Here is a 72,089-nt window from a genome sequence, read left to right on the forward strand (position 1 = left end):
TTCCATGTTGGTGTGCTGCACCCATCAACTCATCATTTACATCAGGTATAATTCCCAATGCAATCCCTCCGCCCTCCGCCCTCCCCATGATAGGCCCCTGTGTCTGATGTTCCCCTTCCTGAGTCCAACTGATCTCATTGTTCAGTTCCCACCTGTGAGTGAGAACATGCGGTGTTTGGTTTTCTGTTCTTGTGATAGTTTGCTAAGAATGATGGTTTCCATCTGCATCCATGTCCCTACGAAGGACGCAAACTCATCCTTTTTGATGGCTGCATAGTATTCCATGGTGTATATGTGCCACATTTTCTTAATCCAACCTGTCACTGATGGACATTTGGGTTGATTCCAAGTCTTTGCTATTGTGAATAGTGCCGCAATAAACATATGTGTGCATGTGTCTTTATAGCAGCATAATTTATAATCCTTTGGGTATATACAAAGTAATGGGATGGCTGGGTCATATGGTACATCTAGATCTAGATCCTTGAGGAATCGCCATACTGTTTTCCATAATGGTTGAACTAGTTTACAATCCCACCAACAGTGTAAAAGTGTTCCTATTTCTCCACATCCTATCCAGCACCTGTTGTTTCCTGACTTTTTAATGATCGCCATTCTAACTGGTGTGAGAAGGTATCTCATTGTGGTTTTGATTTGCATATCTCTGATGGCTTTCAAATATCACTTTGCAAACTCCACAAGAACAGGCTTAGCGAGCGGCTTCTTGAGGGGAAAGCTGTAACTCTGTGAGATGAATTAACAGAACACTAAGCAGTTTCTCAGAAAGCTTCTTTTCAGATTTCAACTCAGGATATTTCCTTTTTCACCATAGCCCTCTATGGGCTTCCAAATATCACTTTGCAAATTCCACAAGAACTGTCTTAGCGAAAGGCTTCTTGAGGGGAAAGCTGTAACTCTGTGAGATGATTTCACAGAACACAAAGAAGTTTCTCAGAAAGCTTCTTTCTCTTTTTTATCGGAGGATATTTCCTTGGGTCCTATACTCTTCAAAGGGATCCGAAATATCTGTTCTCAGATTCCACTGAAAAAAGGCGAGCTAAGAGATCAACGAAATAGAGATAACTCTGTGAGTGGAAGTCACACATCACAAAGCAGTTTCTCAGAAATATTCTTTCCAGTTTTTCTCTGAGGATATTTTCTTTTTCACCGTAGCCCTCTATGGGCTTCCAAATATCACTTTGCGAATTCTACAAGAACAGGCGTAGCGAGCGACTTCTTGAGGGGAAAGCTGTAACTCTGTGAGATGAATTAACAGAACAATAAGCAGTTTCTCAGAAAGTTTCTTTCCAGGTTTCATCTGTGGATATTTCCCTTTTCACCATACCCCTCTACGAGCTTCCAAATATCACTTTGCAATTCCACAAGAACTGTCTTGGCGAAAGGCTAGTTGTGGGGAAAGGTGTAACTCTGGGAGATCATTTCACAGAACCCAAAGAAGTTTCTCAGAAAGCTTCTTTCTCTTTGTTATCAGAGGATGTTTCCCTTGGCCCTAGAGTCTTCAAAGGGATCCGAAATATCTGTTCTCTGATTCCACAGAAATAAGGCTAGCAAAGAGATCCACGAAATGCACATGTAACTCTATGAGTGGAAGTCACACATCACAAAGCAGTTTCTCAGAAAGCTTCTTTCCAGTTTTTCTCTGAGGATATTTTCTTTTTCACCATAGCCCTCTTAGGGCTTCCAAATATCACATTGCGATCTCCACAAGAACAGGCTTAGCGAGCGGCTTCTTGAGGGGAAAGCTGTAACTCTGTGAGATGAATTAACAGAACACTAAGCAGTTTCTCAGAAAGCTTCTTTCCAGATTTCATCTGAGGATATTTCCCTTTTCACCATAGCCCTCTAAGGGCTTCCAAATATCACTTTGCAAATTCCACAAGTACTGTCTTAGCGAAAGGCTTCTTGAGGGGAAAGCTGTAACTCTGTGAGATGATGTCAAAGAACACAAAGAAGTTTCTCAGAAAGCTTCTTTCTCTTTGTTATTGGAGGATATTTCCTTTGGCCCTATAGTCTTCAAAGGGATCCGAAATATCTGCTCTAAGATTCCACAGAAATAAGGCTAGCAAAGAGATCCACGAAATACAGATGTAACTCTGTGAGATGAATTAACAGAACACTAAGAAGTTTCTCAAAAAGCTTCTTTCCAGATTTCATCTGAGGATATTTCCTATTGCACCATAGCCCTCTATGGGCTTCTAAATATCACTTTGCCAATCCAACAAGAACTGTCTTAGTGAAAGGCTTATTGAGGGGAAAACTGTAACTCTGAGAGATGATTTCACAGAACACAAAGAAGTTTATCAGAAAGCTTCTTTCTCTTTCTTATCGGAGGATATTTCCTTTGGCGTATTGTCTTCAAAGGGATCCGAAATATCTGTCCTCAGATTCCACATAAATAAGGCTAGCAAAGAGATCCACGAAATACAGACGTAACTATCTGAGATGAATTAACAGAACACTAAGCAGTTTCTCAGAAAGCTTCTTTCCAGTTTTGATCTGAGGATATTTCCTTTTTCACCATAGCCCTCCAAGGACTTGCAAATATCACTTTCCCAATTCCACAAGAACTATTTTAGCGAAAGACTTCTTGAGGGGAAAGCTGTAACTCTGTGAGATGATGTCACAGAACACAAAGAAGTTTCTTCGAAAGCTTCTTTCTCTTTGTTATCGGAGGATATTTCCTTTGTCCCTATAGTCTTCAAAGGGATCCGAAATATCTGTTCTCAGATTCCACAGAAATAAGGCTAGCAAAGAGATCCACGAAATACAGATTTAACACTGTGAGATAAATTAACAGAACACTAAACAGTTTCTCAGAAAGCTTGTTTCCAGATTTCAACTGAGGATATTTCCTTTTTCACCATGGCCCACTATGGGCTTCCAAATATCACTTTGCCAATTCCACAAGAACTGTCTTAGCGAAAGGCTTCTTGAGGGGAAAGCTGTAACTCGGTGAGATGATGTCACATAACACAAAGAAGTTTCCTAGAAAGCTTCTTTCTCTTTGTTATCGGAGGATATTTCCTTTGGCCCTATAGTCTTCAAAGGGATCCGAAATATCTGTTCTCAGATTCCACAGAAATAAGGCTAGCAAGGAGATCCACGAAATACAGATGTAACTCTGTGAGATGAATTAACAGAACACTAAGCAGTTTCTCAGAAAGCTTCTTTCCAGATTTCATGTGCTGATATTTCCTTTTTCACCGTAGCACTCTATGGGGTTCCAAATATCACTTCACCAATTCCACAAGAACTGTCTTAGCAAAAGGCTTCTTGAGAGGAAAGCTGTAACTCCGTGAGATGATGTCACAGAACACAAAAAAGTTTCTCAGAAAGCTTCTTTCTCTTTGTTATCGGAGGATATTTCCTTTGACCCTACAGTCTTCAAAGGGATCCGAAATATCTGTTCTCAGATTCCGCAGAAAGAAGGCTAGCAAAGAGATCCACAAAATACAGATGTAACTCGGCGAGATGATTTAACAGAACACTAAGCAGTTTCTCAGAAAGATTCCTTACACATTTCATCTGAGGATATTTCCTTTTTCACCGTAGCCCTCTATGGGCTTCCAAATATCACTTTGCCAATTCCACAAGAACAGTCTTAGCCAAAGGCTTCTTGAGTGGAAAGCTGTAACTCTGTGAGATGATGTCACAGAACACAAAGAAGTTTCTCAGAAATCTTCTTTCTCTTTGTTTTCGGAGGATATTTCCTTTGGCCCTATAGTCTTCAAAGGGATCCGAAATATCTGTTCTCAGATTCCACAGAAATAAGGCTAGCAAAGAGATCCACGAAATACAGATGTAACACTGTGAGATGAATTAACACAACACTAAGCAGTTTCTCAGAAAGCTTCTTTCAGATTTCATGTGCGGATATTTCCTTTTTCACCATAGCCCTCTATGGGCTTCCAAATATCACTTTGCCAATTCCACAAGAACTGTCTTAGCGAAAGGATTCTTGAGGGGAAAGCTGTAACTCTGTGAGGTGATTTCACAGAACACAAAGAAGTTTCTCAAAAAGCTTCTTTCTCTTTGTTATCGGAGGATATTTCCTTTGGCCCTATAGTCTTCAAAGAGAACCGAAATATCTGTTCTCAGATTCCACACCAACAAGGCTAGCAAAGAGATCCACGAAATACAGATGTAACTCTGCGAGATGAATTAACAAAACACTAAGCAGTTTCTCAGAAAGTTTATTTCCAGATTTCATGTGAGGATATTTCCTTTTCACCATAGCCCTCTATGCGCTTCCAAATATCACTTTGCAAATTCCACAAGAACTATCTTAGCGAAAGGCTTCTTGAGGGGAAAGCTGAAACTCTGGGAGATGATTTCACAGAACACAGAGAAGTTTCTCAGAAAGCTTCTTTCTCTTTGTTATAGGAGGATATTCCCTTTGGCTCTATAGTCTTCAAAGGGATCCGAAATATCTGTTCTCAGATTCCACAGAAATAAGGCTAGCAAAGAGATCCACGAAATACAGATGTAACTGTGTGAGATGAATTAACAGAACACTTAGCAGTTTCTCAGAAAGCTTCTTTCCAGATTTCATCTTAGGATATTTCCTTTTTCACCTTAGCCCTCTATGGGCTTCCAAATATCACTTTGCCAATTCCACAAGAACTGTCTTAGCGAAAGGCTTCTTGAGGGGAAAGCTGTAACACTGTGAGGTGATTTCACAGAACACAAAGAAGTTTCTCAAAAAGCTTCTTTCTCTTTGTTATCGGAGGATATTTCCTTTGGCCCTATAGTCTTCAAAGGGAACCAAAATATCTGTTCTCAGATTCCACAGCAACAAGGCTAGCAAAGAGATCCACGAAATACAGATGTAACTCTGTGAGATGAATTAACAGAACACTAAGCAGTTTCTCAGAAAGCTTCTTTCCAGATTTCATCTTAGGATAATTCCTTTTTCACCGTAGACCTCTATAGGCTTCCAAATATCACTTTGCCAATTCCACAAGAACTGTCTTAGCGAAAGGCTTCTTGAGGGGAAAGCTATAACTCTGTGAGATGAATTCACAGAACACAAAGAAGTTTCTCAGAAAGCTTCTTTCTCTTTGTTATCGGAGGGTATTTCCTTTGGCCCTATACTCTTCAAAGGGATACGAAATATCTGTTCTCAGATTCCACAGACATAAGGCTAGAAAAAAGATCCACGTAATAGAGATGTAACACTGTGAGATGAATTAACAGAACACTTAGCAGTTTCTGAGAAAGCTTCTTTCCTGATTTCATCTGAGGATAGTTCCTTTTTCACCATAGCCCTCTATGGGCTTCCAAATATCAATTGCCAATTCCACAAAACTGTCTTAGCGAGCGGCTTCTTGAGGCGAAAGCTGTAACTCTGTGAGATGATGTCACTGAACAAAAGAAATTTATCAGAAAGCTTCTTTCTCTTTTTTATCGGAGGATATTTATTTTGGCAATATAGTCTTCAAACGGATCCGAAATATCTGTTCTCAGATTCCACAGAAATAAGGCCTACAAAGAGATCCACGAAATACCGATGTAACTCTGTGAGTGGAAGTCACACTTCACAAAGCAGTTTCTCAGAAAGCTTCTTTCCAGTTTTTCTCTGAGGATATTTTCTTTTTCACCCTAGCCCTCTGTGGGCTTTCTTTTTTTTTTTTTTTTTTAATTTATTTATTATTATTGTACTTTAAGTTGTAGGGTACATGTGCATAACGTGCAGGTTTGTTACATATGTATTCTTGTTCCATGTTGGTGTGCTGCACCCATCAACTCATCATTTACATCAGGTATAATTCCCAATGCAATCCCTCCGCCCTCCGCCCTCCCCATGATAGGCCCCTGTGTCTGATGTTCCCCTTCCTGAGTCCAACTGATCTCATTGTTCAGTTCCCACCTGTGAGTGAGAACATGCGGTGTTTGGTTTTCTGTTCTTGTGATAGTTTGCTAAGAATGATGGTTTCCATCTGCATCCATGTCCCTACGAAGGACGCAAACTCATCCTTTTTGATGGCTGCATAGTATTCCATGGTGTATATGTGCCACATTTTCTTAATCCAACCTGTCACTGATGGACATTTGGGTTGATTCCAAGTCTTTGCTATTGTGAATAGTGCCGCAATAAACATATGTGTGCATGTGTCTTTATAGCAGCATAATTTATAATCCTTTGGGTATATACAAAGTAATGGGATGGCTGGGTCATATGGTACATCTAGTTCTAGATCCTTGAGGAATCGCCATACTGTTTTCCATAATGGTTGAACTAGTTTACAATCCCACCAACAGTGTAAAAGTGTTCATATTTCTCCACATCCTATCCAGCACCTGGTGTTTCCTGACTTTTTAATGATCGCCATTCTAACTGGTGTGAGAAGGTATCTCATTGTGGTTTTGATTTGCATATCTCTGATGGCTTTCAAATATCACTTTGCAAACTCCACAAGAACAGGCTTAGCGAGCGGCTTCTTGAGGGGAAAGCTGTAACTCTGTGAGATGAATTAACAGAACACTAAGCAGTTTCTCAGAAAGCTTCTTTTCAGATTTCAACTCAGGATATTTCCTTTTTCACCATAGCCCTCTATAGGCTTCCAAATATCACTTTACAAATTCCACAAGAACTGTCTTAGCGAAAGGCTTCTTGAGGGGAAAGCTGTAACTCTGTGAGATGATTTCACAGAACACAAAGAAGTTTCTCAGAAAGCTTCTTTCTCTTTGTTATCGGAGGATATTTCCTTGGGTCCTATACTCTTCAAAGGGATCCGAAATATCTGTTCTCAGATTCCACTGAAAAAAGGCGAGCTAAGAGATCAACGAAATAGAGATAACTCTGTGAGTGGAAGTCACACATCACAAAGCAGTTTCTCAGAAATATTCTTTCCAGTTTTTCTCTGAGGATATTTTCTTTTTCACCGTAGCCCTCTATGGGCTTCCAAATATCACTTTGCGAATTCTACAAGAACAGGCGTAGCGAACGACTTCTTGAGGGGAAAGCTGTAACTCTGTGAGATGAATTAACAGAACAATAAGCAGTTTCTCAAAAAGTTTCTTTCCAGGTTTCATCTGTGGATATTTCCCTTTTCACCATACCCCTCTACGAGCTTCCAAATATCACTTTGCAATTCCACAAGAACTGTCTTGGCGAAAGGCTAGTTGTGGGGAAAGCTGTAACTCTGGGAGATCATTTCACAGAACCCAAAGAAGTTTCTCAGAAAGCTTCTTTCTCTTTGTTATCAGAGGATGTTTCCCTTGGCCCTAGAGTCTTCAAAGGGATCCGAAATCTCTGTTCTCTGATTCCACAGAAATAAGGCTAGCAAAGAGATCCACGAAATGCACATATAACTCTATGAGTGGAAGTCACACATCACAAAGCAGTTTCTCAGAAAGCTTCTTTCCAGTTTTTCTCTGAGGATATTTTCTTTTTCACCATAGCCCTCTTAGGGCTTCCAAATATCACATTGCGATCTCCACAAGAACAGGCTTAGCGAGCGGCTTCTTGAGGGGAAAGCTGTAACTCTGTGAGATGAATTAACAGAACACTAAGCAGTTTCTCAGAAAGCTTCTTTCCAGATTTCATCTGAGGATATTTCCCTTTTCACCATAGCCCTCTAAGGGCTTCCAAATATCACTTTGCAAATTCCACAAGTACTGTCTTAGCGAAAGGCTTCTTGAGGGGAAAGCTGTAACTCTGTGAGATGATGTCAAAGAACACAAAGAAGTTTCTCAGAAAGCTTCTTTCTCTTTGTTATTGGAGGATATTTCCTTTGGCCCTATAGTCTTCAAAGGGATCCGAAATATCTGCTCTAAGATTCCACAGAAATAAGGCTAGCAAAGAGATCCACGAAATACAGATGTAACTCTGTGAGATGAATTAACAGAACACTAAGAAGTTTCTCAAAAAGCTTCTTTCCAGATTTCATCTGAGGATATTTCCTATTGCACCATAGCCCTCTATGGGCTTCTAAATATCACTTTGCCAATCCAACAAGAACTGTCTTAGTGAAAGGCTTATTGAGGGGAAAACTGTAACTCTGAGAGATGATTTCACAGAACACAAAGAAGTTTATCAGAAAGCTTCTTTCTCTTTCTTATCGGAGGATATTTCCTTTGGCGTATTGTCTTCAAAGGGATCCGAAATATCTGTCCTCAGATTCCACATAAATAAGGCTGGCAAAGAGATCCACGAAATACAGACGTAACTATCTGAGATGAATTAACAGAACACTAAGCAGTTTCTCAGAAAGCTTCTTTCCAGTTTTGATCTGAGGATATTTCCTTTTTCACCATAGCCCTCCAAGGACTTGCAAATATCACTTTCCCAATTCCACAAGAACTATCTTAGCGAAAGACTTCTTGAGGGGAAAGCTGTAACTCTGTGAGATGATGTCACAGAACACAAAGAAGTTTCTTCGAAAGCTTCTTTCTCTTTGTTATCGGAGGATATTTCCTTTGTCCCTATAGTCTTCAAAGGGATCCGAAATATCTGTTCTCAGATTCCACAGAAATAAGGCTAGCAAAGAGATCCACGAAATACAGATTTAACACTGTGAGATAAATTAACAGAACACTAAACAGTTTCTCAGAAAGCTTGTTTCCAGATTTCAACTGAGGATATTTCCTTTTTCACCATGGCCCACTATGGGCTTCCAAATATCACTTTGCCAATTCCACAAGAACTGTCTTAGCGAAAGGCTTCTTGAGGGAAAAGCTGTAACTCGGTGAGATGATGTCACATAACACAAAGAAGTTTCCTAGAAAGCTTCTTTCTCTTTGTTATCGGAGGATATTTCCTTTGGCCCTATAGTCTTCAAAGGGATCCGAAATATCTGTTCTCAGATTCCACAGAAATAAGGCTAGCAAAGAGATCCACGAAATACAGATGTAACTCTGTGAGATGAATTAACAGAACACTAAGCAGTTTCTCAGAAAGCTTCTTTCCAGATTTCATGTGCTGATATTTCCTTTTTCACCGTAGCACTCTATGGGGTTCCAAATATCACTTCACCAATTCCACAAGAACTGTCTTAGCAAAAGGCTTCTTGAGAGGAAAGCTGTAACTCCGTGAGATGATGTCACAGAACACAAAAAAGTTTCTCAGAAAGCTTCTTTCTCTTTGTTATCGGAGGATATTTCCTTTGACCCTACAGTCTTCAAAGGGATCCGAAATATCTGTTCTCAGATTCCGCAGAAAGAAGGCTAGCAAAGAGATCCACAAAATACAGATGTAACTCGGCGAGATGATTTAACAGAACACTGAGCAGTTTCTCAGAAAGATTCTTTACACATTTCATCTGAGGATATTTCCTTTTTCACCGTAGCCCTCTATGGGCTTCCAAATATCACTTTGCCAATTCCACAAGAACAGTCTTAGCCAAAGGCTTCTTGAGTGGAAAGCTGTAACTCTGTGAGATGATGTCACAGAACACAAAGAAGTTTCTCAGAAAGCTTCTTTCTCTTTGTTTTCGGAGGATATTTCCTTTGGCCCTATAATCTTCAAAGGGATCCGAAATATCTGTTCTCAGATTCCACAGAAATAAGGCTAGCAAAGAGATCCACGAAATACAGATGTAACACTGTGAGATGAATTAACACAACACTAAGCAGTTTCTCAGAAAGCTTCTTTCAGATTTCATGTGCGGATATTTCCTTTTTCACCATCGCCCTCTATGGGCTTCCAAATATCACTTTGCCAATTCCACAAGAACTGTCTTAGCGAAAGGATTCTTGAAGGGAAAGCTGTAACTCTGTGAGGTGATTTCACAGAACACAAAGAAGTTTCTCAAAAAGCTTCTTTCTCTTTGTTATCGGAGGATATTTCCTTTGGCCCTATAGTCTTCAAAGAGAACCGAAATATCTGTTCTCAGATTCCACACCAACAAGGCTAGCAAAGAGATCCAAGAAATACAGATGTAACTCTGTGAGATGAATTAACAGAACACTAAGCAGTTTCTCAGAAAGCTTCTTTCCAGATTTCATCTTAGGATAATTCCTTTTTCACCATAGACCTCTATAGGTTTCCAAATATCACTTTGCCAATTCCACAAGAACTGTCTTAGCGAAAGGATTCTTGAGGGGAAAGCTGTAACTCTGTGAGGTGATTTCACAGAACACAAAGAAGTTTCTCAGAAAGCTTCTTTCTCTTTGTTATCGGAGGATATTTCCTTTGGCCCTATAGTCTTCAAAGGGAACCAAAATATCTGTTCTCAGATTCCACAGCAACAAGGCTAGCAAAGAGATCCACGAAATACAGATGTAACTCTGTGAGATGAATTAACAGAACACTAAGTAGTTTCTCAGAAAGCTTCTTTCCAGATTTCATCTTAGGATAATTCCTTTTTCACCGTAGACCTCTATAGGCTTCCAAATATCACTTTGCCAATTCCACAAGAACTGTCTTAGCGAAAGGCTTCTTGAGGGGAAAGCTGTAACTCTGTGAGAGGATTTCACAGGACACAAAGAAGTTTCTCAGAAACCTTCTTTCTTTTTGTTATCGGAGGATATTTCCTTCGGCCCTATAGTCTTCAAAAAGATCCGAAATATCTGTTTTCAGATTCCACAGAAATAAGGCTAGCAAAGAGATCCACGAAATACAGATGTAACTCTGTGAGATGAATTAACAGAACACTAAGCAGTTTCTCAGAAAGTTTATTTCCAGATTTCATCTGAGGATATTTCCTTTTTCACCTTAGCCCTCTAAGGGCTTCCAAATATCACTTTGCCAATTCCACAAGAACTGTCTTACCGAAAGGCTTCTTGAACGAAAAGCTGAAACTCTGTGAGATGATGTCAGAGATCACAAGGAAGTTTCTCGGAAAGCTTGTTTTATTTTGTTATCGGAGGATATTTCCTTTGGCCCTATAGTCTTCAAAGGGATCCGAAATATCTGTTCTCAGATTCCACAGAAATAAGTCTAGCAAAGAGATCCATGAAATACAGATGTAACACTGTGAGATGAATTAAAAGAACACTAAGCAGTTTCTCAGAAACCTTCTTTCCAGATTTCATCTGAGGATATTTCCTTTTTTAACCACAACCCTCTATGGGCTTCCAAATATCACTTTGCCAATTCCACAAGAACTGTCTTAGCGAAAATCTTCTAGAGGGGAAAGCTGTAACTCTGTGAGATGATATCACAGAACACAAAGAAGTTTCTCAGAAAGCTTCTTTATCTTTGTTATCGGAAGATATTTCCTTTGGCCCTATAGTCTTCACAGGGATCCGAAATATCTGTTCTCAGATTTCACAGAAATAAAGCTAGCAAAGAGATCCACGAAATACAGATGTAACTCTGTGAGATGAATTAACAGAACACCAAGCAGTTTCTGAGAAAGCTTCTTTCCAGATTTCATCAAAGGATATTTCCTTTTTCACCAGAAACCTCTATGGGCTTCCAAATATCACTTTGCCAATTCCACAGGAACTGTCTTAGGGAAAGGCTTCTTGAGGGGAAAGCTGTAACTGTGTGAAATGATGTCTTAGAACACAAAGAAGTTTCTCAGAAAGCTTCTTTCTCTTTGTTATCGGAGGATATTTCCTTTCGCCCTATAGTCTTCAAAGGGATCCGAAATATCTGTTCTCAGATTCCGCAGAAATAAGGCTAGCAAAGAGGTCCACGAAATACAGATGTAACTCGGCGAGATGATTTAACAGAAAACTAAGCAATTTCTCAGAAAGATTCTTTTCAGATTTCATCTGAGGATATTTCCTTTTTCACCGTAGCCCTCTAGGGGCTTCCAAATATCACTTTGCCAATTCCACAAGAACAGTCTTAGCCAAAGGCTTCTTGAGTGGAAAGCTGTAACTCTGTGAGATGATGTCACAGAACACAAAGAAGTTTCTCAGAAAGCTTCTTTCTCTTTGTTTTCGGAGGATATTTCCTTTGGCCCTATAGTCTTCAAAGGGATCCGAAATATCTGTTCTCAGATTCCACAGAAATAAGGCCAGCAAAGAGATCCACGAAATACAGATGTAACACTGTGAGATGAATTAACACAACACTAAGCAGTTTCTCAGAAAGCTTCTTTCAGATTTCATGTGCGGATATTTCCTTTTTCACCATAGCCCTCTATGGGCTTCCAAATATCACTTTGCCAATTCCACAAGAACTGTCTTAGCGAAAGGATTCTTGAGGGGAAAGCTGTAACTCTGTGAGGTGATTTCACAGAACACAAAGAAGTTTCTCAAAAAGCTTCTTTCTCTTTGTTATCGGAGGATATTTCCTTTGGCCCTATAGTCTTCAAAGAGAACCGAAATATCTGTTCTCAGATTCCACACCAACAAGGCTAGCAAAGAGATCCACGAAATACAGATGTAACTCTGCGAGATGAATTAACAAAACACTAAGCAGTTTCTCAGAAAGTTTATTTCCAGATTTCATGTGAGGATATTTCCTTTTCACCATAGCCCTCTATGCGCTTCCAAATATCTCTTTGCAAATTCCACAAGAACTATCTTAGCGAAAGGCTTCTTGAGGGGAAAGCTGAAACTCTGGGAGATGATTTCACAGAACACAGAGAAGTTTCTCAGAAAGCTTCTTTCTCTTTGTTATAGGAGGATATTCCCTTTGGCTCTATAGTCTTCAAAGGGATCCGAAATATCTGTTCTCAGATTCCACAGAAATAAGGCTAGCAAAGAGATCCACGAAATACAGATGTAACTGTGTGAGATGAATTAACAGAACACTTAGCAGTTTCTCAGAAAGCTTCTTTCCAGATTTCATCTGAGGATATTTCCTTTTTCACCTTAGCCCTCTATGGGCTTCCAAATATCACTTTGCCAATTCCACAAGAACTGTCTTAGCGAAAGGCTTCTTGAGGGGAAAGCTGTAACTCTGTGAGGTGATTTCACAGAACACAAAGAAGTTTCTCAAAAAGCTTTTTTATCTTTGTTATCGGAGGATATTTCCTTTGGCCCTATAGTCTTCAAAGAGAACCGAAATATCTGTTCTCAGATTCCACATCAACAAGGCTAGCAAAGAGATCCACGAAATACAGATGTAACTCTGTGAGATGAATTAACAGAACACTAAGCAGTTTCTCAGAAAGCTTCTTTCCAGATTTCATCTTAGGATAATTCCTTTTTCACCATAGACCTCTATAGGCTTCCAAATATCACTTTGCCAATTCCACAAGAACTGTCTTAGCGAAAGGCTTCTTGAGGGGAAAGCTGTAACTCTGTGAGGTGATTTCACAGAACACAAAGAAGTTTCTCAGAAAGCTTCTTTCTCTTTGTTATCGGAGGATATTTCCTTTGGCCCTATAGTCTTCAAAGGGAACCAAAATATCTGTTCTCAGATTCCACAGCAACAAGGCTAGCAAAGAGATCCACGAAATACAGATGTAACTCTGTGAGATGAATTAACAGAACACTAAGCAGTTTCTCAGAAAGCTTCTTTCCAGATTTCATCTTAGGATAATTCCTTTTTCACCGTAGACCTCTATAGGCTTCCAAATATCACTTTGCCAATTCCACAAGAACTGTCTTAGCGAAAGGCTTCTTGAGGGGAAAGCTGTAACTCTGTGAGATGAATTCACAGAACACAAAGAAGTTTCTCAGAAAGCTTCTTTCTCTTTGTTATCGGAGGGTATTTCCTTTGGCCCTATACTCTTCAAAGGGTTACGAAATATCTGTTCTCAGATTCCACAGAAATAAGGCTAGAAAAAAGATCCACGTAATAGAGATGTAACACTGTGAGATGTATTAACAGAACACTTAGCAGTTTCTGAGAAAGCTTCTTTCCTGATTTCATCTGAGGATAGTTCCTTTTTCACCATAGCCCTCTATGGGCTTCCAAATATCAATTGCCAATTCCACAAGAACTGTCTTAGCGAGCGGCTTCTTGAGGCGAAAGCTGTAACTCTGTGAGATGATGTCACTGAACAAAAGAAATTTATCAGAAAGCTTCTTTCTCTTTTTTATCGGAGGATATTTATTTTGGCAATATAGTCTTCAAACGGATCCGAAATATCTGTTCTCAGATTCCACAGAAATAAGGCCTACAAAGAGATCCACGAAATACCGATGTAACTCTGTGAGTGGAAGTCACACTTCACAAAGCAGTTTCTCAGAAAGCTTCTTTCCAGTTTTTCTCTGAGGATATTTTCTTTTTCACCCTAGCCCTCTGTGGGCTTTCTTTTTTTTTTTTTTTTAATTTATTTATTATTATTATACTTTAAGTTGTAGGGTACATGTGCATAATGTGCAGGTTTGTTACATATGTATTCTTGTTCCATGTTGGTGTGCTGCACCCATCAACTCATCATTTACATCAGGTATAATTCCCAATGCAATCCCTCCGCCCTCCGCCCTCCCCATGATAGGCCCCTGTGTCTGATGTTCCCCTTCCTGAGTCCAACAGATCTCATTGTTCAGTTCCCACCTGTGAGTGAGAACATGCGGTGTTTGGTTTTCTGTTCTTGTGATAGTTTGCTAAGAATGATGGTTTCCATCTGCATCCATGTCCCTACGAAGGACGCAAACTCATCCTTTTTGATGGCTGCATAGTATTCCATGGTGTATATGTGCCACATTTTCTTAATCCAACCTGTCACTGATGGACATTTGGGTTGATTCCAAGTCTTTGCTATTGTGAATAGTGCCGCAATAAACATATGTGTGCATGTGTCTTTATAGCAGCATAATTTATAATCCTTTGGGTATATACAAAGTAATGGGATGGCTGGGTCATATGGTACATCTAGTTCTAGATCCTTGAGGAATCGCCATACTGTTTTCCATAATGGTTGAACTAGTTTACAATCCCACCAACAGTGTAAAAGTGTTCCTATTTCTCCACATCCTATCCAGCACCTGTTGTTTCCTGACTTTTTAATGATCGCCATTCTAACTGGTGTGAGAAGGTATCTCATTGTGGTTTTGATTTGCATATCTCTGATGGCTTTCAAATATCACTTTGCAAACTCCACAAGAACAGGCTTAGCGAGCGGCTTCTTGAGGGGAAAGCTGTAACTCTGTGAGATGAATTAACAGAACACTAAGCAGTTTCTCAGAAAGCTTCTTTTCAGATTTCAACTCAGGATATTTCCTTTTTCACCATAGCCCTCTATGGGCTTCCAAATATCACTTTGCAAATTCCACAAGAACTGTCTTAGCGAAAGGCTTCTTGAGGGGAAAGCTGTAACTCTGTGAGATGATTTCACAGAACACAAAGAAGTTTCTCAGAAAGCTTCTTTCTCTTTTTTATCGGAGGATATTTCCTTGGGTCCTATACTCTTCAAAGGGATCCGAAATATCTGTTCTCAGATTCCACTGAAAAAAGGCGAGCTAAGAGATCAACGAAATAGAGATAACTCTGTGAGTGGAAGTCACACATCACAAAGCAGTTTCTCAGAAATATTCTTTCCAGTTTTTCTCTGAGGATATTTTCTTTTTCACCGTAGCCCTCTATGGGCTTCCAAATATCACTTTGCGAATTCTACAAGAACAGGCGTAGCGAGCGACTTCTTGAGGGGAAAGCTGTAACTCTGTGAGATGAATTAACAGAACAATAAGCAGTTTCTCAGAAAGTTTCTTTCCAGGTTTCATCTGTGGATATTTCCCTTTTCACCATACCCCTCTACGAGCTTCCAAATATCACTTTGCAATTCCACAAGAACTGTCTTGGCGAAAGGCTAGTTGTGGGGAAAGCTGTAACTCTGGGAGATCATTTCACAGAACCCAAAGAAGTTTCTCAGAAAGCTTCTTTCTCTTTGTTATCAGAGGATGTTTCCCTTGGCCCTAGAGTCTTCAAAGGGATCCGAAATATCTGTTCTCTGATTCCACAGAAATAAGGCTAGCAAAGAGATCCACGAAATGCACATGTAACTCTATGAGTGGAAGTCCCACATCACAAAGCAATTTCTCAGAAAGCTTCTTTCCAGTTTTTCTCTGAGGATATTTTCTTTTTCACCATAGCCCTCTTAGGGCTTCCAAATATCACATTGCGATCTCCACAAGAACAGGCTTAGCGAGCGGCTTCTTGAGGGGAAAGCTGTAACTCTGTGAGATGAATTAACAGAACACTAAGCAGTTTCTTAGAAAGCTTCTTTCCAGATTTCATCTGAGGATATTTCCCTTTTCACCATAGCCCTCTAAGGGCTTCCAAATATCACTTTGCAAATTCCACAAGTACTGTCTTAGCGAAAGGCTTCTTGAGGGGAAAGCTGTAACTCTGTGAGATGATTTCACAGAACACAAAGAAGTTTCTCAGAAAGCTTCTTTCTCTTTGTTATTGGAGGATATTTCCTTTGGCCCTATAGTCTTCAAAGGGATCCGAAATATCTGCTCTAAGATTCCACAGAAATAAGGCTAGCAAAGAGATCCACGAAATACAGATGTAACTCTGTGAGATGAATTAACAGAACACTAAGAAGTTTCTCAAAAAGCTTCTTTCCAGATTTCATCTGAGGATATTTCCTATTGCACCATAGCCCTCTATGGGCTTCTAAATATCACTTTGCCAATCCAACAAGAACTGTCTTAGCGAAAGGCTTCTTGAGGGGAAAACTGTAACTCTGAGAGATGATTTCACAGAACACAAAGAAGTTTATCAGAAAGCTTCTTTCTCTTTCTTATCGGAGGATATTTCCTTTGGCGTATTGTCTTCAAAGGGATCCGAAATATCTGTCCTCAGATTCCACATAAATAAGGCTAGCAAAGAGATCCACGAAGTACAGATGTAACTATCTGAGATGAATTAACAGAACACTAAGCAGTTTCTCAGAAAGCTTCTTTCCAGTTTTGATCTGAGGATATTTCCTTTTTCACCATAGCCCTCCAAGGACTTGCAAATATCACTTTCCCAATTCCACAAGAACTATCTTAGCGAAAGACTTCTTGAGGGGAAAGCTGTAACTCTGTGAGATGATGTCACAGAACACAAAGAAGTTTCTTCGAAAGCTTCTTTCTCTTTGTTATCGGAGGATATTTCCTTTGTCCCTATAGTCTTCAAAGGGATCCGAAATATCTGTTCTCAGATTCCACAGAAATAAGGCTAGCAAAGAGATCCACGAAATACAGATTTAACACTGTGAGATAAATTAACAGAACACTAAACAGTTTCTCAGAAAGCTTGTTTCCAGATTTCAACTGAGGATATTTCCTTTTTCACCATGGCCCACTATGGGCTTCCAAATATCACTTTGCCAATTCCACAAGAACTGTCTTAGCGAAAGGCTTCTTGAGGGGAAAGCTGTAACTCGGTGAGATGATGTCACAGAACACAAAGAAGTTTCCTAGAAAGCTTCTTTCTCTTTGTTATCGGAGGATATTTCCTTTGGCCCTATACTCTTCAAAGGGATCCGAAATATCTGTTGTCAGATTCTACAGAAATAAGGATAGCAAAGAGATCCACGAAATACACATGTAACCCTGTGAGTGGAAGTCACACTTCACAAAGCAGTTTCTCAGAAAGCTTCTTTCCAGTTTTTCTCTGAGGATATTTTCTTTTTCAACATAGCCCTCTATGGGCTTCCAAATATCACTTTGCGAATTCCACAAAAACTGGCTTAGCGAGCGGCTTCTTGACGGGAAAGCTGTAACTCTGTGAGATTAATTAACAGAACACTAAGCATTTCCTCAGTAAGCTTCTTTCCAGATTTCATCTGAGGATATTTCCTTTTTCAGCATAGCCCTCTATGGGCTTCCAAATATCACTTTGCAAATTCCACAAGAACTGTCTTAGCGAAAGGTTTCTTGAGGGGAACGCTGTAACTCTGGGAGATGATTTCACAGAACACAAAGAAGTTTCTCTGAAAGCATCCTTGTCTTTGTTATCGGAGGATATTTCCTTTCACCCTAGAGTCTTCAAAGGGATCCGAAATATCTGTTGTCAGATTCTACAGAAGTAAGGATAGCAAAGAGATCCAGGAAAAACAGATAAAACTCTGTGAGTGGAAGTCACACATCACATAGCAGTTTCTCTGATCGCTTCTTTCCAGTTTTTCTCTGAGGATATTTTCTTTTTCACCACAGCACTCTATGGGCTTCCAAATATCACTTTGCAATATCCAAAAGAACCGGCTTAGCGAGAGGCTTCTTCAGGGGAAAGCTGTAACTCTGTGAGATGAATTCACAGAACGCTAAGCAGTTTCTCAGAAAGCTTCTTTCCAGATTTCATCTGAGGATACTTCCTTTTTCACCATAGCCCTCAATGGACTTCCAAATATTACTTCGCGAATTCCACAAGAACAGGCTTAGCGAGCGGCCTCTTGAGGGGAAACCTGTTACTCTGAGACATGAATGAACAGAACACTAAGCAGTTCTTCAGAAAGCTTCTTTCCAGAATTCATCTGAGGTTATTTCCTTTTTCACCATAGTCCTCTAAGGTCTTCGAAATATCACTTTGCAAATTCCACAAGAACTGTCTTAGCGAAAGGCTTCTTGAGGAGAAAGCTGTAACTCTGGGAGATGATTTCACAGAACATAAAGAAGTTTCTCAGAAAGCTTCTTTCTCTTTGTTATCAGAGGATATTTCCTTGGCCCTATAGTCTTCAAAGGGATCCGAAATATCTGTTGTCAGATTCCACAGAAATAAGGCTAGCAAAGAGATCCACGAAATACGGATATAACTCTGTGAGTGGAAGTCACACATGACAAAGCAGTTTCTCAGAAAGCTTCTTTCCAGTTTTTCTCTGAGGATATTTTCTTTTTCACCATAGCCCTCTATGGGCTTCCAAATATCAGTTTGCGAATTCCACAAGAACAGGCTTAGCGAGCGGCTTCTTGAGGGGAAAGCTGTAACTCTGTCAGGTGAATGAACAGAACACTAAGCAGTTTCTCAGAAATCTTCTTTCCAGATTTCATCTGAGGATATTTCCTTTTTCACCATAGCCCTCTATGGACTTCCAAATATCACTTTGCAAATTCCACAGGAACTGTCTTAGCGAAAGGCTTCTTGAGGGGAAAGCTGCAATTCTGGGAGATGATTTCACCGAACACAAAGAAGTTTCTCAGAAAGCTTCTCTCTTTTTGTTATCGGAGGATATTTCCTTTCGCCCTAGAGTCTTCAAAGGGATCCGAAATATCTGTTGTCAGATTCTACAGAAATAAGGATAGCAAAGAGATCCAGGAAATACAGATGTAACTCTGTGAGTGGAAGTCACACATCACAAAGCAGTTTCTCAGAAAGCTCCTTTCCAGTTTTTCTCTGATTATATTTTCTTTTTCCCCATAGCCCAATATGGGATTCCAAATATCACTTTGCGATTTCCAAAAGAAAAGGCTTAGCGAGCGGCTTCTTGAGGGGAAAGCTGTAACTCTGTGTGACGAATTATCCGGACACTAAGCAGTTTCTCAGAAAGCTTCTTTCCACATTTCATCTGAGGATATTTCCTTTTTCAGCATAGCCCTCTATGGGCTTCCAAATATCACTTTGGAAATTCCACAAGAACTGTCTTAGCGAAAGGCTTCTTGAGGGGAAAGCTGTAACTCTGGGAGGTGATTTCACAGAACACACAGAAGTTTCTCTGAAAGCTTCTTTCTCTTTGTTGTTGGAGGATATTTCCTTTGGCCCTGTAGTCTTGAAAGGGATCCGAAATATCTGTTCTCAGATTCCACAGAAATAAGGCTAGCAAAGACATCCACGAAATACAGATGTAACTCTGTGAGTCGAAGTCACACATCACAAAGCAGTTTCTCAGAAAGCTTCTTTCCAGCTTTTCTCTGAGGATATTTGCTTTTTCACCATAGCTCTCTAAGGGCTTCCAAATATAACTAGGCGAATTCCAGAAGAACATGCTTAGCGAGCGGCTTCTTGAGGGGAAAGCTGTAACTGTGTGAGATGAATTAACAGAACACTAAGCAGTTTCTCAGAAAGTTTCTTTCCGGATTTCATCTGAGGATATTTCCTTTTTCACCATAGCCCTCTACGGGCTTCCAAATATCACTTTGCAAATTGCACAAGAACTATTTTAGCGAAAGCCTTCTTGAGGGGAAAGCTGTAACTCTGGGAGATGATTTCAGAGAACACAAAAAAGTTTCTCTGAAAGCTTCTTTCTCTTTGTTGTTGGAGGATATTTCCTTTGGCCCTATAGTCTTGAAAAGGATCCGAAATATCTGTTCTCAGATTCCACAGAAATAAGGCTAGCAAAGACATCCACGAAATACAGATGTAACTCTGTGAGTGAAAGTCACACTTCACAAAGCAATTTCTCAGAAACTTCTTTCCAGTTTTCCTCTGAGGATATTTTCTTTTTCACCATAGCCCTCCATGGGCTTCCAAATATCACTTTGCGAATTCCACAAGAACAGGCTTAGCGAGCGGCTTCTTGAGGGGAAAGCTGTAACTCTGTGAGGTGAATTAACAGGACACTAAGCAGTTTCTCAGAAAGCTTCTTTCCAGATTTTTCTGAGGATATTTCCTTTTTCAGCACAGCCCTCTATGGGGTTCCAAATATAACTTTGCAAATTACACAAGAACTGTCTTTGCGAAAGGCTTCTTGAGGGGAAAGCTGTAACTCTGGGAGATGATTTCTCAAAACTCAAAGAAGTTTCTCAGAAAGCTTCTCTCTCTTTTTTATCGGAGGATATTTATTTTGGCAATATAGTATTCAAACGGATCTGAAATATCTGTTCTCAGATTCCACAGAAATAAGGCTAGCAAAGAGATCCACGAAATACCGATGTAACTCTGTGAGTGGAAGTCACACTTCACAAAGCAGTTTCTCAGAAAGCTTCTTTCCAGTTTTTCTCTGAGGATATTTTCTTTTTCAACATAGCCCTCTATGGGCTTCCAAATATCACTTTGCGAATTCCACAAAAACTGGCTTAGCGAGCGGCTTCTTGACGGGAAAGCTGTAACTCTGTGAGATTAATTAACAGAACACTAAGCATTTCCTCAGTAAGCTTCTTTCCAGATTTCATCTGAGGATATTTCCTTTTTCAGCATAGCCCTCTATGGGCTTCCAAATATCACTTTGCAAATTCCACAAGAACTGTCTTAGCGAAAGGCTTCTTGAGGGGAACGCTGTAACTCTGGGAGATGATTTCACAGAACACAAAGAAGTTTCTCAGAAAGCATCCTTGTCTTTGTTATCGGAGGATATTTCCTTTCGCCCTAGAGTCTTCAAAGGGATCCGAAATATCTGTTGTCAGATTCTACAGAAGTAAGGATAGCAAAGAGATCCAGGAAAAACAGATAAAACTCTGTGAGTGGAAGTCACACATCACATAGCAGTTTCTCTAATCGCTTCTTTCCAGTTTTTCTCTGAGGATATTTTCTTTTTCACCACAGCACTCTATGGGCTTCCAAATATCACTTTGCAATATCCAAAAGAACCGGCTTAGCGAGAGGCTTCTTCAGGGGAAAGCTGTAACTCTGTGAGATGAATTCACAGAACGCTAAGCAGTTTCTCAGAAAGCTTCTTTCCAGATTTCATCTGAGGATACTTCCTTTTTCACCATAGCCCTCTATGGACTTCCAAATATTACTTCGCGAATTCCACAAGAACAGGCTTAGCGAGCGGCCTCTTGAGGGGAAACCTGTTACTCTGAGACATGAATGAACAGAACACTAAGCAGTTCTTCAGAAAGCTTCTTTCCAGAATTCATCTGAGGTTATTTCCTTTTTCACCATAGTCCTCTAAGGTCTTCGAAATATCACTTTGCAAATTCCACAAGAACTGTCTTAGCGAAAGGCTTCTTGAGGAGAAAGCTGTAACTCTGGGAGATGATTTCACAGAACATAAAGAAGTTTCTCAGAAAGCTTCTTTCTCTTTGTTATCAGAGGATATTTCCTTGGCCCTATAGTCTTCAAAGGGATCCGAAATATCTGTTGTCAGATTCCACAGAAATAAGGCTAGCAAAGAGATCCACGAAATACGGATATAACTCTGTGAGTGGAAGTCACACAAGACAAAGCAGTTTCTCAGAAAGCTTCTTTCCAGTTTTTCTCTGAGGATATTTTCTTTTTCACCATAGCCCTCTATGGGCTTCCAAATATCAGTTTGCGAATTCCACAAGAACAGGCTTAGCGAGCGGCTTCTTGAGGGGAAAGCTGTAACTCTGTCAGGTGAATGAACAGAACACTAAGCAGTTTCTCAGAAATCTTCTTTCCAGATTTCATCTGAGGATATTTCCTTTTTCACCATAGCCCTCTATGGACTTGCAAATATCACTTTGCAAATTCCACAGGAACTGTCTTAGCGAAAGGCTTCTTGAGGGGAAAGCTGCAATTCTGGGAGATGATTTCACCGAACACAAAGAAGTTTCTCAGAAAGCTTCTCTCTTTTTGTTATCGGAGGATATTTCCTTTCGCCCTAGAGTCTTCAAAGGGATCCGAAATATCTGTTGTCAGATTCTACAGAAATAAGGATAGCAAAGAGATCCAGGAAATACAGATGTAACTCTGTGAGTGGAAGTCACACATCACAAAGCAGTTTCTCAGAAAGCTCCTTTCCAGTTTTTCTCTGATTATATTTTCTTTTTCCCCATAGCCCAATATGGGATTCCAAATATCACTTTGCGATTTCCAAAAGAAAAGGCTTAGCGAGCGGCTTCTTGAGGGGAAAGCTGTAACTCTGTGTGACGAATTATCCGGACACTAAGCAGTTTCTCAGAAAGCTTCTTTCCACATTTCATCTGAGGATATTTCCTTTTTCAGCATAGCCCTCTATGGGCTTCCAAATATCACTTTGGAAATTCCACAAGAACTGTCTTAGCGAAAGGCTTCTTGAGGGGAAAGCTGTAACTCTGGGAGGTGATTTCACAGAACACAAAGAAGTTTCTCTGAAAGCTTCTTTCTCTTTGTTGTTGGAGGATATTTCCTTTGGCCCTGTAGTCTTGAAAGGGATCCGAAATATCTGTTCTCAGATTCCACAGAAATAAGGCTAGCAAAGACATCCACGAAATACAGATGTAACTCTGTGAGTCGAAGTCACACATCACAAAGCAGTTTCTCAGAAAGCTTCTTTCCAGCTTTTCTCTGAGGATATTTGCTTTTTCACCATAGCTCTCTAAGGGCTTCCAAATATAACTAGGCGAATTCCAGAAGAACATGCTTAGCGAGCGGCTTCTTGAGGGGAAAGCTGTAACTGTGTGAGATGAATTAACAGAACACTAAGCAGTTTCTCAGAAAGTTTCTTTCCGGATTTCATCTGAGGATATTTCCTTTTTCACCATAGCCCTCTACGGGCTTCCAAATATCACTTTGCAAATTGCACAAGAACTATTTTAGCGAAAGCCTTCTTGAGGGGAAAGCTGTAACTCTGGGAGATGATTTCAGAGAACACAAAAAAGTTTCTCTGAAAGCTTCTTTCTCTTTGTTGTTGGAGGATATTTCCTTTGGCCCTATAGTCTTGAAAGGGATCCGAAATATCTGTTCTCAGATTCCACAGAAATAAGGCTAGCAAAGACATCCACGAAATACAGATGTAACTCTGTGAGTGAAAGTCACACTTCACAAAGCAATTTCTCAGAAACTTCTTTCCAGTTTTCCTCTGAGGATATTTTCTTTTTCACCATAGCCCTCCATGGGCTTCCAAATATCACTTTGCGAATTCCACAAGAACAGGCTTAGCGAGCGGCTTCTTGAGGGGAAAGCTGTAACTCTGTGAGGTGAATTAACAGGACACTAAGCAGTTTCTCAGAAAGCTTCTTTCCAGATTTTTCTGAGGATATTTCCTTTTTCAGCACAGCCCTCTATGGGGTTCCAAATATAACTTTGCAAATTACACAAGAACTGTCTTTGCGAAAGGCTTCTTGAGGGGAAAGCTGTAACTCTGGGAGATGATTTCTCAAAACTCAAAGAAGTTTCTCAGAAAGCTTCTCTCTCTTTTTTATCGGAGGATATTTATTTTGGCAATATAGTATTCAAACGGATCTGAAATATCTGTTCTCAGATTCCGCAGAAATAAGGCTAGCAAAGAGATCCACGAAATACAGATGTAACTCTGTTAGTGGAAGTCACACTTCACAAAGCAGTTTCTCAGAAAGCTTCTTTCCAGTTTTTCTCTGAGGATATTTTCTTTTTCAACATAGCCCTCTATGGGCTTCCAAATATCACTTTGCCAATTCCACAAGAACTGTCTTAGCGAAAGACTTCTTGAGGGGAAAGCTGTAACTCTGTGAGATGATTTCACAGAACACAAAGAAGTTTCTTTGAAAGCTTCTTTCTCTTTTTTATCAGAGAATATTTCCTTTGGCGCTATAGTCTTCAAAGGGATCCGAAATATCTGTTCTCAGATTCCACAGAAATAAGGCTAGCAAAGAGATCCACGAAATACAAATGTAACTCTGTGAGTGGAAGGCAGACATTCCAAAGCAGTTTCTCAGAAAGCTTCTTTCCAGTTTTTCTCTAAGGATATTTTCTTTTTCAACGTAGCCCACTATGGACTTCCAAATATCACTTTGCGAATTCCATAAGAACAGGCTTAGTGAGCGGCTTCCTGAGGGGAGAGCTGTAACTCGGTGAGATGCACTAAGAGAAAACTAAGCAGTTTCTCAGAAGCTTCCTTCCAGATTGCATCTGAGGATATTTCCTTTTCCACCAAAGCCCCCTATGGGCTTCCAAATATCACTTTGTGAAATCCACAAGAACAGGCTTAGCGAGCGACTTCTTGTGGGGAAGGCTGTAACTCTGTGAGATGAATTAAAGAACACTAAGCAGTTACTCAGAAAGCTTCTTTAGAGATTTCATCTGAGGATATTTCCCTTTTCACCTTAGCCCTCTATGGCTTCCAAATATCACTTTGGAAATTCCACAAGAACTGCCTTAGAGAAAGGCTTCTTGAAGGGAAAGCTGTAACTCTGTGAGATGATTTCAGAGAACAGAGAAGTTTCTCAGAAAGCTTCTTTATCTTCGTTATCACAGGATATTTCCCTTGGCCAGAGTCTTCAAAGAGATCCGAAATATCTATTCTCAGATTCCACAGAAATAAGACTAGCAAAGAGATCCACGAAATACGGATGTAACTCTGTGAGTGGAAGTCACACATCACAAAGCAGTTTCTCAGAAAGCTTCCTTCCAGTTTTTCTCTGAGGATATTTTGTTTTTCACCGTAGACCTCTATGGGCGTCCAAATATCACTTTGCGAACTCCACAAGAACAGGCTTAGCGAGCGGCTTCTTGAGGGGAAAGCTGTAACTCTGTGAGATGAACTAACAGAACACTAAGCAGTTTCTCAGAAAGCTTCTTTCCGGATTTCATCTTAGGATATTTTCTTTTTCACCATGGCCCTCTATGGACTTCCAAATATGACTTTGCGAATTCCACAAGAACAGGCTTAGCGAACGGCTTCTTGAGGGGAAAGCTGTAACTCTGTGATATGATTTCACAGAACACAAAGAAGTTTCTCAGAACGCTTGTTTCCCTTTCTTATCGGAGGATATTTCCTTTGGCCCTATAGTCTTCAAAGGGATCCGAAATATCTGTTCTCAGATTCCACAGAAATAAGGCAAGCAAAGAGATCCAGGAAATACTGATGTAGCTCCTTGAGTGGAAGTCACACATCACAAAGCAGTTTCTCAGAAAGCTTTTTCCAGTTTTTCTCTGAGGATATTTTCTTTTTCACCATAGCCCTCTAGGTGCTTCCAAATATCACTTTGCGAATTCCACAAGAACAGGCTTAGCGAAAGGCTTCTTGAGGGGAAGGCTGTAACTCTGTGAGATGATTTCACAGAGCCCAAAGAAGTTTCTCAGAAAGCTTCTTTCTCTTTGTTATCGGAGGATATTTCCTTTGGCCCTATAGTCTTCAATGGGATTCGAAATATCTGTTCTCAGATTCAAACAGAAATAAGGCTAGCAAAGAGATCCACGAAATACAATTGTAACTCTGTGAGTTTCCGTAACACATCACGAAGCAGTTTCTCAGAAAGCTTCTTTCCATTTTTTCTCTGAGGAAATTCTCTTTTTCACCATAGCCCTCTATGGGCTTCCAAATATCACTTTGCGAATTCCACAACAACAGACTTAGCGAGCGACTTCTTGACGGGAAAGCTGTAACTCTCTGAGATGAATTCACAGAACACTAAGCAGTTTCTCAGAAAGCTTCTTTCCAGATTTCATCTGAGGATACTTCCCTTTTCACCATAGCCCTCTATGGGCTTCCAAATATCACTTTCCAAATTCCACAAGAACTGTCTGAGCGAAAGGCTTCTTGAGGGGAAAGCTGTAACTCTGTGAGAAAACTTCATAGAACACAAAGAAGTTTCTCAGAAAGCTTCTTTCTCTTTGTTATCGGAGGATATTTCCTTTGGCCCTATACCTTCAAAGGGATCCTAAATATCTGTTCTCAGATTCCACAGAATAAGGCCAGCAAAGAAATCCACGAAACACAGATGTAACTCTGTGAATGGAAGTCACGCATCACAAAGCAGTTTGTCAGAAAGCTTCTTTCCAGTTTTTCTCTGAGGATATTTTCTTTATCAACCATAGCCCTCTATTGGCTTCCAAATATCACCTTGCGAATATCACAGGAACAGGTTTAGCGAAAGGCTTCTTGAGGGGAAAGCTGTAACTCTGTGAGATGAATTAACAGAACACTAAGCAGTTTCTCAGAAAGCTTCTTTCCAGATTTCATCTGAGGATATTTCCTTTTTCACCACAGCCCTCTAGGGGCTTCCAAACATCACTTTGCGAATTCCACAAGAACTGTCTTAGCGAAAGGCTTCTTGATGGGAAAGCTGTAACTCTGTGAGATGATTTCACAGAACACAAACAAGGTTCTCAGAAAGCTTCTTTCTCTTTGTTATCGGAGGATATTTCCTTTGGCCCTAGATTCTTCAACGGGATCCGAAATATCTGTTCTTAGATTCCACAGTAATAAGGCTAGCAAAGAGATCCACGAAATACAGATGAAACTCTGTGTGTGGAAGTCACACATCACAAAGCGGTTTCTCAGAAAGCCTCTTTCCAGTTTTTCTCTGAGGATATTCTCTTTTTCACCATAGCCCCCTATGGGCTTCCAAATATCACTTTGCGAATTCCACAAGAACAGGCTTAGCGAGCGGCTTCTCGAGGGGAAAGCTGTAACTCTGTGAGATGAATTAACAGAACACTAAGCAGTTTGTCAGAAAGCTTCTTTCCAGATTTCATCTGAGGATATTTCCTTTTTCACCATAGACCTCTAGGGGCTTCGACATATCACTTTGCAAATTCCACAAGAACTGTCTTAGCGAAAGGCTTCTTGAGGGAAACGCTGTAACTCTTTGAGATGATTTCACAGAACAGAACGAAATTTCTCAGAAAGCTTCTTTCTCATTGTTATCCAAGGATATTTCCTTTGGCCTTATAGTCTTCAAAGGAATCCGAAATACCTGTTCTCAGATTCCACAGAAATAAGGCTACCAAAGAGATGCACGAAATACAGATATAACTCTGTGAGTGGCAGTCACAAATCACAAAGCAGTTTCTCAGAAAGCTTCTTTCCCGTTTCTCTCTGAGGATATTCTCTTTTTCACCATAGCCCTCTAAGGGCTTCCAAATATCACTTTGCGAATTCTACAACAACAGTCTTAGCGAGCGGCTTCTTGACGGGAAAGCTGTAACTCTGTGAGATGAATTTACAGAACACTAACCAGTTTCTCAGAAAGCTTCTTTCCAGATTTCATCTGAGGATATTTCCTTTTACACCTTAGCCCTCTATGGGCTTCCAAATATCACTTTGCAAATTCCACAAGAACTGTCTTAGCGAAAGGCTTCTTGAGGGGAAAGCTGTAACTCTGTGAGATGATTTCACAGAACACAAAGAAGTTTCTCAGAAAGTTTCTTTCTCTTTGTTATCGGAGGATATTTCCTTTGGCCCTATAGTCTTCAAAGGGATCCGAAATATCTGTTCTCCGATTCCAGAGAAATAAAACTAGGAAAGAGATCCACGAAATACAGATGTAACTCTGTGAGTTGAAGTCTACATCACAAAGCAGTTTCTGAGAAAGCTTCTTTCCAGTTTTTCAATGAGGATATTTTCATTTTCACCATGCCCCTACACGGACTTCCAAATATCACTTTGCGAATTCCACAAGAACAGGCTTAGCGAGCGACTTCTTGAGGGGAAAGACGTAACTCTGTGAGATGAATTAACACAACACTAAGCAGTTTCTCAGAAAGCTTCTTTCCAGATTTCATCTGAGTATATTTCCTTTTTCACCACAGCCCTCAATGGGCTTCCAAATATCACTTTGCAAATTCCACATGAACTGTCTTAGCGAAAGACTTCTTGAGGGGAACGCTGCAACTCAGTGAGATGATTTCACAAAACACAAAGAAGTTTCTCAGAAAGCTTCTTTCTCTTTGTTATCGGAGGATATTTCCTTTGGCCCTATAGTCTTCAAAGGGATCCGAAATATCTGTTCTCAGATTCCACAGAAATAAGGCTAGCAAAGAGATCCACGAAATACAGATGTAACTCTGTGAGTGGAAGTCACACATCACAAAGCAGTTTCTCAGAAAGCTTCTTTCCAGTTTTTCGCTGAGGATATTCTCTTGTTCACCCTAGCCCTCTATGTGCTTCCAAATATCACTTTGCGAATTCCACAAGAACAGGCTTAACGAGCGGATTCTTGAGGGGAAATTTGTAACTCTGTGAGATGAATTAACAGTACACTAAGCAGTTTCTCAGAAAGCTTCTTTACAGATTTCATCTGAGGATATTTCCTTTTTCACCATAGCCCTCCATGAGCATTAAACATCACTTTGCAAATTCCACAAGAACAGGCTTAGCGAAAGGCTTCTTGAGGGGAAAGCTGTAACTATGTGAGATGATTTCACAGAACACAAAGAAGTTTCTCACAACGCTCCTTTCTCTTTGTTATCAGAGGATATTTCCTTTGGCCCTATAGTCTTCATAGGGATCCGAAATATCCGTTCTCAGAATCCACAAAAATAAGGCTAGCAAACACATCCAGGAAATACAGATGTAACTCTGTGAGTGGAAGTCACACATCACAAAGCAGTTTCTCAGAAAGCTTCTTTCCAGTTTTTCCCTGAGGATATTTTCTTTTTCACCCTAGACCACTATGGTCTTCCAAATATCACTTTGCAAATTCCACGAAAAAGGGCTTGGTGAATGGCTCCTTGAGGGGAAAGCTGTAACTCTGTGATATGAATTAACAGAACACTAAGCAGTTTCTCAGAAAGCTTCTTTCCAGATTTCATCTGATCATATTTCCTTTTTCCACCATAGCTCTCCTTGATCTTCGAAATATCACTTTGCAAATTCCATAAGAAAAGGCTTAGGGAAAGGCTTCTTGAGGGGAAAGCTGTAACTCTGTGAGATGATTTCACGGAACACAAAGAAGTTTCTCAGAAATATTCTTTCTCTTTGTTATCGGAGGATATTTCCTTTGGTCCTATAGTCTTCAAATGGATTCGAAATATCAGTTCACAGATTCCACAGAAATAAGGCTAGCAAACAGATCCACGAAATACAGATGTAACTCTGTGAGTGGAATCACACATCACAACGCAGTTTCTCAGAAAACTTCTATACAATTTTTCCTTGAGGATATTTTCTTTTTTACCGTAGCCCCCTATGGGCTTCCAAATATCACTTTGCAAATTCCACAAGAACAGGCTTAGCGAACGGCTTCTTGAGCGGAAAGTTGTAACTCTGTGAGATGAATTGAAAGAACACTAGGCAGTTTCTCAGAAAGCTTCTTTCCAGATTTCATTTCAGTATATTTCCTTTTTCACCGTGGCCCTCTATGGGCATCGAAATATCACTTTGTATATTCCATAAGAACAGGCTTAGCGAAAGGCTTCTTGAAGGGAAACCTGCAACTCTGTGAGATGATTTCACAAAACACAAAGAATTTTTTCAGAAAGCTTCTTTGTATTTGTTATAGAAGGACATTTGCTTTGACCCTATAGCCTTCAAAGGGATCCGAAATATCAGTTCTCAGATTCCACAGAAATAAGGCTAGCAAACAGATCCGCGAAATACAGATGTATCTCTGTGAGTGGAAGTCACACATCACCAAGCAGTTTCTCAGAAAGCTTCTTTACATTTTTTCTCTAGGATATTTTCTTTTTCACCTTAGACCTCTATGGGCTTCGAAATGTCACTTTGCAAATTCCACAAAAATAGGGTTAGCGAACGGCTTTCTGAGGGGAAAGCTGTAACTTTGTGAGATGAATTAACAGAACACTAAGCAGTTTCTCAGAAAGCTTCTTTCCAGATTTCATCTGAGGGTATTTCCTTTTTCACCATAGCCATCTATGGGCATCGAAATATCACTTTGGAAATTCCACCAGAACAGGATTAACGAAAGGTTTCTTGAGGGGAAAGCTGTAACTCTGTTAGATGATTTCACAGAACACAAAGAAGTTTCTCACAATGCTTCTTTCTCTTTGTTATCAGAGGATATTTCCTTTGGCGCTATAGTCTTCAAAGGGATCCGAAATATCCGTTCTCAAAATCCAGAGATATAAGGCTAGCAAACACATCGAGGAAATACAGATGTAACTCTGTGAGTGGAAGTCACACATCACAAAGCAGTTTCTCAGAAAGCTTCTTTCCAGTTTTTCCCTGAGGATATTTTCTTTTTCACCCTAGCCCTCTATGGGCTTACAAATATCACTTTGCAAATTCCACAAGAACAGGCTTAGCGAACGGCTTCTTGAGGGTAAAGCTGTACCTCTGTGAGATGAATTAACAGAACACTAAACAGATTCTCAGAATGCTTCCTTCCAGATTTCATCTGAGGATATTTCCGTTTGCTTCGCAGCCCTCTATGGGCATCGAAATATAAGTTTGCAAATTCCACAAGAACAGGTTTAGCAAAGGCTTCTTGAGGAGAAAGCTGTAACTCTGTGAGATGATTTCACAGAACACAAACAAGTTTCTCAGAAAGCTTCTTTCTCTTTGTTATCGGAGGATATTTCCTTTGGCCCAATACACTTCAAAGGGATCCGAAATATCAGTTCTCAGATTCCACAGAAATAAGGCTAGCAAGGAGATCCACGAAATACAGATATATCTCTGTCAGTGGAAGTCACACATCACAAAGCAATTTCTCAGAAAGCTTCTTTCCAGTTTTTCTCCTAGGATATTTTCTTTCTCACCAGAGCCCTTCATGGGCATCAAATATGGCTTTGAAAATTCATCTAGAACAGGCTTAGCGAACGGCTTCTTGAGATGAAAGGTGTAACTCTGTGAGATGAATTAACAGAACACTAAGCAGTTTCTCAGAAAGCTTCTTTCCAGATTTCATCTGAGGATATTTCCTTTTTCACCCTAGTCCTCTATGGGCATCGAAATATCATTTTGCAAATTCCACAAGAACAGGCTTAGCAAAAGGCTTCGTGAGGGGAAAGCTGTAACTCTGTCAGATTATTTGACAGAACACAAATAAGTTTCTCACAAACCTTCTTTCTCTTTGTTTCAGAGGATATTTCCTTTCGCCCTATAGTCTTTAAAGGGATCCGAAATATTATTTCTCAGATTGCTCAGAAAGAAGGCTAGCAAACGGACCTACGAAGTACAGATGCAACTCTCTGAGTGGAAGTCACACATCACAAAGCAGTTTCTCAGAAATCGTCTTTCCAGGTTTTCTCTGAGAATATTTTCTTTCACACCATAGCCCTATGGGGGCTTCCAAATATCACTTTGCAAATTCCACAAAAACGGGCTTAGCTAACGGTTTCTTGAGGGGAAACCTGTAACTCTGTGAGATGAATTAACGGAACACTAAGCAGTTTCTTAGTAAGCTTCTTTCCAGTTTTTATCTGAGGATATTTCCTTTTTCACCATAGCCCAATAGGGGCTTCCAAATATCACTTTGCAAATTCCAGAAGAACTGTCTTAGCGAAAGGCTTCTTGAGGGGAAAGCTGTAACTCTGTGAGCTGATTTCACAAAACACAAAGAAGTTTCTCAGAAAGCTTCTTTCTCTTTGTTTTCGGAGGATATTTCCTTTGTTCCTATAGTATACAAAGAGATCCGAAATGTCAGTTTTCAGATTCCACAGAAATAAGGCTAGCAAACAGATCCCCGAAATATAGATGTAACTTTGAGAGTGGAAGTCACACATCACAGAGCAGTTTCTCAGAAAGCTTCTTTCCAGTTTTTCTCTGAGGATATATTCTTTTTCACCATAGCCCTCTATGGGCTTCCAAATATCACTTTTCAAATTCCACATGGACAGACTTAGCGAACGGCTTCTTGAGGGGAAAGCTGTAACTCTATGAGATGAATTAACAGAACACTAAGCAGTTTCTCAGAAAGCTTCTTTCCAGGTTTCATCAGAGGATATTTCCTTTTTGATCATAGACCTCAATGGGCATCGAAATATCACTTTGCAAATTCACAAGAACAGGCTTCGCGAAAGGCTTCTTGAGGAGAAAGGTGTAACTCTGTGAGATGATTTCACAAAACACAGAGAAGTTTTTCAGAAACCTTCTTTCTATTTGTTATCGAAGGATATTTCCTTTGGCCCTATAGTCTTCAAAGGGATCCGAAATATCCGTCCTCAGATTCCACAGAAATAAGGCAAGCAAACAGATCCACGAAATACAGATGTAACTCTGTGAGTGGAAGTCACACATCACAAAGCAGTTTCTCAGAAAGTTTCTTTCCAGTTTTTCCCTGAGGATATTTTCTTTTTCACCATAGCCCTCTATGGGCTTCCAAATATCACTTTGCCAATTCCACAAGAACAGGCTTAGTGAACGGCATCTTGAGGGGAAAGCTGAAACTCTGTGAGATGAATTAACAGAACACTAAGCAGTTTCTCAGAAAGCTTCTTTCCAGATTTCATCAGAGGATATTTCCATTTTCACCGTAGCCCTCTATGAGCATCGAAATATCACTTTGCAAATTCCACAAGAACGGGCTTAGCGAAAGGCTTCTTGAGGGGAAAGCTGTAACTCTGTGAGATGAATTAACTAAACACTAAGCAGTTTCTCAGAAAGCTTCTTTCCAGATTTCATCTGAGGATATTTCCATGTTCACCGTAACCCTCTATGAGCATCGAAATATCACATTGCCAATTCCACAAGCACTGTCTTAGAGAAAGGCTTCTTGAGGGGAAACCTGTAACTCTGTTAGATGATTCCACAGAACACAAAGAAATTTCTCACAAAGCGTCTTTCTCTTTGTTATCGGAGGATATTTCCTTTGGCCATATAGTCTTCAAAGGGATCCGAAATATGTGTTCTCAGGTTCCACAGAAATAAGGCTAGCAAAGAGATCCACGAAATAGAGATGTAACTATGTGAGTGGAAGTCACACATCACAAAGCGGTTTCTCAGAAAGCTTCTTTCCAGTTTTTCTCTGAGGATATTTTCCTTTTCACCCTAGCCCTCTATGGGCTTCCAAATATCACTTTGCAAATACCACAAAACAGGCTTAGCGAACGGCTTCTAGAGGGGAAAGCTGTAACTCTGTGTGATGAATTAACAGAACACTAAGAAGTTTCTCAGAAAGCTTCTTTCTCTTTGTTATCGGAGGATATTACCTTTGTCCCTATTGTCTTCAAAGAGATCCGAAATATCAGTTCTCAGATTCCACAGAAATAAGGCTAGCAAACAGATCCATGAAATATAGATGTAACTCTGTGAGCATTAGTCACACATCACAAAGCAGTTTCTCAGAAAGCTTCTTTCCACTTTTTCTCTGAGGATTGTTTCTTTTTCACCATAGCCCTCTCTGGGCTTCCAAATATCACTTTGTGAATTCCACAAGAACAGGCTTCCCGAGCGACTTTTTGAGGGGAAAGCTGTAACTCTGTGAGATGAATTAACAGAACAATAAGAAGTTTCTCAGAATGCTTCTTTCCAGATTTAATCTGAAGATATTTCCTTCTTCACAGTAGACCTCTATGGGCATTGAAATATCACTTTGCAAATTCCACAAGAACAGGCTTAGCGAACGCCTTGTTTAGGGCAAAGCTGTAACTCTGTGAGATGAATTAAAAGAACACTAAGCAGTTTCTCAGAAAGCTTTCTTCCAGATTTCATCTGAGGATATTACTTATTTTACCGTAGCCCTCTTTGGGCATCGAAATATCACTTTGCAAATTCCACAAGAACAGGCTTAGCCAAAGGCCTCTTGAGGGGAAAGCTGTAACTCTGTGAAATGATTTCACAGAACACAAAGAAGTTCCTCATAAAGCTTCTTTCGCTTTGTTATCGGAGGATATTTCCTTTGGCCCTATAGTCTTCAAAGGGATCCCTAATATCAGTTCTCAGATTCCAAAGAAAGAAGGCCAGCAAGCAGATCCAAGAAATACAGATGTAACTCTGTGGGTGGAAGTCTCAGATCACAAAGCAATTTCTCAGAAAGCTTCTTTCCAGTTATTCTCTGAGGATATTTACTTTTTCACCATAGCCCTCTATCGGCTTCCAAATATCACTTTGCAAATTCCACAAGAACTGTCTTAGCGAAAGGCTTCTTGAGGGGAAAGCTGTAGCTCTGTGAGCTGATTTCACAGAACACAAAGAAGTTTCTCAGAAAGCTTCTTTCTCTTTGTTTTCGGAGGATATTTCCTTTGTCCCTATAGTATACAAAGAGATCCGAAATTTCAGTTCTCAGATTCCACAGAAAGAAGGCTAGCAAGCAGATCCAAGAAATACAGATGTAACTCTGTGGGTGGAAGTCTCAGATCACAAAGCAATTTCTCAGAAAGCTTCTTTCCAGTTTTTCTCTGAGGATATTTTCTTTTTCACTGTAGCCCTCTATGGGCTTCCAAATATCACTTTGCAAATTCCACAAGAACAGGCTTAGTGAACGGCTTCTTGAGGGGAAAGCTGTAACTCTGTGAGATGAATTAACAGAACACTAAGCAGTTTCTCAGAATGCTTGTCTCCAGATTTCATCTGAGGATATTTCCTTTTTCACCGTAGCCCTCTATGGGCATCGAAATATCACTTTGCAAATTCCAAAAGAACAGGCTTAGCGAAAGGCTTCTTGAGGGGAAAGCTGTAACTCTATGAGATGATTTCACAGAACACAGAGAAGTTTCTCAGAATGCTTCTTTGTCTTTGTTATCGGAGGATATTTCCTTTGTCCCTACAGTCTTCAAAGGGATACCAAATATCAGTTCTCAGATTCCACAGAAAGAAGGCTAGCAAAGAGATCCACGAAATACAGTTGTAACTCTGTGAGTGGAAGTCACACATCACAAAGCAGTTTCTCAGAACGTTTCTTTCCAGTTTTGCCCTGAGGATATTTCCTTTTTCACCATAGCCCTCTAAGGGCTTCCAAATATCACTTTGCCAATTACACAAGAACAGGCTTAGGGAACGGCATCTTGAAGGGAAAGCTGAAACACTGTGAGATGAATTAAAAGAACACTAAGCAGTTTCTCAGAAAGCTTCTTTCCAGATTTCATCTGAGGATATTTCCATTTTCACCCTAGCGCTCTATGAGCATCGAAATATCACTTTGCAAATTCCACAAGAACAGGCTTAGCGAAAGGCTTCTTGAGAGGAAAGCTGTAACTCTGTGAGATGATTTCACAGAACACAAAGAAGCTTCTCAGAAAGCTTCTTTCTCTTTGTTATCGGCGGATATTTCCTTGGGAACTATAATTTTCAAAGTGATCCGAAATATCCGTTCTGAGATTCCACAGATATAAGGCTAACAAACAGATCCAAGCAATACAGTTGAAACTCTGTGAGTGAAAGTCACACATAACAACGCAGTTTCTCAGAAAGCTTCTTTCCAGCATTTCTCTGAGGATATTTTCTTTTTCACCACAGCCCACTATGGGCTTCCAAATATCACTTTGCGAATTCCACAAGAACAGGCTTAGCGAACGGCTTCTTGAGCGGAAAGCTGTACCCCAGTGAGATGAATTAAGAGAACACTAAGCAGTTTCTGAGAATGCTTCTTTCCAGATTTCATCTGAGGATATTTCCTTTTTCTCCGCAGCCCTCTAAGGGCATCGAAATATAACTTTGTAAATTCCACAAGAACAGGCTTAGCGAAAGGCTTCTTGAGGGGAAAGCTGTAACTGTGTGAGATGATTTCACAGAACACAAAGGAGTTTCTCAGAAAGCTTCTTTCTCTTTGTTATCGTAGGATATTTCCTTTGGCCCAATAGACTTCAAAGGGATCCGAAATATCAGTTCTCAGAATCCACAGAAATAAGCATATCAAAGAGATCCACGAAATACAGATGTAACTCTGTGAGTGGAAGTCACACATCACAAAGCAATTTCTCAGAAAGCTTCTTTCAAGTTTTTCTCTGAGGATATTTTCTTTCTCACCGTAGACCTCTATGGTCTTCCAAATATCACTTTGCAAATTCCAAAAGAACAGGCTTAGCGAACTGCTTCTTGAGGGGAAAGCTGTAATTCTGTGAGATGAATTAACAGAACACTAAGCAGTTTCTCAGAAACCTTCTTTACAGATTTCATCTGAGGATATTTCCTTTTTCACCGTAGCCCTCTATGGCTATCGAAATATCACTTTGCAAATTCCACCAGAACAGACTTAGCGAAAGGCTTCTTGAGGGGAAAGCTGTAACTCTGTGAGATAATTTCACAGAATACAAAGAAGTTTCTCAGAAAGCTTCTTTCTCTTTTATCGGCGGATATTTCCTTTGTCCCTATACTCTTCAAAGGAATCCCAAATATCAGTTCTCAGATTCCACAGAAATAAGGCTAGCAAACAGATCCACGAAATACAGATGTAACTCTGTGAGTGGAAGTCGCACATCACAAAGCAGTTTCTCAGGAAGCTTCTTTCCAGTTTTTCTCTATGTTTCGTTTTTCACCATAGCCCTCTATGGGCTTCCAAATATCACTTTGCAAATTACACAAGAACAGGCTTAGCGTACGGCTGCTCGAGGGGAAAATGGAACTCCGTGAGATGAATTAACAGAACACTAAGCAGTTTCTCAGAAAGCTTCTTTCCAGATTTCATCTGTGGATATTGACTTTTTCACCATAGCCCTCTATGGGCTTCCAAATATCACATTGTAAATTCCACAAGAACTGTCTTAGCGAAAAGCTTTTTGAGGGGAACGCTGTAACTCTGTGAGATGAATTAACAGAACACTAAGCAGTTTCTCAGAAAGCTTCTTTCCAGATTTCATCTGAGGATATTTCCATTTTCACCGTAGCTCTCCATGAGAATCGAAATATCACTTTGCAAATTCCACAAGAACAGGCTTAGAGAAAGGCTTCTTGAGGGGAAATCTGCAACTCTGTGAGATGATTTCAAAGAACACAAAGAAGTTTCTCAGAATGCTTCTCTTCAGATTGCATCTGAGGATATTGACTTTTTCACCATAGCCCTCTATGGGCTTTCAAATATCACATTGCAAATTCCACAAGAACTGTCTTAGCGAAAGTCTTCTTGAGGGGAAAGCTGTAACTCTGTGACATGATTTCACAGAACACAAAGAAGTTAGTCAGAAAGCTTCTTTCTCTTTCTTACCGGGGGTATTTCCTTTGGCCCTATAGTCTTCAAAGAGACCTGAAATATCTGTTCTCAGGTTCCACAGAAATAAGGGTAGCAAAGAGATCCACGAAATACAGATGTAACTCTGTGAGTGGATGTCACACATCACAAAGCAGTTTCTCAGAATGCTTCTTTTCAGTTTTTCTCTGCGGTATTTTCTTTTTCACCAAAGCTCTCTATGGGCTTCCAAATATCACTTTCCGAATTCCACAAGAACAGGCTAAGCGAGCGGCTTCTTGAGGGCAAAGCTGTAACTCTGTGAGATGAATTAACAGAACACTAAGCAGTTTCTCAGAAAGCTTCTTTCCAGATTTCATATGAGGATATTTCCTTTTCCACCGTAGCCCTCTATGGGCATCGAAATATCACTTTGCAAATTCCACAAGAACAGGCTTAGCAAATGGCTTCTTGAGTTGAAAGCTGCTACTCTCTGAGATGATTTCAGAGAACACTAAGAAGTTTCTCACAAAGCTTCTTTCTCTTTCTTATCAGAGGATATTTCCTTTGGCCCTATAGTCTTCAAGGGGATCCCAAATATCAGTTCTCAGATTCCACAGAAAGAAGGCTATCAAAAGGATCTAGGAAATACAGATGTAACTCTGTGAGTGGAAGTCACACATCACAAAGCAGTTTCTCAGAAAGCTTCCTTAGAGTTTTGCTCTGAGCATAGTTTCTCTCACACCATAGCCCTGTATGGGCTTCCAAATATCACCGTGCAAATTCCACAAGAACAGGCTTAGCGAAAGGCTTCTTGAGCGGAAAGCTGTAACTCTCCGAGATGAATTAACAGAACACTAAGGAGTTTCTCAGAAAGCTTCTTTCCAGATTTCATCTGAGGATATTTCCTTTTTCACCGTAGCCATCTATGGGCTTCCAAATATCACTTTGCAAATTCCAGAAGAACTGTCTTAGCGAAAGGCTTCTTGAGGGGAAAGCTGTAACTCTGTGAGATGATTTCACAGAACACAAAGAAGTTTCTCAGAAAGCTTCTTTCTCTTTGTTATCGGAGGATATTTCCTTTGGCCCTATAGTCTTCAAAGAGATCCGAAATATCTGTTCTCAGATTCCACAGAAATAAGGCTAGCAAAGAGATCCACGAAATACAGATGTAACTCTGTGAGTGGAAGTCACACATCACAAAGCAGTTTCTCAGAAAGCTTCTTTCCAGTTTTTCTCTGAGGATATTTTCTTTTTCACCATTGCCCTCTATGGGCTTCCAAATATCACTTTGCAAATTCCACAAGAACAGGCTTAGCGAGCGGCTTCTTGAGGGGAAAGCTATAACTCTGTGAGATGAATTAACAGAACACTAAGCAGTTTCTCAGAAAGCTTCTTTCCAGATTCCATCTGAGGATATTTCCTTTTTCACCATAGCCCTCTAGAGGCTTCTAAATATCACTTTGCAAATTCCAGAAGAACTGTCTTAGCGAAAGGCTTCTTGAGGGGAAAGCTGTAACTCTGTGAGATGATTTCACAGAACACAAAGAAGTTTCTCACAAAGCTTCTTTCTCTTTGTTATCGGAGGATATTTCCTTTGGCCCTATAGTCTTCAAAGGGATCCGAAATATCTGTTCTCAGATTCCACAGAAATAAGGCTAGCAAAGAGATCCACGAAATAGACATGTAACTCTGTGAGTGGAAGTCACAGATCGCAAAGCAGTTTCTCAGAAATCTTCTTTCCAGTTTTTCTCTGAGAATATTTTCTTTTTCACCATAGCCCTCTATGGGCTTCCAAATATCACTTTGCGAATTCCACAAAAACAGGCTAAGCGAGCGGCTTCTTGAGGGGAAAGCTGTAACTCTGTGAGATGAATTAACAGAACTCTAAGCAGTTTCTCAGAAAGCTTCTTTCTAGATTTCATCTGAGGATATTTCCTTTTTCACCGTAGCCCTCTATGGGCATCGAAATATCACTTTGCAAATTCCACAAGAACAGGCTTAGCGAACACTTGTTTAGGGGTAAGCTGTAACTCTGTGAAATGATTTCACAGAACACAAAGAAGTTTCTCACAAAACTTCTTTCTCTTTGTTTTCGGAGGATCTTTCCTTTGGCCGTATAGTCTTCAAAGCGATCCGAATTATCAGTTCTCAGATTCCACAGAAATAAGGCTTGCAAACAGATCCACCAAATACAGATGTAACTCAGTGACTGGAAGTATCACATCACAAAGCGTTTTCTCAGAAATCTTCTTTCCAGGTCTCCTCGGAGCATATTTTCTTTCACACCATAGCCCTCTATAGGCTTCCAAATATCACTTTGCAAATTCCACAAGATCAGGCTTAGCGAACGGCTTCCTGAGGGGAAAGGTGTAATTCTGTCAGCTGAATTAAAAGAACACTAAGCAGTTTCTCAGAAAGCTTCTTTCCAGATTTCATCTGAGGATATTTCCTTTTTCACCGTAGCCCTCTATGAGCATTGAAATATCACTTTGCAAATTCCACAAGAACAGCCTTAGCGAAAGACTTATTGAGGGGACGACTGTTACTCTGTGAGATGATTTCACAGAATACAAAGAAGTTTCTCAGAAAGCTTCTTTCTCATTGTTAACGGAGGTATTTCCTTTGGCCGTATTCTCTTCAAAGGGATCCGAAATATCACTTCTGAGATTCCACAGAAATAAGGCGAGCAAACAGATCCAAGAAATACAGATGGAACTCTGTTAGTGGAAGTCACACATCACTAAGCAGTTTCTCAGAAAGCTTCTTTCCAGTTTTTCTCTTAGGATATTTCCTTTTTCGCCGTAGCCGTCCATGAGCATCTAAATATCACTTTGTAAATTCCACAAGAACAGGCTTAGCGATTGGCTCCTTGAGGTGAAGCTGTAACTCTGTGAGATGAATTAAAAGAACACTAATCATTTCCTCAGAAAGCTTCTTTCCAGATTTCATCTCAGGATATTTCCTTTTTCACCGTAGTCCTCTATGGGCATCGAAATATCACTTTGTAAATTCCACAAGAACAGGCTTAGAGAAAGGCTTCTTGAGGGGAAACCTGTAACTCTGTGAGATGCTTTCACAGAACGCAAAAAAGTTTCTCAGAAACCTACTTTCTCTTTGTTATCGGAGGATATTTCCTTTGGCCCTATAGTCTTCAAAGGGATCCCAAGTATCAGTTCTCAGATGCCACAGAAATAAGGCTAGCAAACAGATCCAAGAAATACAGATGTAACTCTGGGAGTGGAAGTAACACATCATAAAGCAGTTTCTCAGAAATCTTGTTTCGAGATTTCCTCTGAGCATATTTTCTTTCACACCATATCCCTCTAGGGGCTTCCAAATATCACTTTGCAAATTCCATAAGAATAGGCTTAGCGAAAGGCTTCTTGAGGGGAAAGCTGTAACTCTTTGAGATGAATTAACAGAACACTAAGCAGTTTCTCAGAAAGCTTCTTTCCAGATTTCATCTGAGGATATTTCCTTTTTCACCGTAGCCCTCTATGGGCATCGGAATATCACTTTGCGAATTCCACAAGAACAGGCTTAGCGAAAGGCTTCTTGAGGGGAAAACTGTAACTCTGTGAGATGAATTAAAAGAACACTAAGCAGTCTCTCAGAAAGTTTCTTTCCAGATTTCATCTCAGGATATTGCCTTTTTCACCGTAGCCCTCTATGGGCATCGAAATATCACTTTGTAAATTCCACAAGAACAGGCTTAGCGAAAGGCTTCCTTAGTGGAAAGCTGTAACTCTGTGAGATGATTTCACAGAACACAAAAAAGTTTCTCAGAAAGCTTCTTTCTCTTTGTTATCGGAGAATATTTCCTTTGGTCCTATAGTCTTCAAAGGGATCCCAAATATCAGTTCTCAGATTGGACAGAAATAAGAATAGCAAACAGATCCACGAAATACAGATGTAGCTCTGTGAGTGGAAGTAACACATCGCAAAGCAGTTTCTCCGAAATCCTCTTTCCAGTTTTTCTCTGAGGATATTTTCTTTTTCACCATAGCCCTCTATGGGCATCCAAATATCACTTTGCAAATTCCACAAGAACAGGCTTAGCGAACGGCTTCTTGAGGGGAAAGCTGTAACTCTGTGAGATGAATAAAAAGAACACTAAGCAGTTTCTCAGAAAGATTCTTTCTCTTTGTTATCGGAGGATGTTTCCTTTGGCCCTATAGTCTTCAAAGGGATCCGAAATATCAGTTCTCACATTCCACAGATATAAGGCAAGCAAACAGATCCATGAAATACAGATGTAACTCTGTGAGTGGAAGTCACACATCACAAAGCAGTTTCTCAGAAAGTTTCTTTCCAGTTTTTCTCTGAGGATATTTTCTTTTTCACCATAGCCTTCTATGAGCTTCGAAATATCACTTTGCAAATTCCACAAGAACAGGCTTAGCGAACGACTTCTTGAGGGGAAAGCTGTAACACTGTGAGATGAATTAAAACAACACTAAGCAGTTTCTCAGAAAGCTTCTTTCCAGATTTCATCTGAGGATATTTCCTTGTCCACCGTAGCCCTATATGGGCATCGAAATATCACTTTGCAAATTCACAAGAACAGGCTTAGCAAAAGGCTTCTTGAGGGGAAAGCTGTAACTCTGTGAGATGATTTCACAAAACACAAAGAAGTTTCTCAGAAAGCTTCTTTCTCTTTGTTATCGGAGGATATTTCCTTTGGCCCTATAGTCTTCAAAGGGATCCGAAATATCTGTTCTCAGATTCCACAGAGATAAGGCTAGCAAAGAGATCCACAAAATACAGATGTAACTCTGTGAGTGGAAGTCACACATCACAAAGCAGTTTCTCAGAAAGCTTCTTTCCAGTTTTTCTCTGAGGATATTTTCTTTTTCACCGTAGCCCTCTATGGGCTTCCAAATATCATTTTGCAAATTCCACAAGAACAGGCTTAGCGAACGGCTTCTTGAGTTGAAAGCTGTGACATTGTGAGATGAATTAAAAGAACTCTAAGCAGTTTCTCAGAAAGCTTCTTTTTTTTTTTTCAAATATTGAAAGTTTTAATGGCAATAAAATGTGTTTTTACATTTGTATATTGATGTTTTTGAATACTTGGTTATCCATTCTGTGAGAATAACATTTGCTTTTTTCATGCTACCAATAATATCTCTTACCTAAACTAAAGATATTTTTATTTTATTCCATCTTTTCTTTCATTCTCACAATTGGTGACCTGTTAATTACCTGCCACAAAATTCTTCAAGAAGCAAAACAAAACATGCAAATATCCATGGATGTATTTTTCTCTAACAAGATTGTTTTGGTCTTCAACAATTCAAATTCACTTAATTTTCTATTTTCTTAATTTATTGAGTATACCCCAAAATATTTAGGGTAATCAAATAAGAACATAAGGCATACTTAAATTATAATTTTATTCCTTTTTCACTTACTTTAGGAGAGTTCAGGTTTCTCTGGTCTTCATTCCGTTGTATTAATTGACATACAGCTATGACACCCAACATGAGGAAGAAAGCTTATTTACCTAACAGCTGTGCTTCTTCCACATTGTAGTTTTTGTATGAAAAGAAAAGGGTTGTTCTTGTTCAAGTCTTTTGGCCATTGTTGAAATTTGGCTGGCCTTTTCATTTATTGTTTTGTAAGAAGTTTTAATATTTAGATTTCATGTCTATCATTGGAATTTTATATCACAACTATGGTCTAGCTTGATTTCACATTATCTTAATAGTATCAATTGATGACAATTTTTACCTTTTACAGTTAGGTCTATATTCTACCTGGAATTGATGTCTATGTATAATATGACATAGGAAATCAAAAAACTATTTATTTCTCACCTATGAGTATACAATTAACATTACTGGTTTTTGAAAAAATCTGCACTCCATTTATGACATCATTGTCATAAATCAAATGATTGCATGTTAAGTGTTCTGGACTCCCTATATAGTCCCTTTGGCCTATTTATGTCTTTTCGTGCCAATAGCAAACTGTTATTAGTTACTGTGGTTTTATAATGTCTCAATATATTGTAGTAAAACTCCTTCAAATTGTTCTTATTCTTCAATATTATATTGGCTAGCTTTGGATGCTCATATTTTCATATGAAAAGTTTGGAAATCAGCTTGTTATATTCCACAAAAATAATACTAAGATTGGTTTAAACTGAAACTGGAGATTAATTTGGGGGAAGCTGACATCTTTACAGTATTTAGTTTTGTTTTTCCAAACCATTGCAACATATAATCTTTCAGTTAATTAGGTCTTTCATAATTTATCTTAGTAATAGTTTGTAGATTTTTGAGATGTTTGAACACCTTACATTCAATTGATTACTTGGTAGTTTAAATACTGATATGAATAGTATTGCTTATACTTTCTGGTTATTTGTTTCATGTATAGAATTAAATGGAGCATCAAAATTATTTTTGTAATTTTTTTGTATATTAAACAGGATGCTAAAAATCACCCAACAATCCTAACTTTTATCTCTGAATATTTTGTTTTTTCTATGTTTACAATTATGCCATTCACAACAATTAACAGTTTTATTTATTATTTTTCATTTCTTCTGGCTTTTTGCTGTTGCTTTCTTTTTGCACTGAGGACCTGAATATAAATGTTGACCACAAGCGTACTTTCTTTTCTTCCATTTTCAGTGGAAAGCTCTCATAATTCGCCATGATGTATAATATTTGGTATGGGAATTTCTAAATATGATTAAATGATCTTACTTTTATTTTTAGTTTCCAGTTAAAATGATTCTTACTACATTTTTCTCTATTTAAGTGTTGTGTATATGCCAATCAAGTCATGTTTATTATTACTGTTGTCCAAATCTCCTATATTTTGCTATTTCTTCCATCAGTAATTGAGGGAGATGTGTTAATATCTTCACTAATATTGTGGAATTGTTTATTTCTTTCTTTTTTTGTTTGTTTGTTTGTTTGTTTAATTTATTTATTATTATTGTACTTTAAGTTGTAGGGTACATGTGCATAACGTGCAGGTTTGTTACATATGTATAATTGTGCCATGTTGGTGTGCTGCACCCATCAAATCATCATTTACATCAGGTATAACTCCCAATGCAATCCCTCCCCCCTCCCCCATTCCCCCTCCCCATGATAGGCCCCTGTGTGTGATGTTCCCCTTCCTGAGTCCAAGTGATCTCATTGTTCAGTTCCCACCTATGAGTGAGAACATGCGGTGCTTGGTTTTCTGTTCTTGAGATAGTTTGCTAAGAATGATGGTTTCCAGCTGCATCCATGTCCCTACAAAGGACGCAAACTCATCCTTTTTGATGGCTGCATAGTATTCCATGGTGTATATGTGCCACAATTTCTTAATCCAATCTGTCACTGATGGACATTTGGGTTGATTCCAAGTCTTTGCTATTGTGAATAGTGCCGCAATAAACATACGTGTGCATGTGTCTTTATAGCAGCATAATTTATAATCCTTTGGGTATATACCCAGTAATGGGATGGCTGGGTCATATGGTACATCTAGTTCTAGATCCTTGAGGAATCGCCATACTGTTTTCCATAATGGTTGAACTAGTTTACAATCCCACCAACAGTGTAAAAGTGTTCCTATTTCTCCACATCCTCTCCAGCACCTGTTGTTTCCTGACTTTTTAATGATCGCCATTCTAACTGGTGTGAGATGGTATCTCATTGTGGTTTTGATTTGCATTTCTCTGATGGCCAGTGATGCTGAGCATTTTTTCATGTGTCTGTTGGCTGTATGAATGTCTTCTTTTGAGAAATGTCTGTTCATATCCTTTGCCCACTTTTTGATGGGGTTGTTTGTTTTTTTCTTGTAAATTTGTTTGAGTTCTTTGTAGGTTCTGGATATTAGCCCTTTGTCAGATGAGTAGATTGCAAAAATTTTCTCCCATTCTGTAGGTTGCCTGTTCACTCTGATGGTAGTTTCTTTTGCTGTGCAGAAGCTCTTTAATTTAATGAGATCCCATTTGTCAATTTTGGCTTTTGCTGCCGTTGCTTTTGGTGTTTTAGACATGAAGTCTTTGCCCATGCCTATGTCCTGAATGGTACTACCTAGGTTTTCCTCTAGGATTTTTATGGTATTAGGTCTAACATTTAAGTCTCTAATCCATCTTGAATTAATTTTCGTATAAGGAGTAAGGAAAGGATCCAGTTTCAGCTTTCTACTTATGGCTAGCCAATTATCCCAGCACCATTTATTAAATAGGGAATCCTTTCCCCATTTCTTGTTTCTCTCAGGTTTGTCAAAGATCAGATGGCTGTAGATGTGTGGTATTATTTCTGAGGACTCTGTTCCGTTCCATTGGTCTATATCTCTGTTTTGGTACCAGTACCATGCTGTTTTGGTTACTGTAGCCTTGTAGTATAGTTTGAAGTTAGGTAGCGTGATGCCTCCAGCTTTGTTCTTTTGACTTAGGATTGTCTTGGAGATGCGGGCTCTTTTTTGGTTCCATATGAACTTTAAAGCAGTTTTTCCAATTCTGTGAAGAAACTCATTGGTAGCTTGATGGGGATGGCATTGAATCTATAAATTACCTTGGGCAGTATGGCCATTTTCACGATATTGATTCTTCCTATCCATGAGCATGGTATGTTCTTCCATTTGTTTGTGTCCTCTTTTATTTCACTGAGCAGTGGTTTGTAGTTCTCCTTGAAGAGGTCCTTTACATCCCTTGTAAGATGGATTCCTAGGTATTTTATTCTCTTTGAAGCAATTGTGAATGGAAGTTCATTCCTGATTTGGCTCTCTGTTTGTCTGTTACTGGTGTATAAGAATGCTTGTGATTTTTGCACATTAATTTTGTATCCTGAGACTTTGCTGAAGTTGCTTATCAGCTTAAGGAGATTTTGGGCTGAGACAATGGGGTTTTCTAAATATACAATCATGTCATCTGCAAACAGGGACAGTTTGACTTCTTCTTTTCCTAACTGAATACCCTTGATTTCTTTCTCTTGCCTGATTGCCCTAGCCAGAACTTCCAACACTATGTTGAATAGGAGTGGTGAGAGAGGGCATCCCTGTCTTGTGCCAGTTTTCAAAGGGAATTTTTCCAGTTTTTGCCCATTCAGTATGATATTGGCTGTGGGTTTGTCATAAATAGCTGTTATTATTTTGAGGTACGTTCCATCAATACCGAATTTATTGAGCGTTTTTCGCATGAAGGGCTATTGAATTTTGTCAAAAGCCTTTTCTGCATCTATTCAGATAATCATGTGGTTCTTGTCTTTGGTTCTGTTTATATGCTGGATTATGTTTATTGATTTGCGAATGTTGAACCTGCCTTGCATCACAGGGATGAAGCCCACTTGATCATGGTGGATAAGCTTTTTGATGTGCTGCTGAATCTGGTTTGCCAGTATTTTATTGAGGATTTTTGCATCGATGTTCATCAGGGATATTGGTCTAAAATTCTCTTTTTTTGTTGTGTCTCTGCCAGGCTTTGGTATCAGGATGATGTTGGCCTCATAAAATGAGTTAGGGAAGATTCCCTCTTTTTCTAATGATTGGAATAGTTTCAGAAGGAATGGTACCAACTCCTCCTTGTACCTCTGGTAGAATTCAGCTGTGAATCCATCTGGTCCTGGACTTTTTTTGGTTGATAGGCTGTTAATTATTGCCTCAATTTCAGAGCCTGCTATTGGTCTATTCAGGGATTCAACTTCTTCCTGGTTTAGTGTTGGAAGAGTGTAAGTATCCAGGAAATTATCCATTTCTTCTAGATTTTCCAGTTTATTTGCGTAGATGTGTTTATAGTATTCTCTGATGGTAGTTTGTATTTCTGTGGGGTCGGTGGTGATATCCCCTTTATCATTTTTTATTGCGTCTATTTGATTCTTCTCTCTTTTCTTCTTTATTAGTCTTGCTAGTGGTCTGTCAATTTTGTTGATCTTTTCAAAAAACCAACTCCTGGATTCATTGATTTTTTGGAGAGTTTTTTGTGTCTCTATCTCCTTCCGTTCTGCTCTGATCTTAGTTATTTCTAGCCTTCTGCTAGCTTTAAAATGTGTTTGCTCTTACTTCTCTAGTTCTTTTAATTGTGATGTTAGAGTGTCAATTTTAGATCTTTCCTGCTTTCTCTTGTGGGCATTTAGTGCTATAAATTTCCCTCTACACACTGCTTTAAATGTGTCCCAGAGATTCTGGTATGTTGTATCTTTGTTCTCATTGGTTTCAAAGAACATCTTTATTTCTGCCTTCTTTTCGTTATGGACCCAGAAGTCATTCAGGAGCAGGTTGTTCAGTTTCCATGTAGTTGAGCGGTTTGGATTGAGTTTCTTAGTCCTGAGTTGTAGTTTGATTGCACTGTGGTCTGAGAGACAGTTTGTTATAATTTCTGTTCTTGTACATTTGCTGAGGAGTGCTTTACTTCCAATTACGTGGTCGATTTTGGAGTAAGTACGATGTGGTGCTGAGAAGAATGTATATTCTGTTGATTTGGGGTGGAGAGTTCTATAGATGTCTATTAGGTCTGCTTGCTGCAGAGATGAGTTCAATTCCTGGATATCCTTGTTAACTTTCTGTCTCGTTGATCTGTCTCATGTTGACAGTGGAGTGTTGAAGTCTCCCATTATTATTGTATGGGAGTCTAAGTCTCTTTGTAAGTCTCTAAGGACTTGCTTTATGAATCTGGGTGCTCCTGTATTGGGTGCATATAGATTTAGGATAGTTAGCTCTTCCTGTTGAATTGATCCCTTTACCATTATGTAATGGCCTTCTTTGTCTCTTTTGATCTTTGATGGTTTGAAGTCTGTTTTATCAGAGACTAGTATTGCAACCCCCGCTTTTTTTTGTTCTCCATTTGCTTGGTAAATCTTCCTCCATCCCTTTATTTTGAGCCTATGTATGTCTCTGCGTGTGAGATGGGTCTCCTGAATACAGCAGACTGATGGGTCTTGACTCTTTATCGAGTTTTCCAGTCTGTGTCTTTTAATTGGAGCATTTAGTCCATTTACATTTAAGGTTAAGATTGTTATGTGTGAACTTTATCCTGCCATTATGATATTAACTGGTTATTTTGCTCGTTAGTTGATGCAGTTTCTTCCTAGCATTGATGGTCTTTACATTTTGGCATGTTTTTGCAATGGCTGGTACCGGTTGTTCCTTTCCATGTTTAGTGCTTCCTTCAGGGTCTCTTGTAAGGCAGGCCTAGTGGTGACAAAATCTCTAAGCATTTGCTTATCTGTAAAGGATTTTATTTCCCCTTCACTTATGAAACTTAGTTTGGCTGGATATGAAATTCTGGGTTTAAAATTCTTTAATTTAAGAATGTTGAATATTGGCCCCCACTCTCTTCTGGCTTGGAGAGTTTCTATCGAGAGGTCTGCTGTTAGTCTGATGGGCTTCCCTTTGTGGGTAACCCCACCTTTCTCTCTGGCTGCCCTTAAGATTTTTTCCTTCATTTCAACTTTGGTGAATCTGGCAATTATGTGTCTTGGAATTGCTCTTCTCGAGGAGTATCTTTGTGGCGTTCTCTGTATTTCCTGGATTTGAATGTTGGCCTGCCCTACTAGGTTGGGGAAGTTCTCCTGGATGATATCCTGTAGAGTGTTTTCCAACTTGGTTCCATATTCCCCCTCACTTTCAGGCACCCCAATCAGACGTAGATTTGGTCTTTTTACATAATCCCATACTTCTTGCAGGCTTTGTTCATTTCTTTTTCTTCTTTTTTCTTTTGGTTTCTCTTCTCGCTTCGTTTCATTCATTTGATCCTCAATCGCAGATACTCTTTCTTCCAGTTGATCGAGTCGGTTACTGAAGCTTGTGCATTTGTCACGTATTTCTCGTGTCATGGTTTTCATCTCTTTCATTTCGTTTATGACCTTCTCTGCATTAATTACTCTAGCCATCAATTCTTCCACTTTTTTTTCAAGATTTTTAGTTTCTTTGCGCTGGGTACGTAATTCCTCCTTTAGCTCTGAGAAATTTGATGGACTGAAGCCTTCTTCTCTCATCTCGTCAAAGTCATTCTCCGTCCAGCTTTGATCCGTTGCTGATGATGAGCTGCGCTCCTTTGCCGGGGGAGATGCGCTCTTATTTTTTGAATTTCCAGCTTTTCTGCCCTGCTTTTTCCCCATCTTTGTGGTTTTATCTGCCTCTGGTGTTTGATGATGGTGATGTACTGATGGGGTTTTGGTGTAGGTGTCCTTCATGTTTGATAGTTTTCCTTCTAACAGTCAGGACCCTCAGCTTTAGGTCTGTTGGAGATTGCTTGAGGTCCACTCCAGACCCTGTTTGCCTGGGTATCAGCAGCAGAGGCTGCAGAAGATAGAAGATTGTTGAACAGCGAGTGTACCTGTCTGATTCTTGCTTTGGAAGCTTCCTCTCAGGGGTGTACTCCACCCTGTGAGGTGTGGGGTGTCAGACTGCCCCTAGTAAGGGAGGTCTCCCAGTTAGGCTACTCAGGGGTAAGGGATCCACTTGAGCAGGGAGTCTGTCCCTTCTCAGATCTCAACCTCCGTGTTGGGAGATCCACTGCTCTCTTCAAAGCTGTCAGACAGAGTCGTTTGCGTCTGCAGAGGTTTTGGCTGTGTTTGTTATTGCCCTGTCCCCAGAGGTGGAGTCTACAGAGACAGGCAGGTTTCCTTGAGCTGCTGTGAGCTCCACCCAGTTCGAGCTTCCCAGCAGCTTTGTTTACCTACTTAAGCCTCAGCAATGACGGGCGCCCCTCCCCCAGCCTAGCTGCTGCCTTGCCGGTAGATCACAGACTGCTGTGCTAGCAATGAGGGAGGCTCCGTGGGTGTGGGACCCTCCCGGCCAGGTGTGGGATATGATCTCCTGGTGTGCCTGTTTGCTTAAAGCACAGTATTGGGGTGGGAGTTACCTGATTTTCCAGGTGTTGTGTGTCTCAGTTCCCCTGGCTAGGAAAAGGGATTCCCTTCCCCCTTGCGCTTCCCAGGTGAGGCAATGCCTCCCCCTGCTTCAGCTCTCGCTGGTCGGGCTGCAGCAGCTGACCAGCACCGATCGTCCGGCGCTCCCCAGTGAGATGAACCCAGTATCTCAGTTGAAAATGCAGAAATCACCGGTCTTCTGTGTCACTCGCGCTGGGAGTTGGAGACTGGAGCTGTTCCTATTCTGCAATCTTGCTCCGCCCCCTCAGAAATGTTCTTTCCAGATTTCATCTGAGGACATTTCCTTTTTCACCGTAGCCCTCTCTGGGCATCGAAATATCACTTTGTAAATTCCACAAGAACAGGCTTAGCGAAAGGCTTCTTGAGTGGAAAGCTGTGACTCTGTGAGGTGATGTCACAGAACACAAAGAAGTTTCTCAGAAAGCTTCTTTCTCTTTGTTATCGGAGGATATTTCCTTTGGCTCTATAGTCTTCAAAGGGATCCCAGATATCCGTTCTCAGATTCCACAGAAAGAAGGCTAGCAAACAGATCCACGAAATACAGATGTAACTCTGTGAGTGGAAGTCACACATCACTAAGCAGTTTCTCAGAAAGCTTCTTTCCAGTTTCTCTCGTAGGGTATTTCCTTTTTCGCCGTAGCCCTCCATGGGCATCTAAATATCACTTTGTAAATTCCACAAGAACAGGCTTAGCGATTGGCTTCTTGAGGGGAAGCTGTAACTCTGTGAGATGAATTAAAAGAACACTAAGAAGTTCCTCAGACAGCTTCTTTCCAGATTTCATCTCAGGATATTTCCTTTATCACCGTAGCCTTCCAGGGGCATCGAAATATCACTTTGCAAATTCCAAAAGAACAGGCTTAGCGAAAGGATTCTTGAGGGGTAAGCTGTAACTCTCTGAGATGAATTAACAGAACACTAAGCAGTTTTTCAGAAAGCTTCTTTCCAGATTGCAACTGAGGATATTTCCTTTTTCACCGTTGCCCTCTAGGGGCATCGAAATATCACTTTGCAAATTCCACAAGAACAGCCTTAGCGAAAGGCTTCTTGAGAGGAAAGCTGTAACTCTGTGAGATGATTTCACAGAACGCAAAGAAGTTTCTCACAAAGTTTCTTTTTTTTTGTTATCGGAGGATATTTCCTTTGGCCCTATAGTCTTCAAAGGCATCCGAAACATCAGTTCTCAAATTCCAGAGAAAGAAGGCTAACAAACGGATCCACGAAATGCAGATGTAACTCTGTGAGTGGAAGTCACACATCACAAAGCAACTTCTCAGAAAGCTTCTTTCCAGTTTTTCTGAGGATATTTTCTTTTTCACCATAGCCCTCTATGGGCTTCCAAATATCTCTTGGCAAATTCCACAAGAACAGGCTTAGCGAACGACTTCTTGAGGGGAAAGCTGTAACTCTGTGAGATGAATTAAAAGAACACTAAGCAGTTACTCAGAAAGCTTCTTTCCAGATTTCATCTGAGGATATTTCCTATTTCACCGTAGCCCAATATGGGCATCGAAATATCACTTTGCAAATTCCACAAAAACAGGCGTAGCAAAAGGCTTCTTGAGGGGAAACCTGTAACTCAGTGAGATGATTTCAAAGAACACAAAGAAGTTTCTCACAAAGCTTCTTTCTCTTTTTTATCGGAGGATATTTCCTTTGTCCCTATAGTCTTCCAAGGGATCCGAAATATCAGTTCTCAGATTCCTCAGAAAGAAGGCTATCAAACGGATCCACGAAATACAGATGTAACTCTGTGAGTGGAAGTAACAAATCACAAAGCAGTTTCTCAGAAAGCTTATTTCCAGGTTTCCTCTGAGCATATTTTATTTCACTCCATAGCCCTCTATGGGCTACCAAATATCACTTTGCAAATTCCACAAGAACAGGCTTAGCCAAGGACTTCTTGAGGGGAAAGCTGTAACTCTGTGGGATGAATTAAAAGAACACTAAGCAGTTTCTCAGAAAGCTTCTTTCCAGATTTCATCTCAGGATATTTCCTTTTTCACCGTAGCCCTCTAAGGGCATCGGAATATCACTTTGCGAATTCCACAAGATCAGGTTTAGCGAAAGGCTTCTTGAGGGGAAAGCTGTATCTCTGTGAGATGATTTCACAGAACACAAAGAAGTTTCTCAGAAAGCTTCTTTCTCTTTGTTATCGGATGATATTTCCTTTGGCCCTATACTCTTAAAAGGGATCCCAAATATCAGTTCTCAGATTCCACAGAAATAAGGCTAGCAAACAGATCCACGAAATACAGATGTCACTCTCTGAGTGGAAGTCACACATCACAAAGCAGTTTCTTAGAAAGCTTCTTTCCAGTTTTTCTCTGAGGATATTTTCTTTTTCACCTTAGCCCTCTATGGGCTTCCAAATATCATTTTTCAAATTCCACAAGAACAGGCTTAGCGAGAGGCTTCTGGAAGGGAAAGCTGCAACTCTGTGTCATGATTTCACAGAACACAAAGAAGTTTCTCAGAAACCTTCTTTCTCTTTGTTATGGGAGGATATATCCTTTGGCCCTATATCCTTCAAAGGGATCCCAAATATCAATTCTCAGATTCCACAGAAATAAGGCTAGCAAACAGATCCACGAAATACAGTTGTAACTCTGGGAGTGTAATTCACACATTACAAAGCAATTTCTCAGAAAGCTTCTTTCCAGTTTTTCTCTTAGGATATTTTTTCAGAAAGCTTATTTCCAGGTTTCCTCTGAGCATATTTTATTTCACACCATAGCCCTCTATGGCCTTCCAAATATCTCTTTGCAAATTCCACAAGAACAGGCTTAGCGAACGGTTTCTTGAGGGGAAAGCTGTAACTCTGTGAGATGAATTAAAAGAACACTAAGCAGTTACTCAGAAAGCTTCTTTCCAGATTTCATCTGAGGATATTTCCTTTTTCACCGTAGCCCAATATGGGCATCGAAATATCACTTTGCAAATTCCACAAAAACAGGCGTAGCAAAAGGCTTCTTGAGGGGGAAAGCTGTAACTCAGTGAGATGATTTCACAGAACACAAAGAAGTTTCTCACAAAGCTTCTTTCTCTTTGTTATCGGAGGATATTTCCTTTGGCCCTATAGTCTTCCAAGGGATCCGAAATACCAGTTCTCAGATTCCTCAGAAAGAAGGCTATCAAACGGATCCACGAACTAAAGATGTAACTCTATGAGTGGAAGTAAGAAATCACAATGCAGTTTCTCAGAAAGATTATTTCCAGGTTTCCTCTGAGCATATTTTATTTCACACCATAGCCCTCTATGGGCTTCCAAATATCACTTTGCAAATTCCACAAGAACAGGCTTAGCCAAGGACTTCTTGAGTGGAAAGCTGTAACTCTGAGAGATGAAATAAAAGAACACTAAGCAGTTTCTCAGAAAGCTTCTTTCCAGATTTCCTCTGAGGATATTTCCTTTTTCACCGTAGCCGTCTATGGGCATCGGAATATCACTTTGCAAATTGCACAAGAATAGGCTTAGCGAAAGGCCTCTTGAGGGGAAAGCTGTAACTCTGTGAGATGAATTAAAAGAACACTAAGTAGTCTCTCATAAAGCTTCTTTCCAGATTTCATCTCAGGATATTTCGTATTTCACCGTAGACATCTACGGGCAACGAAATATCACCTTGTAAATTCCATATGAACAGGCTTAGCGAAAGGTTTCCTGAGGGGAAAGCTGTAACTCTGTGAGATGCTTTCACAGAACACAAAGAAGTTTCTCAGAAAGCTTCTTTCTCTTTGTTTTCGGAGCATATTTCCTTTGGCCCTATAGTCTTCAAAGGGATCCCAAATATCAGTTCTCAGATTCCACAGAAATAAGGCTAGCAAACAGATCCACGAAATACAGATGTAACTCTGTGAGTGGAAGTCACACATCACAAAGCAGTTTATCAGAAAGCTTCCTTCCAGGTTTTCTCTGAGAATATTTTCTTTCACACCATAGCCCTCTATGGGCTTCCAAATATCACTTTACAAATTCCACAAGAACAGGCTTAGCGAACGGCTTCTTGAGGGGAAAGCTGTAACTCTGTGAGATGAATTAACAGAACACTAAGCAGTTTCTCAGAAAGCTTCTTTCCAGATTTCATCTGAGGATATTTCCTTTTTCACCGTAGCCCTCTATGGGCATCGGAATATCACTTTGCGAAATACACAAGATCAGGTTTAGCGAAAGGCTTCTTGAGGAGAAAGCTGTAACTTTGTGAGATGATTTCACAGAACACAAAGAAGTTTCTCAGAAAGCTTTTTTCTATTTGTTATCGGAGGATATTTCCTTTGTCCCTATAGTCTTCAAAGGGATCCGAAATATCAGTTCTCAGATACCAGAGAAAGAAGGCTGACAAACGGATCCACGAAATGCAGATGTAACTCTGGGAGTGGAAGTCACACATCACAAAGCAGTTTCTCAGAAAGCTTCTTTGCAGTTTTTCTCTAAGGATATTTCCTTTTTCACCATAGCCCTCTATGGGCTTCCAAATATCATTTTGCAAATTCCACAAGAACAGGCTTAGCGAAAGGCTTCTTGAGGGGAAAGCTGTAACTCTGTGAGATGAATTAAAAGAACACTAAGCAGTTTCTCAAAAAGCTTCTTTCAAGATTTCATCTCAGTATATTTCCTTTTTCACCGTAGACCTCTATGGGCATCGGAATATCATTTTGCAAATTCCACAAGAACAGGCTAAGGGAAAGGCTTCTTGAGGGGAAAACTGTTACTCTGTGAGATGATTTCACTGAACACAAAGAAGTTTCTCCCAAAGCTTCTTTCTCTTTGTTATCGGAGAATATTTCCTTTGGCCCTATACTCTTCAAAGGGATCCGAAATATCAGTTCTCAGATTCCACAGAAAAAAGGCTAGCAAAGAGATCCACGAAATACAGATGTAACTCTGTGAGTGGAAGTCACACATCACAAGCAGTTTCTCAGAAAGGTTCTTTCCAGTTTTTCTCTGAGGATATTTTCTTTCTCACCATAGCCCTCTATGGGCTTCCAAATATCACTTTGCAAATTCCATAAGAACAGGCTTAGCGAAAGGCTTCTTGAGGGGAAAGCTGTAACTCTGTGAGATGAATTAAAATAACACTAAGAAGTTTCTCAGAAGCTTCTTTCCAGATTTCATCTGAGGATATTTCCTTTTTAACCGTAGCCCTCTAAGGGCATCGAAATATCACGCTGTAAATTACAGAAGAACAGGCATAGCGAGAGGCTTCTTGAGGGGAAAGCTGTAATTCTGTGAGATGATTTCACAGTACACAAAGAAGTTTCTCAGAAAGCTACTTTCTCTTTGTTATCAGAGGATATTTCCTGTGCCCCTAGAGTCTTCAAAGGGATCCGAAATATCAGTTCTCAGATTCCACAGGAAGAAGACTAGCAAACGGATCCACGAAATACAGATGTATTTCTGTGAGTTGAAGTCAAACATCACAAAGCAGTTACTCAGAAAGCTTCTTTCCAGCTTTTCTCTGAGGATATTTTCTTTTTCACCGTAGCCCTCTATGGGCTTCCAAATATCACTTTGCAACTTCCACTAGAACAGGCTTAGCGAACTTCTTCTTGAGGGGAAAGCTGTAACTCTGTGAGATGAATTTAAAGAACACTAAGCAGTTTCTCAGAAAGCTTCTTTCCAGATTTCATCTCAGTATTTTTCCTTTTTCACCGTAGCCCTCCATGGGCATCGAAATATCACTTTTTAAATTCCACAAGAACAGGCTTAGCGAAAGGTTTCTTGAGGGGAAACCTGTAACTCTGTCAGAGGAATTAAAAGAACACTAAGCAGTTTCTCAAAAAGCTTCTTTCCAGATTTCATCTCTGTATATTTCCTTTTTCACCGTAGACCTCTATGAGCATTGGAATATCACTTTGCAAATTCCATCAAAGCAGGCTTAGGGAAAGGCTTCTTCAGGGGAAAGCTGTAACTCTGTGAGAAGATTTCACAGAACACAAAGAAGTTTCTCCCAAAGCTTCTTTCTCCTTGTTATCTGAGGATATTTCCTTTGGCCCTATAGTCTTCAGAGGGATCCGAAATATCAGTTCTCAGATTCCACAGAAAAAAAGGCTCGGAAACAGATCCACGAAAAACAGATGTAACTCTGTGAGTGGAAGTCACACATCACAAAGCAGTTTCTCAGAAAGCTTCTTTCTAATTTTTCTCTGAGGTTATTTTCGTTCTCACCATAGCCCTCTATGGGCTTCCAAATATCGCTTTGCAAATTCTACAAGAACTGGCTTAGCGGAGGGCTTCTTGAGGGCAAAGCTGTAACTCTGTGAGACGAATTAAAAGAACACTAAGCAGTTTCTCAGAAAGCTTCTTTCCAGTTTTTCTCCGAGAATATTTCCTTTTTCACCGTAGCCCTCTATGGGCCTTGAAATATCACTTTGTAAATTCCACAAAAACAGGCTTAGCGAAAGGCTTCCTGAGGGGAAAGCTGTAACTCTGTGAGATGATTTCTCAGAACACAAAGAAGTTTCTCAGAAAGATTCTTTCTCTTTCTTATCGGTTGATATTTCTTTTGGCCCTATACTCTTCAAAGGAATGGGAAATATAAGTTCTCAGATTCCACAAAATTAATGCTAGCAAAGAGATCCACGAAATACAGATGGAACTCTGTGAGTGGAAGTCACACATGACAAAGCAGTTTCTCAGAAAGCTTCTTTCCAGTTTTTCTCTGAGGATATTTTCTTTTTCACCATAGCCCTCTATGGGCTTCCAAATATCACTTTGCGAATTCCACAAGAACAGGCTTAGCGAACGGCTTCTTGAGGGAAAAGCTGTAACTCTCCGAGATGAATTAACAGAACACTAAGCGGTTATTCAGAAAGGTTCTTTAAAGATTATATCTGAGGGTATTTCCTTTTTCACCATAGCCCTCTATGGGCATCGGAATATCACTTCGCAAATTCCACAAGAACACGCTTTGCGAACGGCTTCTTTTGGGGAAAGCTATAACTCTGTGAGATGAATTAACAGAACACTAAGCAGTTTCTTAGAATGCTTCTCTCCAGATTTCATCTGAGGATATAAGGTTTTTCGCGGTAGCCCTCTATGGGCATTGAAATATCACTTTTTAAATTCCACAAGAACAGACAAGCGAAAGGCTTCTTGAGGGGCAAGCTGTAACTCTGTGAGGTGATGTCACAGAATACAAAGAAGTTTCTCCAAAAGCTTCTTTCTCTTTGTTATCGGAGGATATTTCCTTTGGCTGTATAGTCTTCAAAGGGATCCCAAATATCCGTTCTCAGATTCCACAGAAAGAAGGCTAGCAAACAGATCCACGAAATACAGATGTAACTCTGTGAGTGGAAGTCACACATCACTAAGCAGTCTCTCAGAAAACTTCTTTCCAGTTTTTCTCTTAGGATATTTCCTTTTTCACCGTAGCCCTCCATGGGCATCGAAATATCACTTTGTAAATTCCACAAGAACAGGCTTAGCGAGAGGCTCCTTTAGGGGAAGGCTGTAACTCTGTGAGATGAATTAAAAGAACACTAAGCAGTTACTCAGAAAGCTTCTTTCCAGATTTCATCTGAGGATATTTCCTTTTTCACCGTAGCCCTCTATGGGCATCGAAATATCACTTTGCAAATTCCACAAAAACAGGCGTAGCAAAAGGCTTCTTGAGGGGAAAGCTGTAACTCTGTGAGATGATTTCACAGAACACAAAGAAGTTTCTCATAAAGCTTCCATCTCTTTGTTATCGGAGGATATTTCCTTTGTCCCTATAGTCTTCAAAGGGATCCGAAATATCTGTTCTCAGATTCCACAGAAATAAGGCTAGCAAACAGATCCACTAAGTACAGATGTAACTCTGACAGTGGAAGTCACACATTACAGAACAGTTTTTCAGAAAGCTTCTTTACAGTTGTTCTCTGAGGATATTTTCTTTCTCTCCGTAGCCTTTTATGGGCTTCCAAATATCACTTTGCAAATAACACAAGAATAGGCTTAGCGAACGGCTTCTTGAGGGTAAAGCTGTAACTCTGTGAGATGAATTAAAAGAACACTAAGCAGTTTCTCAGAAATCTTCTTTACAGATTTCATCTGAGGATATTTCCTTTTTCACCGTAGCCCTCCGTGGGCATCAAAATATCACTTTGCAATTTCCAAAAGAACAGGCTTATCGAAAGGCTTTTTGAGGGGAAAGCTGTCGCTCAGTGAGATGATTTCACAGAACACAAAGAAGTTTCTCAGGAAGCTTCTTTCTCTTTGTTATCGTAGGATATATCCTTTGGCCCTATAGTCTTCAAAGGGATCCGAAATATCCGTTCTCAGATTCCACAGAAATAAGGCTAGCAAACAGATTCACTAAATACAGATGTAACTCTGTCAGTGGTAGTCACACATCAGAAAGCAGTTTCTCAGAAAGCTTCTTTCCAGTTTTTCTCTGAGGATATTTTCTTTCTCACCATAGCCCTTTTTGGGCTTCCAAATATCACTTTGCAAATTCCACAAGAACAGGCTTAGCGAACGGCTTCTTGAGGGGAAAGCTGTAACTCTGTGAGATGAATTAAAAGAACACTAAGCAGTTTCTCAGAAAGCTTCTTTCCACATTTCATCTGAGGATATTTCCTTTTTCACCGTAGCCCTCTATGGGTATCGTAATATCACTTTGCAAATTCCACAAGAACAGGCTTAGCGAAAGGCTTCTTGAGGGGAAAGCTGTAACTCTGTGAGATGATTTCACAGAACACAAAGAAGTCTCTCAAAAGCCTCCTTCTCTTTGTTATCAGAGGATATTTCCATTGGCCCTATTGTCTTCAAGGGGATCCGAAATATCCGTTCTCAGATTCCACAGAAATAAGGCTAGCAAACAGATATTCGAAATACAGGTGTAACTCTGTGAGTGGAAGTCACACATCACAAAGCAGTTTCTCAGAAAGCTTCTTTCCAGTTTTACTCTGAGGATATTTTCTTTTTCACCATAGCCCTCTATGGGCTTCCAAATCTCACTTTGTAAATTCCACGAGAACTGGATTATCGCACGGCTTCTTGAGGGGAAAGCTGTAACTCTGTGAGATGAATTTACAGAACACTAAGCAGTTTCTAAGAAAGCTTCTTTCCCGATTTCATCTGAGGATATTTTCTTTTTCACCGAAGCCTTCCATGGGCATCGAAATATCACTTTGCAAATTCCAAAATAACAGGCTTAGCGAAAGGCTTCTTGAGGGGAAAGCTGTGGCTCTGTGAGATGATTTCACAGAACACAAAGAAGTTTCTCAGAAAGCTTCTTTCTCTTTGTTATCGGATGATATTTCCTTTGGCCCTATAGTCTTCAAAGGGATCCGAAATATCAGTTCTCAGACCACAGAAATAAGGCTAGCAAACAGATTCACTAAATACATATGTAACTCTGTCAGTGGAAGTCACACATCACAAAACAGTTTCTCAGAAATCCTCTTTCCAGTTTTTCTCTGAGGATATTTTCTTTCTCACCGTAGCCCTTTATGGGCTTCCAAATATCACTTTGCAAATTCCACAAGAACAGGCTTAGCGAAAGGCTTCTTGAGAGGAAAGCTGTAACTGTGTGAGATGAATTAAAAGAACACTAAGCAGTTTCTCAGAAAGCTTCTTTCCCGATTTCATCTGAGGATATTTCCTTTTTCACCATAGACCTCCATGGGCATCAAAATATCACTTTGCAAATTCCAAAAGAACAGGCTTAGCGAAAGGCATCTTGAGGGGAAAGCTGTCGCTCTGTGAGATGATTTCACAGAATACAAAGAAGTTTCTCAGAAAGCTTCTTTCTCTTTGCTATCGGAGGGTATTTCCTTTGGCCCTATAGTCTTCAAAGTGATCCGAAATATCAGTTCTCAGATTCCACAGAAATAAGGCTAGCAAACAGATCCACGAAATACAGATGTAACTCTGTCAGTGGAAGTCACACATCACAAAACAGTTTCTCAGAATGCTTCTTTCCAGTTTTTCTCCGGGAATATTTTCTTTCTCACCATAGCCCTCTAAGGGCTTCCAAATATCACTTTGTAAATTCCACAAGAACAGGCTGAGCGAACGGCTTCTTGAGGGGAAAGCTGTAACTCTGTGAGATGAATTAAAAGAACACTAAACAGTTTCTCAAACAGCTTCTTTCCAGATTTCATCTGAGGATATTTCCTTTTTCACCGTTGCCCTCCATGGGCATCGAAATATCACTTTGCAACTTCCAAAAGAACAGGCTTAGCGAAAGGCTTCTGAGGGGAAAGTGTAACTCTGTGAGATGATTTCAGAGAACACAAACAAGTGTCTCTGAAAGCTTCTTTCTCTTTGTTATCGGAGGATCTTTCCTTTGGACCTATAGTCTTCAAAGGGATCCGAAATATCAGTTCTCAGATTCCACAAAAATAAGGCGAGCAAGCAGATCCACGAAATACAGATGCAACTCTGTCAGTGGAAGTCACACATCACAAAGCAGTTTCTCAGGAAGCTTCTTTCCAGTTTTTCTCTGAGGAAATTTTCTTTCTCACCGTAGCCCTTTATGGGCTTCCAAATATCACTTTGCAAATTCTACAAGAACAGGCTTAGCGCACGGCTTCCTGAGGGGAAAGCTGTAACTCTGTGAGATGAATTAACAGAACACTAAGCAGTTTCTCAGAGAGCTTCTTTCCAGATTTCATCTGAGGATATTTCCTTTTTCACCGTAGCCCTCTATGGGCCTCGAAATATCACTTACAAATTCCACAAGAACAGGCTTAGCGAAAGGCTTCTTGAGGGGAAAGCTGTAACTCTGTGAGATGATTTCACAGAACACAAAGAAGTTACTCAGAAAGCTTCCTTCTCTTTGTTATCGGAGGATATTTCCTTGGGCCCTGTAGTCTTCAAAGGGATCCGAAATATCAGTTCTCAGATTCCACAGAAATAAGGCTAGCAAACAGATCCACGAAATACTGATATAAATCTGTGAGTGGAAGGCACACATCACAAAGCAGTTTCCCAGAAAGCTTCTTTCCAGTTTTTCTCTGAGGATATTTTCTTTTTCACCATAGCCCTCTATGGGCTTCCAAATATCACTTTGCAAATTCCACAAGAACAGGCTTAGCGAAAGGCTTCTTGAGGGGAAAGCTGTAACTCTGTGACATGATTTCACAGAACACAAAGAAGTTTCTCAGAAAGCTTGCTTCTGTTTGTTATCGGAGGATATTTCCTTTGGCCCTGTAGTCTTCAAAGGGATCCGAAATATCAGTTCTCAGATTCCAGAGAAATAAGGCTAGAAAACAAGTGTTATAACTCTGTGAGTGGAAGTCACACATCACAAAGCAGTTTCCCAGAAAGCTTCTTTCCAGTTTTTCTCTGAGGATATTTTCTTTTTCACTGTAGCCCTCTATGGGCTTCCAAATATCACTTTGCAAATTCCACAAGAACAGGCTTAGCGAACGGTTTCTTGAGGGTAAAGATGTAATTCTGTGAGATGAATTAACAGAACACTAAGCAGTTTCTCAGAAAGCTTCTTTCCCGATTTCATCTGAGGATATTTCCTTTTTCACCGTACCCCTGTATGGGGATCGAAATATCACTTACAAATATCACAAGAAAAGGCTTAGCGAAAGGCTTCTTGAGGGGAAAGCTGTAACTCTGTGAGATGATTTCACAGAACACAAAGAAGTTTCTCAGACAGCTTCCTATTCTTTGTTATCGGAGGATATTTCCTTTGGCCCTGTAGTCTTCAATGGGATCCGAAATATCATTTCTCATATTCCACAGAAATAAGGCTAGCAAACATATCCACGAAATGCAGATGTAACTTTGTGAGTGAAAGTCACACATCACAAAGCAGTTTCCCAGAAAGCTTCTTTCCAGTTTTTCTCTGAGGATATTTTCTTTTTCATCATAGCCCTCTATGGGCTTTCAAATATCACTTTGCAAATTGCACAAGAACCGGCTTAGAGAACGGCTTCTTGAGGGGAAAACTGTAACTCTGTGAGATGAATTAACAGAACACTAAGCAGTTTCTCAGAAAGCTTCTTTCCAGATTTCTTCTGAGGATATTTCCTTTTTCATGTAGCCCTCTAGGAGCATCGAAATATCACTTACAAATTCCTAAGGAACAGGCTTAGGGAAAGGCTTCTTGATAGGAAACCTTCGGCTCTGTGAGATGATTTCACAGAACACAAAGAAGTTTTTCTGAAAGCTTCTTTCTATTTGTTATAGGAGGATATTTCCTTTGGCCCTGTAGTCTTCAAAGGGATCCGAAATATCAGTTCTCAGATTCCACAGAAATAAGGCTAGCAAAGAGATCCATGAAATACAGATGTAACTCTGTCAGTGGAAGTCACACATCGCAAAGCAGTTTCTCAGAAATCTTCTCACCAGTTTTTCTCTGAGGATATTTTCTTTCTCACCGTAGCCCTGTATGGGCTTCTAAATATCACTTGGCAAATTCCACAAGAACAGGCTTAGCGAACGGCTTCTTGAGGGAAAAGCTGTAACTCTGTGAGATGAATTAACAGAACACTAAGCAGTTTCTTAGAAAGCTTCTTTCCAGATTTCATCTGAGGATATTTCCTTTTTCACCGTAGCCCTCTATGGGCATCGAATACCACTTTGCAAATTCCACAAGAACAGGCTTAGCGAAAGGCTTCTTGAGGGGAAAGGTGTATCTCTGTGAGATGATTTCACAGAACACAAACTAGTTTCTCAGAAAGCTTCCTTCTCTTTGTTATCGGAGGATATTTTCTTTGGCCCTGTAGTTTTCAAGGGGATCCGAAATATCGGTTCTCAGATTCCACAGAAATAAGGCTAGCAAACAACTGATATAACTCTGTGAGTGGAAGTCACACATCACAAAGCAGTTTCCCAGAAAGCTTCTTTCCAGTTTTTCTCTGAGGATATTTTCTTTTTCACTGTAGCCCTCTATGGGCTTCCAAATATCACTTTGCAAGTTCCACAAGAACATGCTTAGCGAACGGCTTCTTGAGAGTAAAGCTGTAACTCTGTGAGATGAATTAACAGAACACTAAGCGGTTTCTCAGAAAGATTCTTTCCAGATTTCATCTTAGGATATTTCCTTTTTCACCGTAGCCCTCTATGCGCATCGAAATATCACTTACAAATATCACAAGAAAAGGCTTAGCGAAAGGCTTCTTGAGGGGAAAGCTGTAACTCTGTGAGATGATTTCACAGAACACAAAGAAGTTACTCAGAAAGCTTCCTTCTCTTTGTTATCGGAGGATATTTCCTTGGGCCCTGTAGTCTTCAAAGGGATCCGAAATATCAGTTCTCAGATTCCACAGAAATAAAGCTAGCAAACATATCCACGAAATACAGATGTAACTCTGTGAGTGAAAGTCACACATCACAAAGCAGTTTCCCAGAAAGCTTCTTTCCAGTTTTTCTCTGAGGATATTTTCTTTTTCATCATAGCCCTCTATGGGCTTCCAAATATCACTTTGAAAATTGCACAAGAACAGGCTTATAGAACGGCTTCTTGAGGGGAAAGCTGTGGCTCCGTGAGATGATTTCACAGAACACAAAGAAGTTTCTCATAAAGCTTCTTTCTCTTTGTTATCGGAGGATATTTCCTTTGGCCCTGTAGTCTTCAAAGGGATCCGAAATATCAGTTCTCAGATTACACAGAAATAAGGCTACCAAAGAGATCCACGAAAAACTGATGTAAATCTGTCAGTGGAAGTCACACATCACAAAGCAGTTTCTCAGAATGCTTCTTTCCAGTTTTTCTCTGAGGATATTTTCTTTCTCACCGTTGCCCTCTATGGGCTTCAAAATATCACTTTGCAAATTCCACAAGAACAGGCTTAGCGAACGGCTTCTTGAGGGGAAATCTGTAACTCTGTGAGATGAATTAACAGAACACTAAGCAGTTTCTCAGAAAGCTTCTTTTCAGATTTCATCTGAGGATATTTCCTTTTTCACCGTAGCCCTCTGTGGGCATCGAAATATCACTTTCCAAAACCACAAGAACAGGCTTCGTGAAAGGCTTCTTGAGGGGAAAGCTCTAACTCTGAGAGATGATTTCACAGAACACAAAGAAGTTTCTCAGAAAGCTTCCTTCTCTTTGTTATCGGAGGATATTTCCTTTGGCCCTGTAGTCTTCAAAGGGATCCGAAACATCAGTTCTCAGATTCCACAAAAATAAGGCTACCAAACAGATCTACGAAATACAGATGTAACTCTGTGAGTCTAAGTCACACATCACAAAGCAGTTTCTGAGAAAGCTTCTTTCCAGTTTTTCTCTGAGGATATTTTCTTTTTCACCGTAGCCCTCTATGGGCTTCCAAATATCACTTTGCAAATTCCACAAGAACAGTCTTAGCGAACGGCTTCTTGTGGCAAAAGCTGTAACTCTGTGAGATGAATTACCAGAACACTAAGCAGTTTCTCAGAAAGCTTCTTTCCAGATTTCATCTGAGGATATTTCCTTTTTCACCGTAGCCCTCCATGGGCATCGAAATATCACTTACAAATTCCAAAAGAACAGGCGTAGCGAAAGGCTTCTTGAGGGGAAAGCTGTAACTCTGTGAGATGATTTCACAGAGCACAAAGAAGTTTCTCAGAAATCTTCTTTCTCTTTGTTATCTGAGGATATTTCCTTTGGCCCTATAGTCTTCAAAGGGATCCAAAGTATCAGTTCTCAGATTCCACAGAAATAAGGCTAGCAAACAGATCCACGAAATACAGATTTAACTCTGTGAGTGGAAGTCACACATCACAAAGCAGTTTCTCAGAAAGCTTCTTTCCAGTTTTTCTCTGAGGATATTTTCTTTCTCACCCTAGCCCTCTATGGGCTTCCAAATATCACTTTGCAAATTCCACAAGAACAGGCTTAGCGAACCGCTTCTTGAGGGGAAAGCTGTAACTCTGTGAGATGAATTAACAGAACACTAAGCAGTTTCTCAGAAAGCTTCTTTCCAGATTTCATCTGAGGATATTTCCTTTTTCTCCGTATCCCTCTATGGGCATCGAAATATCACTTTGCTATGTTTATTCACCCACAGGATAAAACATTCCTTATATTATGCAGTTTCAAAACTCCGTCATGAACGGATTCGTGAACGGACATTCGTGAGCATATTCAGGCCTATGTTAAAAAAGGAAATATCTTCAGATAAAAACTGCAGTAAAGCTTTCTGAGAAACTGCTTTGTGATGTGTGCATTCATCCTATAGAGTTAAACCATTCTTTGGATTGCGCACTTTGAAATAACTGTTTCTGTTAAATCTGAGGGAGAACATTTGGGAACGCTTTTTTGAATAAGGAAAAAGAAACATCCTCAGACAAAAACCAGAAGGAAGCTTTCTGTGAAACTGCTATGTGCCATGTGAATTCTTCTCACTCTGTTAAGCTTCTGTTTTCATTGAGCAGCTTTCTAACACTGTTTATGTTTAGCGTGTGAAGTGATATTCCGGAGCGCTTTGAGACTTATGGTGAAAAAGGAAATATGTTCAGATAGAAACTTTCTGATGAACTGCTTTGTGACATGTGCATTCCACTCACAGTGTTATACCTCTCTTCTCATAGAGCATCAGGAAAATCCTTTTGGAGAAAAAGGTACCAAGGGACATTCGGGAGCTTATTGATGCCTATGGTGTAAAGGGAAATAGCCTCAGACAAATACTGGAGAAAAGCTTTTTGTGAAACTGCTCTGTGATATGTGTATTCATCCCATATAGATAAAGCTTCCTTTACATTACGCAGCTTGGAATCTCTGTCATGGATGGATCCACAAAGGGATGTTCGGAAGCACATTCAGGACTACGGTGAAAAAGGAAATATCTTCAGATAAAAACTGAAAGAAGCTTTCTGTAAATCTGCTTTTTACTATGTTTATTCATCTCACATAGATAAAACCTTCCTTATATTATGCAGTTTGAAAACTCTGTCATGGACGGATCCGCGAAGGGACATTCGGGAGCAAATTAAGACATGTGGTGAAAAAGGAAATATCTTCAAATAAAAACTGGAGAAAAGCTTTCTGAGAAACTGCTTTGTGATGTCTGTATTCATCTCATAGAGTTAAACCATTCTTTGGATTGAGCAGTTTGAAATCACTATTTCTGTGGAATCTGAGGAAGGACATTTGGGAACGCTCTTTATAATATGGAGAAAGAAACATCCTCAGATATAAACCAGAAGGAAGCTTTCTGTGAAATTGCTATGTGTCGTGTGACTTCCTCTCACTCAGTTAAGCTTCTCACTCAGTTAACTCTGTTTATGTTTTGCGTGTCAAGGGATATTCGGAAGCGCTTTGCAGCTTATGGTGCAAAAGAAAATATGTTCAGATAGAAACTGGAGAGAAACTTTCCGAGGAACTGCTTTATGACGTGTGCATTCCACTCACAGTGTTATACCTCTCATCTCATAGAGCTTTGGGAAAACACTTTTGGAGAAAAAGGTACCAAGGGATATCCGGGAGCATATTGACCCCTATGGTGAAAAGGGAAATAGACTCAGACAAAAACTGGAAACAAGCTTTCTGTGAAACTGCTCTGTGATATGTGTATTCATCTTACATAGATAAAACTTTCTATACATTACTCAGCTTGGAAACTCTGTCATGGACGGATCCGCAAAGGGACATTCGGGAGCACATTCAGGACTATGGTGTAAGAGGAAATACCTTCAGATAAAAACCGGAGAGAAGCTTTCTGAAAAACTGCTTTGTGATGTGTGCATTCCACTCAGTGAATCATACCTCTTTTCTCATAAGGCAGTGTTTGAACACTCTTCCTGTAATACCGAAAATGTGACATTTCTTGGTGCATTGAAGACTATGGCAAAACGTGAAATATCCTAGATAAAACCCAGAAAGAAGCGTTCCACGAATCTTCTCTCTGATATGTGCATTCATTTCACAGTGTTAAAGTTTACTCTACATTGTCCAGCCTAGAATCTTTGTCTTTGAGGAATCTGCTGAGGGATATTTAGTGACGCCCAGAAGCTCTTGGTGAGCAACGACATGTACTCCGATGAAAACTGGAGAGAAGCTTTCTGAGCAACTGCTTTGTGTATTCATCTATGAGATGTGTGTATTCATCTCATAGAGTGAAACCATTGTTTGAATTGAGCAGTTTGAAATCAGTGTTTCTTTGGTATCTCACGAAGGCATTTGGCATCGTTCTTTGGAATATGGAGAAAGAAATATCCTCAGATGAAAACCAGAAGGAAGCTTTCTGTGAAACTGCTGTGTGTCGTGTGAATTCCTCTCACTCAGTTAAGCTTCCCATTTCATCGGAGAGTTTTCTAACACTGTTTATATTTAGCGTGCGAAACGATATTTGGAAGTGCTTTGAGTCTTACAGTGAGAAAGGAAATATGTTCAGACATAAACTGGAGAGAAGCTATCTGAGGAACTGCTTTGGACGTGTGCATTTTACTCACAGTATTGTACGTCTCTTCTCACACAGCATCAAGGAAACCCTTTTGGAAAATTAGGTACCAAGGGATATCCGGGAGCATATTGATGCCTATGGGAAGGCTGGTTCAACATTTGCAAATCAATAAACATAATCCAGCATATAAACAGAACCAAAGACAAGAACCACATGATTATCTGAATAGATGCAGAAAAGGCTTTTGACAAAATTCAACAGCCCTTCATGCTAAAAAAGCTCAATAAATTCGGTATTGATGGAATGTACATCAAAATAATAAGAGCTATTTATGAAAAACCCACAGCCAATATCATACTGAATGGGCAAAAACTGGAAAAATTCCCTTTGAAAACTGGCACAAGACAGGGATGCCTTCTCTCACCACTCCTATTCAACATAGTTTTGGAAGATCTGGCTAGGGCAATCCAGCAAAAGAACGAAATCAAGGGTATTCAGTTAGGAAAAGAAGAAGTCAAATTGTCCCTCTTTGCAGATGACATGATTGTATATTTAGAAAACCCCATTGTCTCAGCCCAAAATCTCCTTAAGCTGATAAGCAACTTCAGCAAAGTCTCAGGATACAAAATTAATGTGCAAAACTCACAAGCATTCTTATACACCAGTAACAGACAAACAGAGAGCCAAATCATGAATGAACTTCTGTTCACAATTGCTTCAAAGAGAATCAAATACCTAGGAATCCAACTTACAAGGGATGTAAAGGACCTCTTCAAGGAGAACTACAAACCACTGCTCAGTGAAATAAAAGAGGACACAAACAAATGGAAGAACATACCATGCTCATGGATAGGAAGAATCAATATCGTGAAAATGGCCATACTGCCCAAGGTAATTTACAGATTCAATGCCATCCCCATCAAGCTACCAATGAGTTTCTTCACAGAATTGGAAAAAACTACTTTAAAGTTCATATGGAACCAAAAAAGAGCCCGCATCTCCAAGACAATCCTAAGTCAAAAGAACAAAGCTGGAGGCATCACGCTACCTGACTTCAAACTATACTACAAGGCTACAGTAACCAAAACAGCATGGTACTGGTACCAAAACAGAGATATAGACCAATGGAACGGAACAGAGTCCTCAGAAATAATACCACACATCTACAGCCATCTGATCTTTGACAAACCTGAGAGAAACAAGAAATGGGGAAAGGATTCTCTATTTAATAAATGGTGCTGGGAAAATTGACTGTACATAAGTAGAAAGCTGAAACTGGATCATTTCCTTACTCCTTATATGAAAATTAATTCAAGATGGATTAGAGACTTAAATGTTAGACCTAATACCATAAAAACCCTAGAGGAAAACCTAGGTAGTACCATTCAGGACATAGGCATGGGCAAAGACTTCATGTCTAAAACACCAAAAGCAACAGCAACAAAAGCCAAAATTGACAAATGGGATCTAATTAAACTAAAGAGCTTCTGCACAGCAAAAGAAACTACCATCGGAGTGAACAGGCAACCTACAGAATGGGAGAAAATTTTTGCAATCTACTCATCTGACAAAGGGCTAATATCCAGAACCTACAAAGAACGCAAACAAATTTACATGAAAAAAACAAACAGCCCCATCAAAAAGTGGGCAAATGATATGAACAGACATTTCTCAAAAGAAGACATTCATACAGCCAACAGACACATGAAAAAATGCTCATCATCACTGGCCATCAGAGAAATGCAAATCAAAACCACAATGAGATACCATCTCACACCAGTTAGAATGGCGATCATTAAAAAGTCAGGAAACAACAGGTGCTGGAGAGGATGTGGAGAAATAGGAACACTTTTACACTGTTGGTGGGATTGTAAACTAGTTCAACCATTATGGAAAACAGTATGGTGATTCTTCAAGGATCTAGAACTAGATGTACCATATGACCCAGCCATCCCATTACTGGGTATATATCCAAAGGATTATAAATCATGCTACTACAAAGACACATGCACACGTATGTTTATTGCGGCACAATTCACAATAGCAAAGACTTGGAATCAACCCAAATGTCCATCAGTGACAGACTGGATTAAGAAAATGTGGCACATATACACTATGGAATACTATGCAGCCATCAAAAGGATGAGTTTGTGTCCTTTGTAGGGACATGGATGCAGCTGGAAACCATCATTCTTAGCAAACTATCATGAGAACAGAAAACCAAACACCGCATGTTCTCACTCATAGGTGGGAACTGAACAATGAGATCACTTGGACTCGGGAAGAGGAACATCACACACTGGGGCCTATCATGGGGAGGGGGGAGTGGGGACGGGGGAAGGGGGAGGGGGCAGGGATTGCATTGGGAATTATACCTGATGTAAATGACGAGTTGATGGGTGCTGACGAGTTGATGGGTGCAGCACAGCAACATGGCACAGGTATACATATGTAACAAACCTGCACGTTATGCACATGTACCCTAGAACTTAAAGTATAATAATAATAATAATAATAATAATAATAAAAAGAAATGCGAAAGAGTCTCAGACAAAAACTGGAAAGAAGCTTTCTATGAAAATGCTCTGTGCTATGTGTATTCATCTCACATACATAAAGCTTTCTTTACATTACACAGCTTGGAAAATCTGTCATGGATGGATCCGCGAAGGGACATTCAAGAAAACATTCTGGACTATGGTGAAAAAGGAAATATATTCAGATAAAAATTGGAAAGAAGCTTTCTGAGAGTCTGCTTTTTGCTATGTTTATTCATCTCACATAGATAAAGCTTTCTTTATATTACAGAGCTTGGAAACTCCATCACGGACGGAACCATGAAGGGACATTCGGGAACACATTCAGGCCAATGGTGAAAAAGAAAATATCTTCAGAAAAAAACTGGAGAGAAGTTTTCTGAGAAACTGCTTTGTGATGTCTGCATTCCAGTCAGGGAGTTATAACTCCTTTCTCAGAAGGCAGTGTTTGAACACTGTTCCCTTAAATCCGAGAATGTTATATTTTGGAGTGCATTGAAAACTATGGGGAAAAGTGAACTGTCCTCAAATAAAACCCAGAAAGAAGCCTTCGAAGAAATGGCTCTCTGATATGTGCATTCATTTCACAGAGTTAAAGCTTACTCTACATGGCCCAGTTTGGAAACACTGTCTTTGAGGAATCTGCGAAGATATATTAAGCAGCACCCAGAGGCCTGTGGTGAGCAAGGAAATGTCTTCCGTTGAAAACTGGAGAGAACCTTTCTGAACAACTGCTTTGTGACATGTGTATTCATCTCAACAAGTTAAATCATTCTTTGGATTGAGCAGTTTGAAATCACTGTTTCTGTGGAACCTGAGGAAAGACATTTGGGAACGCTCTTTAGAATATAGAGAAAGAAATATCCTCTGATATAAACCAGAAGGAAGCTTTCTGTGAAACTGCTGTGTGTCACATGAATTCCTTTCACTCATTTAAGCTTCTTTTTTCATGGAGCACTTTTCTAACACTATTTATGTTTAGCGAGTGAAGGAATATTTGGGAGTGCTTTGAGGCTTACTTTGAAAAAGGAAATATATTCAGATAGAAACTGGAGAGAGGCTTTCCGGGGAACTGCTTTGTGACCTGTGCATTTCACTCACAGTGTTATACCTCTCTTTAAATAAAGGATTGGGGAATGTCTTTTGGGGAAAAAATACCAAGGGACATTCGGGTGTATATGGATGGCTATGGTGAAAAAGGAAATATCCTCAGAGAAAAACTGGAAAGAAGCTTTCTGTGAATCTGATGTTTGCTATTTTTATTCATCTCGCATAGATAAAACTCTCTTTACATTACTCAGCTTGGAAAACTCTGTCATGGATGCATCTGCAAAGGGACATTTGGGAGCATGTTCAAGACTATTTTGAAAATGGAAATATTTCAGATTAAAACTGGAGAGAAGCTTTGTGAGAAACTGTTTTGTGATGTGTGCATTGCACTCAGGGAGTTATACCTCTTTTCTCATAATGCAGTGTATGAACACGTTTCCTGTAAAACTGAAAAATGATATTTCGGAGCACCTTGACGACTATGGTGAAAATTGAACTATCCTCAAATAAAACCCAGAAAGAAGCATTCCAAGAAGCAACTCACTGATGTGTGCATTCATTTCAAAGAATTAAAGCTTACTCTACATTTCCCAGTTAAAAAATTCTGTCTTTGAGGAATCTGCGAAGAGATATTAAGTGGTGCCCGGGGTCCTGTGGTGAGCAAGAAAATTTCTTCCATTGAAAACTGGAGAGATGCTTTCTGAGCAACTGCTTTGTAATGTGTGGATTCATCTCATAGAGTTAAATCATTCTTTGGATTGAGCAGTTTGAATTCATTGTTTATGTGGAGCTTGAGAAAGGACATTTGGGAACATTCTTTAGAATATGCTGGAAAGGAAATACCCTCAGATAAAAACCACATGGAAGCTTTCTGTGAAACTGCTCTCAGTCATGTGATTTCCACTCACACAGTTAAACTTCTCTTTTCATTGAGCGGTATTCTAACACTGTGTTTATTCTGCAAAGGGATACTGGGGAGTGCTTTGAGGCTTATGGTGAAAATGGAAATATCTTTAGATAAACACTAGAGAGAAGCTTTCTGAGGAGCTGCTTTGTGACGTGTGCATTCCACTCACAGAGTTATACCTTTCTTCTCATATAGGATTGGGGAATCCCT

At 39.8% G+C, this 72,089-nt stretch overlaps 3 pseudogenes; all 3 read right to left on the reverse strand.

Annotated features, from left to right (window-relative positions):
* Window positions 1–15,251: 15,251 nt before the first annotated feature.
* On the reverse strand, window positions 15,252–19,825 carry LOC144329774 (uncharacterized; annotated as a pseudogene).
* Window positions 19,822–43,937, reverse strand: LOC144329775 (uncharacterized; annotated as a pseudogene).
* Window positions 43,938–57,627: 13,690 nt separating this feature from the next.
* Window positions 57,628–65,016, reverse strand: LOC144329776 (uncharacterized; annotated as a pseudogene).
* Between the last annotated feature and the right edge of the window lie 7,073 nt (window positions 65,017–72,089).

The sequence above is a fragment of the Macaca mulatta genome, chromosome 7 (assembly GCF_049350105.2).
Source record: "Macaca mulatta isolate MMU2019108-1 chromosome 7, T2T-MMU8v2.0, whole genome shotgun sequence".
Taxonomy (NCBI): Eukaryota; Metazoa; Chordata; class Mammalia; order Primates; family Cercopithecidae; genus Macaca; species Macaca mulatta.